The 58,675-nt window shown below is 45.3% G+C and overlaps 2 protein-coding genes across 12 annotated transcripts in view; both read left to right on the forward strand.

The window, feature by feature from the left end:
- The window catches only part of TIAL1 (TIA1 cytotoxic granule associated RNA binding protein like 1), an 18,378-nt gene extending 16,881 nt beyond the window's left edge, over positions 1–1,497 (forward strand). For 9 of the 10 annotated variants that reach the window (XM_081075156.1, XM_081075155.1, XM_081075153.1 and 6 more), the window contains 2 exons: positions 163–302; positions 1,120–1,497. In XM_081075156.1, coding sequence (XP_080931282.1) covers positions 163–302; positions 1,120–1,246 — 267 coding nt within the window. In that variant the 3' untranslated portion in view covers positions 1,247–1,497. Of the gene's footprint in view, positions 68–162; positions 303–1,119 lie in introns of all 10 variants that reach the window. The other variant, XR_013995034.1, reaches the window with a different exon arrangement.
- Positions 1,498–20,121: 18,624 nt separating this feature from the next.
- On the forward strand, positions 20,122–57,827 carry RGS10 (regulator of G protein signaling 10). 2 transcript variants are annotated; one of them, XM_081074769.1, is made up of 5 exons: positions 20,122–20,207; positions 30,666–30,784; positions 31,977–32,063; positions 41,782–41,925; positions 54,774–57,827. In XM_081074769.1, the coding sequence occupies exons 1-5, from the start codon at positions 20,159–20,161 to the stop codon at positions 54,918–54,920; spliced, it is 546 nt and encodes a 181-aa protein (XP_080930895.1). In that variant the 5' UTR covers positions 20,122–20,158; the 3' UTR covers positions 54,921–57,827. The 2 variants fall into 2 exon arrangements, with proteins under 2 accessions (XP_080930895.1, XP_080930896.1); XM_081074770.1 differs by lacking the exon at positions 20,122–20,207 and adding an exon at positions 25,512–25,629.
- The last annotated feature ends 848 nt before the right edge of the window (positions 57,828–58,675 follow it).

Raw genomic sequence — 58,675 nt, forward strand, 5'->3', positions numbered from 1 at the left:
TTTCACAGGTGTCACCACCCCAATAAACTTAGACAATGATAAATAACAGAGTCCTATTCACATAAGGGTGCTTACTTAGTTTTTCTTTTCCTTGTGTCCCACTTTCTTCAAATACTGTGTTTCCTACTTGTTCCCTAAAAGAGTAACTTGCTTTTTTCCTAGGTCGACTATAGTCAGTGGGGCCAGTGGAGCCAAGTCTATGGGAACCCACAACAGTATGGACAGTACATGGCAAATGGGTGGCAAGTACCGCCTTATGGAGTATACGGGCAACCATGGAACCAACAAGGATTTGGAGTAGAGTAAGTTTGTGTTTTTCTAGTACAGAAACAGATACAGTTCTGACAAAAGAAATAAGAGTGTGTTTTCCTGGGGAGAATCTATTTAAATTACATACCTTGAACTATTTGGAATTATAAGCATTTTAGAAACCTTCTGAAAAGTGATTTATGATGCTAAAAATGTGCTTTTTGTTACCTAGGGGAAAAGGGAGGTTGGGGTAACTTTTGGTGTGTCCTTCTACCTCTGTAAGCAGTTGGTAGCGTTTGATTTACCTTTTTAATGTATTATCTACTTGTTTAGTTTTGCATGGAAACGATAACTTTGTCTAGATATGTTCAGAAATTCAATGATTTATGTCTGTTGGCTTGAGTGAGAAGACTCAGATTTATCTGATACCAAGTAGCTTGCTTTTTTTCCTTTGTTGGTGGAGCGGGTTGGTCCCTTGTACCTTTTCCCCCCCTAGGCTAGCCCAGACTATTATTTTCACTCCTTCCTTCTCTTTCCAAGATGAACTTGTGTTTTTAAGGTTTCTTGTGAATTTGCATACCATGTGCAATACGTGATAGGCAGACGATGTGCTGAATCATTTGTCTTTTTTTAGAAATTAGCTTTGAGATACTTTTGAGGAGTTACTATGTTGTCATCACAAAAACTTAGGACTAATATTGGAATACATATTCTACATATGTAGCTATGTATCGTTTATTTCGTTGCTCTTTGTTACAGGTTTGTTGATTTCTTATTGTCTATTCTGTGATTGGGCTCTGCTTGATTTTTGTAGAAACGTATAGATAATTTTTCCTTTGTGTTTGCTAAAGATTTCGTTTATTTCTTCAGTCAGTCACCTTCTGCTGCTTGGATGGGTGGATTTGGTGCTCAGCCTCCCCAAGGACAAGCTCCTCCCCCTGTAATACCTCCTCCTAACCAAGCTGGATATGGTATGGCAAGTTACCAAACACAGTGAGCTGGGACTCGAAACAAAATTGTAATTCATGAATGCTTCGGTTTCCTGTGACACTCTGAAGACATGGAAGTAGACATCGGAAAATGAAAATATTTATTTTAAAAATGGAAATGTTTGGAACCTTTAACACAGCTTTGCTTTGGTGAAGGACACATGTCTTCTAGTTCTGCCTTTTTAAGTTTTTGTTCATGATGGATATGAACATGATTTTTCTTTGTGTACAAAAACTAAAATAAAGTCAATAAAGACAATTCTGACTACCAATTTTGATATAATAGGAGAAATGGGTAATACATTTTGATTCTTAGATACTATTCCATTTTTATCTTGCTGTTCAGTATTTTCACTCACTGTGTTTTTAAAAGAGCAAAAAAAGGGAGGATCGTGAAAAACTGGGAATCACATATAAGTTCATCCTGAACCTTGATACTCCCCTACCCTACCCTGAGGTGGACCACATTCGAAGTCAGCAGAAAAAAGTGTGATTTTGAGAAGAAATGCATGGTTTTGGAGTCGCTTTGGAGGAAACATTTACTCTATGCCTAAAGAAACTGACACCAGACTGTTGCAACCTACTAAATAAGGAACAGTGTTGTCTGAGTTACTTTGAGCAAATGGTGGTGGTGGTCCACATTAAGACATATTTTTAAAACTTTAAGAAGTGTTATTAAAACTGTAGTAAATTACATTTCATTTGGGAGGGGGAATGCCAAGTATGGTGTTTGTATTAAAGTCAGGCAGTCATACTTGTGCTTTTACATGGTTTAGATGATATACATTGTAAATACTAAGTAACTACAGTGTTTCAAAGCATGCTTCAACATAGAAGTAGCAACAGTGTAATTATTTGAAGTAACACTTAACACACTCCACTGCATTGAATGCAATGGATTGATAAGAATATTTAAGACTGACATTTCCAGGTTGGCTACTATGTAAAATTAAAACTACACAAATTACTATACAGAAAAAGCCTTAAATTTTAATTTCGTACAAATCTTTGATGCGTTAGTACATTTAGTACATTTTAAAATGTCGTTGGAAATTAGATTTCCCCCCCTTTTTTTTCCTTTATATCACTTGGTATGTAAATACCTTGATTAAAACCTTGTAAGCCTATTTCAAGGTTCCTATAAGTTGTATATACAGGTGTTTTTTTAAAATCTTGAGGTGTTTTTAAAAATCAGATATATTTTGCCCAAGAATTTTTTTAAGAAGATTGCTAAAACATCTTATTTAAGACAGTTCAATCTACCAATTTATAATTGGATATTCAGTTTAAATAGCACATGGAGTTGTGACTTTTATTTTTAACTTGTTTTTCTTGTGTGGGTATTGTGCATGGGATGACAAGCCTGAAGAGGCTGAGTTGTATGAGTGCAGACAGACGAAATGAATCAATTGGGTAGATGTATCAAATGAAGTTTGCTTTTGAGGTATTTTTCAGCCTATGTGGATAAAATCTGTCTCAAATTTTTATCATAACAGGTATGCAGACGAGATAAAATTCTCTGTGTTTGAGTTCTGACAGCTAGGGGGTGCAAATGTTCAGGCAGTGTATTTAAAATGTTTTGAGGCCTGGGCACCAAAAGGAGAAAACCCTTTACAGTTAAGTAGTAAGTTGCAACTAATAAACCAACAGATTACTATTTTTTAAACTTTTGAAGTCTTACAATTAGCTTTGAAATAATGATGGTTTTATAAATTGGTGACCACAATAATTTTGGTATTATTTTCCTTCTTCCCCCATTTAGAAATACAGCCAAATGTTACCAAACCTGAAGATTTCACAAGGTCTGAAGTTCTTTAGCCTTGGGCCAAATTTTTATGGCACTTTAGTTTTAACCACAGGACTCTTCTATTACAAAACTTACCCTTATTTCTTTTGTTCATGGTTAGTGTCTTTGGGGATATTACGAAAAAATTATATTTTATAAGGAGAACACTCAAATTATATCAATTATGCCTCCTAGTTAAACATTTCTTGAATATATGTGAAACTTGAACAACTAAAGACTTTTTTAATATATTCATAAAAGCCTATTAAATTCTGTTTGCCTTTTGGTCCGCCAGTAAATTAAGTAGCTTATTGGGATAACAGCTAAATAAAGCTGCAGTGTTTCCTAGTTGTATATTCTATGACTTAATAAAAGTATCAGGACTGGTTATATTGCCATAGTAAACATGACTGAAGTGTCCTTCCTCTTAATCTGAAAGAACAGGATTTCACGATCAGGTCAGTTAGTGGAAGTCATTTCATACTAAATGGTTTTTTAAATATGAAGCTACTTATCCAAATGAAATGCACCATTTTAGAGTACAACTGTCAAGCTAACACAGACTCCAGATGATTTTGTAGCAAAGTGAAGTCAGTGCTATCTTGATTAATTTCAGCATAAGAATTGTTGCCTTTTCCATGTTCATCATAAACAGCAGCAGAGATTCTTTGGCGTGCAACACATGTTTCTTACAATTATTTTGAGATTTATTTCGGTGATGTGTTTTTTAACTGCCATCTTCTTTGCCCTAATAATCTGGTATTTCCCCCCATGACATTCCCACTGAATTTTTATGTCTACTAGCAGTAAGAGGCTAAAATGACTGGCCAACGAAAGCCAAAGCTGTAAACCACAGTTGAAGTAAGTCTTTCAATAAAGACTAGACTATGATAAGTGGCCTTTACTTATTGTCGTTTATTACATAATTATTCCTTCCAGGCTGCCATGAAATAAGCAATTTTAAGTTATTAAAGTATGTGTAATAGTCATATATTTAGGATCTATTTCTGTGTTCCGTGTAAGGGTTAAAAGTCCATTAACTGTTGAATTAAATTTTGATTTCTGGATATGGAGGAGTAGAAATTTGTATCCTTATAAAAATGTATGCTCTGTTAAATATTAACATAGTAAAATCTCATTTAGAGCACAAATAATGGAAATCACTATACCATGTCTGGGTTGATCTTTGGTAATGAATAAAGATTGCATTCAACAAATAGAAACGAAGAATTCAGTAAATTATCCAGACAATTTTATAGCAGGTATGCCCAAATTAAATCTTACCTATTAAAAGTCAGCATTTGGGCTTCCACTTAATATAAACATTGAGTTTGCATTTTTAGTATGTATTTGAAAGATGCAAAAATGACTTAAAAACACTTTTACTAGTTTATGTAAGCCTTCTCGTAAGTGGTTCAAATGAGTGGGTTTTGTTAAATATGAATTCTGCTATTGTGTAGTAATAAAGTATCGTACTTAATTGTGTTCAGATAGGTTACCATGAATTAGATTGCCATCTATGCCATTTTTAAACATGGAGATAATGTGAATAATTATGACTTTAAAAAAATGTGTTATTCCAAGTTGTGTTTAATGTGGTATTTAAACACCATATTAATATGAAACCTGGGCTACTTAAATTGGATCTATTTTGAAAATTAGTGCAGATAGGCTTGGAACTGTAATTCACAAGGTACTTGTGTAGATATCTCTTAGGGGCAAGAATGACTTGGTTTCAGAATTGTCTCAAAGTGAAGGAAGTTCAATTTATATATAGGAAATAGAGGAGGGGGAAGTATATATTTGGGTTTTTTAAAATCTTAGGCAAAAAAAGGGGAGGGGCCACTAATAGTAATTGACCCTTTTGTCAAGTTAGGCTTTTGTTGGAAGGAAGAGAGGTTAATCCATATAACATTCATAGTTTGTTTTTTAAATGAATGTCAATTAGAGTAATAGTTGGCAAAAGGTATGTTATCTAATCAATGATTTCCTTAATGTTTCAGCTCAGTTGTAATACATAAGCTAACGTTTTTTTCCAAATTGTTGCTTTTTTTTGGAAATTCACTAACCATTGTTTGTCTGAGCTGTTCCTCTGGGAAAGTGATCCAAATCTGAGATCTGGAAGTCAAAACTGAAGTGTATTGAGTAGGAGGTAGAGGAAAGCCAGGATAATCGTATGTTGAAAAGTAATCTGTCCAGTTGCTAACTTTGCAGCTGTGCTCAGCTTGCCTGTGGACCTCCCATGTTGATTCTGCTTTGTGCTGGTGGACTGACAGGAGTTTGCAGAGAGCCTGGTTATCAGGTGATAATTGCTTTTTTGAAGTAAACCAGGTTCTTCTATATACCACGTTTGTCCAACTGGGATTTTTTTTGTTTTCTGTTTGTATATCTTTCTCCCTTGGGTTTTTGGTATAAAGAGATGTCCAAAACCATCTGGACAAAGAGGGCATGAAATATGGAGCCATATGCAACCAGGCCTCTTCTGAGAATTGACACTAATAGTGTATAAATTTCAGATTTTCACAGTTCATTTTATTGGTTAAAGAGTTACAAATTGAATTGTTCAACTTGTACAAGTTGAATGTGATTTATGATTATTTTTGCTCACAAAAAGGAAGCTAATTCATAAGTCTTAACATAGCTAACCAAATTGAGAATGCCCATGTGATAATTTTAGTTTGCTTATTTTTGAAAAGGACTAAACTTGCCAAAACATTTTTAGCTAATTTCCTTTCGCTGGGTTGTATGTTAGCATATGGCCCAGCTCATCCTTGGTTATTTAATGAGGATTTGGGTTGGGAAAGGAGTGGTGTGACTAGGATAATGAAGGGGGATTGATTCAGAAGAGCATTGATGTGGGAACAGACGATCCTAGGCAGGTGCAGTAAACCATGCATGATACTGACAATCAGATTGGGTGTTGACATTTAATATGATATTTAGTTTAATACTGCACATTTCCTCAAGAAGACTTAGGAGACTTACCAGGTTATTGAAAATATTACCAACATCTTTGTCTTATTTACTGGCTCTGATCATTTTTATTTGGGTTTCCTTTAAGGCATGTTTTTATTAATGTATCTACCTGTGTGTTAGAATGTCGGGCAAATGCTGTTTTAAAATACTGCTCTTGAGCATTTTTAGTAAAATGATGGGATTAGGATATTCTTCAGAATCTATAGTTTATTAAGTCCAGGAATTATTTTTTTATTGGGGAATATTGGGAAAATGTGTTTTTCCAGGACCCCCAGTCATTGTTTTCAATCCAGTGGTGGAGGGCGCAGCTCACCGACCCATGTGGGAATCGAACCGGCAACCTTGGTGTCATGAGCACTGTACTCTAATCAGCTAAGCTAAGCGGCTGCCCATATTTTATTTTTTTAAATGGGTGCCTCACTCCTGGGTTGCTTTGGTATTCTTATGTCTTTGGTTATGTCAGTCACTCTCCATTAGAGTGTAAGCTCCATGGAGCAGGGACTTTCTCTTGCTAACTACATGACCCTAGGATTTAATTAACAATACTTGGCTCGTGATACATGTCCAATAAATGCTGAATGCATGAATGTGCTTGAGGAAATGAAGGTAAACGTGTAGTTTAGTCTCATAAAACCAGAATACCACTTGGTGTTCTACTTGAGTATAATTTGATCAGAGTCAAATGGGTACTTGTTAAAATGCAGATTCTGAGGTTACCCAGTTGTGGTTGAAGGTAATCTGAAATAAAATTAATTAGCATTGGTTCCTTTTTTCCTCTTTGCTCTTGTCAGGAAGAAAACCATATTGGCCGTGGTCACACATTTTCCAGAAAAACAGGTTTTTTGGAGTTCTTGATCTCTGTCATTGCTGCCCACTATAGTTTGTGAAGCATCTTTCAAAGGACTAGGCTGTGCTCCTGATGGTAATGCACCCGGGTGTACCATATAGGAGTCATTGCCGTCTTCAAGAAAGTGATACTGGGCCGGTGCTGGATAGTTGGGGGCGGGGGGAGGGGTGGTATTTTTTTAGAAAGAGGGGTGACCAGCAAAGCAGGATTGCGTTTCTGTACAGGCACACGGGAGTATAATAGACAACGTGCATGCCCCCTTTCTCTTCCCTACCACTGTCAGCCGTTACTGTGTTACTGTTGAATGGGCCCATACTCATCTGCTCCCTGATGGACTAGAATAGGATAAGTGTTCAAAAGAAAGAATAAGTAGAAATCTAAAATTAAGAAAAAGATCTTGATGTTAAAAAACTATTTTTAGGTTCTGGGAGCAATGATCTAGTCAACTATAAACATTTTTAAATATTTGAAAAATTTTAGGCAGTCATTTCCAATTTTCAGTAACTTAACCTTAAACTGTAAATTTTACAGTGGATATGAAAAAGCAAAACCAAAAAACACCAAGTATTGGCGAGAATATGGAGAAACTAGAACCCTTGTTCACTCTTGGTGGAATGGTTAAACGGTGTTTTGTTTTTTTTTAATTAAATTTATTGGGGTGACAATTGTTAGTAAATTTACATAGATTTCAGGTGTAGAATTCTGTATTACATCGTCTATAAATCCCATTGTAAACGGTGTTTTTGTTTTGGAAAACAATATGGAGGTTCTTCTAAAACTGAAAAATAGAATTACCGTATGCTCCAGCAACTGCACTTCTGGGTCCGTATCCAAAAGAACTGAAAACAGACTCTCGGAGAGATGCTTGTACACCCATGTTCATAGCAGCACTGGTCGCAATAGCCAGGAGGTAGAAGCAACCCAAATGTTCCTCAGCAGATTAATAGATAAAATACAGTCATACAAGGGAATATTCAGCGTCTAAAGGGAGGAAATTCTAACACCTGCTATGTCTTGGATGAACCTTGAAGACATCATGCTGAGTGGAATAAGCCAGTCACAAAAAGCCAAATACCATGTGATTCCACATCTATGAGGTATGTAAAGTAGCCAAACTCAGAGAAAGGAGAGTACTGGTTGCCAGGGGCTGGGGGTGGGTGGGAATTGTTTTAAGGAGTACAGTTTTAGATTTGCAAGATGAAAATGTTCTGGAGATGTGTTTCACAGCAACGTGAACGTATGTAACCTACTAAACTGGACACAAAATTGGCTACGATGGTCAATTTTATGTTGTGTATTTCATCACAATAATGTATGTGTTTTTTTAACCTTATAGGTCACATTCAAAAATAATAATAAAGACGATAATCATTACTGCTTGGGCCTAGATACTATTTTCCTTTCAGGTTTGGCACTGCTCTTCAAATTCTCATTTTCTCCCCGAGAAAATGAGTCTCCGTGTGAATTTACACAGCTTCCTGTTTGTCAGATGACTGTTCTCAAATACTTTTCCTTTTCAGAAACAGTACTCTTCCACATTTTCTTTGCCCCATCAAATGTCCATTTTCTATGGCAGAACGTCGGCATTTAAGACGTTCAGTGAGTTTAAATCTCAGCTAGTCATCCGCTTATGAGTGGATTTTCCCTTGATTCACATTGCTTTCGGGCGATGGTAATCTCCTGGCATTTTTAATCTAATGGCATAAAAGTATTAGCGTGAAGAAATAAGGGGATCGCCAACCTCAGTGATACCAGGAGGTACTAACTGCCTGCAGAATGGAGCAGGTTGTATAGTCTTCATTCCTCAACTGCCATATATCCACTTAGCCTATAAAGTCAAGAATGGTATGTTTGCACTTGGAGAATTTACTGCTGTTTATATTAAGGGTGAAAGAGCTTTCTGGTGACCCTGACTGAAAAAGGTTGAGGGTGGTGTTGGCTGAGCACAGACTCGGCCTCAGTGGGAAAGAGGGTTTGCAACTGTAAGTATCGCCTGGCAACACATTCTACCTGTACGTATAAATCTCTTCAAAATATGGACTGGATCCCAAGTGGCACTTGATAGCCTGTTATGTAAATGAATGGGGTTGACAGTCACTAAAGAAAGTACCTTGGCATTTACGCCTGGGAGCATATGAAAAGCGCTGTTAACATGTCCTCCTGTGTTTGTTACTAGAGATTATCTGATGATTCTGATAACCAGAAATCTGTGCTATTTGCTTCGCCATAAAGGTAACTCCTGTTTAGGAAAACATCTTGGGGCTTCAAACTGTGGATCTGATGATGGCTCAGTCTCTGGAATTAATGCCTACTTGTGAGAGATGTAAGCTGTAGAGACCGTCTCTAAAATGCATTTATCCCACTGCTGTGCCAACGACCCTCATTAATTTTCAGCTTGCTTGCAAACTCATTTAAACATACATATGTATATATGCATAGATATGCATGCATACATGTGCATATACACACATGTTCGTATGTGTATACACATACATATATACGCACACATGTATTTTTCCACCCCAAGTATCTTTAAAATCTGAGTTTTTTCCTTTAGGGTACAAAAATTCACATAATGACTAATATTCCTTTAACACCTGATAAAAATATCAAACTTGTGAGCTGAAGTACATTTTCTGAGAACTTAGTGTACATCTAAGAAGTAGTGATTCAGGAAAATTTCCATGTGGCTAAAATTTAAGCAAGAATGAAATGATTTGCAGTCCCTGAATTTTAGTCAGATGATTTTTTTATATGTTTACTACCTCTTTTTTTTTTTACTTACTTCCTACAACTACATGTAAAACAGGTATAAAATAGCTTTTTAGTGAGATTTTTGGCTGATCAAAAGGTAGGTGGAAATCATAAATGGGAACATTTTGATCAATCTTCTTTCTTGAATATTGCTTTCTAGTTCTCAGTTGGGTTTTATGATTTTAAAAAGCATTTTAAAGAATATTAGAGACCAACTTGTAAGCATAGATGAATAACCAGGAAACTTTTAATAAAGTCATTACAACTTCCATATTTTTAAATATCAATTAAAAACATAATTTAAAAAATGTTTTTTTATTGAATTCTGCCTTATGGGGCTGATTAGTTCACAAAATATCCATTGTTTTTATTAAGCAGTAATGAACATTTGTGGGTGTATTATATGATGTTCATAAACTTGAGTAACATAACCTATTGCTTTTACAAAATGAATCTTTTAAATACGTCAGTTTTTATATATCAAAAATGTAAAATGTGTGTTTGTCTTAAAAAGTAGTCATCTGCAATCCTCTTCCCAAATGCCGATTCTTTTGAAGTTATTTTGGGGCACAGTTTATATATAAACCACACCAGAAAATGGCCCACCCGTTCTATAGCTGTCTCTCCTATACCCCTCACCTCTGCATTTCACCCCTGTATCACCCACCTCATTCTGCCAATTTTCATCAAATAGCTTTTGGCAGTTTCCAGAAATCAGTTAGGTCCACAAGCTATTGTTCACTATTAGAAATACCCAGGAGACTGTGACATTCCAAAGAAATTTTTACAAGGTCTGAGCGGTGGCGGCTGCCCTGGTGCCTGGGTAGAGTGTCTGTGTGATCACCCTGAGTGGGTCAGCACTACGTGGGAGATGTGTGTTTCAGTTCGATTGTTCAAAAAGCCCCAGAACAGTGTTATTGTATTATGGTCATAGTTTGTATTTGTACACAAATATACTTTTTTTTTCTTTTCAGAGGACATTTTTGTAACTAGATTTGAAGGAGGGTCTTGGTTAAGATTCTCGGAAATGCCAAACCCTTTTCTCCTCTAACATTTAAAACATTAAAAATAACACGCGGGTACAGGGTTACAAAGTAGACAACACGCAGGTACAGTGTTACAAAGTAGACAACACATGGGTACAGTGTTACAAAGTAGACAACACATGGGTACAGTGTTACAAAGTAGACAACACACGGGTACAGTGTTACAAAGTAGACACCTGGAACAATGATTTTTTTGAAATCATTTTTTCATGAGTATGAAGCAGTTGTGGAAAGAGCACCAGCAGGCAAGAGGCCTGAATTCCAACCAGACTGTGTCACTTGTCCCTGTGACACTGAGCAGTTCTCCAGACTTCTGAGACTCAATTGCTACATCTATAAATTCCTCTATCACGAGGGTCAGTGAAGAGCAAAGGAAAATATGTGTGAATGTGCTTTTTAATCCATGCAGACTTTACTAGCAGTTGGTGTTCCAGCCCCCGTTACAGGCAATCTAGAATAGTAGTTCAGACCCCTTGAGGGTTTGTTAAATGAGAAGTGTTTAACACAGCTCCTAGAACAGTGCCAGCACATAGTAAGTGCTCACTGAAATCTGTTACTATTATTGGTGATATCACCAAGTCTTACCCTCTTTTGTTGGGCACTAGGCACCTGGTGATTACTAGAATGCTTTAAAATTAAATTTTGTCAATAGAATAATATATATGTGTGCAATAGTGTAAGAAGTCAAATATGTAGTTCTAAAATTCGATGAAAAATAGCACTCCTTTTCACCATCCTCTTCCAGGCTTATTCCTCAGAGGCCACCATTTAAAATTTTCAGCTGTTCCTTCAGATGTTTACCACCCTATATCATGAACGATATACACATATGGTTGTTGCTTAAAGCAACAATTTTAGAATTTTTCTGCTGAATTCCCATTCTGGTAGATAAGGATTTAACTGTTTTGCTTTCATTCCCCTCAATGCCCCTCCCCCAAATGTATCAAGGCTGATAGTGTTCACTAATTGACTATAATTACTGATGACAAGTAGTATATGTTTATGGTTTTCTTTCTTGTGCTGTTTGGGTTTTTTCTATGAGTTAATAATTGTCTGATTTTTCGTGCCTTAGTTTTTTATATAGTTGTCACTAATTCTAACCAAGTAACAGCAATAGATTTATCAAATGCTTTTCAGTACAATTTCTAAACGTTCTTACTCATCAGACAAGGCTCCCGGAACCTTCTCTGTCATGCTTCCCTGTGGACTGGCTGCCCACACTCTGTCACACATCCATCCTACTAATGGGGGCTTTGCTTCTCTCCCTTATTGGGTCCCCTTTCCCCGGGAGCCTTTTTCCTCCCTTTTTGCGTTTTCTCATTTTGTTGCAGCGTATCCTCCAGTAGTTTTCCAAGAAGTTCAGTGACAATCTGATTTCTGAACCTTAGAAGGTGACCTGTTTTTGATCTTGTAAGTTAAAACTTTTTAAAAACAATTTTGTTGAGATATAATTTGTATACCATTGCGTTCACCCATTTAAAGTGCACAATTAGATGGTTTTCAGTATATTTGCAGAGTTGTGCCACCCTTGCCATAATCCTAGGACTTCTTCATCATCCCAAAAGAAAGCTCGTACCTATAGAACAGTCAGTCACTTCTTGTTTTCCCCTGCCCTCGATCAAGGCTTATGTAACCACGAATCTGCTTTGTGTCTCTACAGATCTGCCTATTTTGGATTTTATATAAATGTGATCATACAATATATGATACTCTATAATGTTCTTTCATCTAACATGACATTTTTTAGGTTCATGTTGTAGCATGCATCAGGACTTCAGTGCTTTTTATGGCCGAATAATAGTCTATTGTATGGATATATAGCACACTTTTTTATCCATTCATCAGCTGATGGACATTTGGGTTGTTTCTACTTTTCGGCTGTTATCAATAATGCAGTTAGGGGCGGCCGGTTAGCTCAGTTGGTTAGAGTGCGGTGCTCTTAACCACAAGGTTGCCGGTTCGATCCCCACATGGGCCACTGTGAGCTGCGCCCTCCACAACTAGACTGAAACAACTACTTGACTTGGAGCTGATGGGTCCTGGAAAAACACACTTAAAATAAATGAAAGTTTAAAAAAAAACAATAATGCAGTTATGATCATTTGTGTGGAAGTTTTAGTGTGGACATTTGTTTTTATTTCTCTTGCTTGGGTAGATACGTGGAAGTGGAATTTCTGAGTTATGTGGTAATTCCATGTTTAACTTTTTGAGGAACTGCCCAACTGTTTCCAAAGGGGCTCCAGCATTTTACATTCTCAACTCACAGGTGATTTTACAAACAGCTTTATCCAGGTATAATTGGCATACAATGAAATGCACATATATAAAGTATGTGATTTAAAGTGATTTTTTTTTTTTTTTTTGGAAAGCAGAGCAGAAACTTTACTCTTTGATGAAGGAATGCAGAAGGGTGAGCTCATGCTATAAAGGTATCTTCTCCACAATTTAAAATAATTTAAGTTTTGACCTATGTACACACCTGTTAACCATCACCACAATCGAGATAATGAACATATCCATCACCCCAAAACTTTCCTTGTGCCCCTTTGAAATCCATCCTTTCCATCACCCCAACCCACCCTATTATCCCCAAGCAACACCCATCTACTTTCTGTCAGATATACTTTAGTCTGCTTTTCTAGAAATCGATGTAAATGGAATCATACAGTATGTATCACTTTTTGTGTGGCTTCTTTCACTGAGCATAGTTGAGATTCATCCATATTGTTGAATATATGAATAACTCATTATTTTTTTATTGGTTCTGTCGTACCACAGTTTGTCCATTCAGCTGTTGATGGACATTTGGGTTGTTTCCAGTTGAGGGATATTACAAATAAAGATGCTATGAACATTCACTTACTAGTCTTTGTGTAGACCTATGCTTTCATTTTTTCTTGAGTAAATTCCTAGAAGTGGAATGTTTGCATTATATGGTAGGTGTGTGTGTGAATTCTAAAGAAACGTCCAAACTGTTTTCCAGAGTGGTTGCACCATCTTATGTTCCCACCAGCAGTGTGCTCTTTGTAAGTTTTTTGGAGATTGTCTACATTTTGAAATTTCATACTGGTGTACTTTGTTGTAGATCTGGCATTGGGCCCACTCTATGGGCTCTTTCAAGTTAGACATGTTTTCTTCAATCTGGGCAATTTTCTTCAATCATAGCTTCAATTTTCTCCCTACTGTTTTCTCTGCAATGTCTTTCTGGAACTCCCATTACTTGGACTGATTCTCTAATTTTTTCTCTCTCTCTTATTGTACATGTCTTCATTATCCTAATTTTTAGGAGATTTTCTTGACTTTTTCTTCCAACCCCTTTTTTGAAATGTTTTGTTGCCACTTTATTTTTATATTCCATGCTGTCTTTCTTGTTTTATGGATGCAATAATTTCTCTCTCATTACAGTTTTTAAAAAAGATTTATTCTACTACCCTGTCTTTCTCCTGAATTCTTACCTTCCATTTGTTGTGATTTCTCTCTCTCTCTGTCTCATGCTGGAGGCATTCCTGAAATGGCTGTCATCCTTGAATATTTCTCATCTTTGAGAGGGAGGGTCAAAAGCTCTTGGAAGCTGTATGTGTGAAAGAGGCCTGTGGACAGTGTATTTCTCTGTATTTAGTTAGGTGTGCTAGCTTTGGGGAACCCTAAATGTTAATATCTATCATGTTTTGTTTATTTATTTGGAGTGGGAGATTAAATTTTTCTAGGACAACTGACTGCTGGCCTTCTGGGCGCAGGGAGGGGAAGAAGCCTCACATTTCGAGATGCAAACCGTCACTCAGCTCTCCTTGTAAAGCCCAGGGCCTCACCTGCACGTCAGCGCAGCCAGGGGTCCCCAAGACCATGACCTCTGTGCCTCCATATTTCCCACAATGATTGCTGGTTTCCTGGGGTGGGGTGGCAGGTCGCCTGAGGCCTTCTACACACCACTTTCCAACCACTGTTGGTTGAAATCTCCATTATCGCTCCTTTTTTCATGCACCTTGCCCAGGTGGGTCTATACCTTATTTTAAAAATGCACCTTATTTTTAATGTCTTTCCATTTATCTTAGTGCAGTTTTGGGAGAGAGGAGACACGTATTTCTTCTTTTGATCATTAATACATTTTTGTTGAGTGCTTACTGTATGACAGGCACTCTTCTAGGTGCTGGGACAGCGAAGCTTAGATTCCAGGGAGAATGGAAGGTAGGGTGGAAGTAGGGACTGCACGGAGCAACAGACAACGCACGTTCTAAGTGCTATGTACTGTGGTAGGAGGTGAGACGTGCTATGCAGAAATGTATGGGGGGGATGGAGGAAAAAGGGGCAAGAGGGTGGGCTTGCCAAGTTAAACACAGATGGGATGACATTCGGATAAAAAGACTTGAAGAAACTGAGGGCGTGTGCATGCACGCACCCAGGTGCAGTATTAAAGCCAGTGCCAAGGTTGGCAGGCACAGACAGCGAGGCGGGGAGTGGGAAAGGCAGTCAGGGGAAAATGCAGGTTTCATCAGTCTTTATAAGGTCTTGGCTTTGTCTTGGGGCAACAGGGGAGCCCCCATGCAGAGTGTAGAGCAGAGGGTTGATATGGTGAGACTCCCCTTGTTTAGAAATGATCACTCTGGCTGCTGTGTTTAGAGCAGATGGCAGTGAGGTGGCTGCAGGGAGCCCTGGGAGCAGGCTGCTGCCCTCATCCAGGCAGCGTGAATGAGGGTGATGGGAGTGGAGATGGAGATCATAGGAGCGTGGGCTTCTGGGTTCAGTTTGAAAGTAGAACCTGCAGGATTACTTGTGGATTAGATGTGAGCTGTGAGAAAAAGGATGATCAGGAATGATTCCAAGATAACTGGTCTGAGCAACTGGAAGGTAGAGTTGCCTTTCATTGAGATGGGAAGGCTGCAGGTGGGGCAGGTGAGGGCAGGAAGAGGAGGGTCCCATTTGGACACAGTCAGTTTGAGATGTCTTATGAGGTGACCAAGAGGAGATGTCGAGCAGGCAGGCCCAGGCTGAAGATATGAATGTGGGAGTTCTGTGGTATAAAAACGTATTTGATATGGGACTTTGGGTGATAATGATGTGTCGCGTGGGGTCGTCATTTGTAACAAAAGTACCCCTCGGGTGAGGAAGGTTGATAACGGGGGCATATATGGGAGACCTCTGTACTTTCTGTTTAATCTTGCTGTGAAACTAAAACTGCTCTACAAAAATAACATCTGTTTTTAAGAAGTAGTGTTGAAATCCACACGGCTCGGTAAGGTGGTCAAAGGAGTACGTGTACAAGAGAAGAGAGGAGTCCACAGACTAAGTGTGTGGTGATTGCACTGAAGAGGAAAGGGAGGCGGTGGTGAGCAAAGCAAATGTGACAGAGGGAAAACCAGGAGAGCGTGGTGTCCTGGAAGTCAAAGGAAGAAAGTGGTTCAAGAGGGAGGGAGGATCGACGGGGTCAATCCTGACAGTGGGTCCAGCAAGACGGAGTCAGAACAGACCGTTAGGTTTCCCAAGGCGGAAGTCATCATGACCTTGCAAGAGCAGTTCGCTGGGATGATGTGGATAGGAGTCAGACCAGAGAGAGTTTAGGAAGGTGGGAGATGAATGGGACACAGTGGGTATGGACAGCGCGTGTGAGGCACTCTGCTGAAAAGTTCTGTGGTGATAGGGCAATAGAGGAGTTTTGTTTTTGTTTTGAGATTGGAGAAATACAAGTCTGACTGCATGCCAGTATAATTGATCTGCCTGGCTTCGCAGGCATCCCCATATAATCTAAAATGTACATAAAGGTCTTCCTTTTTAGGGCCTCTCCATGGAGGCAGCAGCATGGCACAAGACAGAATGCCATATGTCAGGGAGACCACTGCCTGTGACTGAGGAAATATCACTTCAGGTCACATTCTGGCTAACGCTGTCTGGGCCTCAATTTCCTGATCTGCGGCATAATATGCTCATCTCCAAGGACCCCTCCAGCTGTGATATGGAATGAACGTGTGACTTGAATTGCAAGGGAGATCAAAGATGGGAAAGGCAATCGTGTCTGTTTGCTCCTTCCATGGGAAATTAAGAGTTTAAAGAAAGCAAAACTAATATTGGAAAATGTGGGTTTAAATATTTATAGATGAAACCCAGCAGAAATTTTGATTCGTTTCCAACTACCGATTCTCCTCTTCCTGATTTAAAAGTATATACACTACAGAACTTTTTCCAAACAGGAAAACATAATAATGAAAATTAAACTCAACCAGTATCCCATCATCTGGAGATAAATACAGACCTCAGAGATATTGTGGGTCCGGTTTCAGACCACCACAATAACGTGGATATTGCAACAAAGTGAATCATAATCTTTTTGCTGGTGGAGAGTCTTATCTTCAATCTTAAAAAGCATACATCTATAACGCGCAATGAAGCAAAACACAATAAAATATATGCCTGTACTAGTAACATTTTGGTATAGTGTCTCGCAAGCTTTCTGTACATAAACCTACTGTATTTTCTCCCCTCCCTGACAGAAATTTTTCTCTGTATTTGTATCCTGGTTTTTGCAATGAAAGCTTCATCATAAGCATGTTCCCACATCACCAAATATTCTTTACACAATTCTTACAACTAAATAAGAATAGACTATTATAACTTAATCATTCCATCAATGGGTTTTTATAGCAACCATAAATAGCACTGATACAAGAAGTATTATGATGTTCAACTTTGCACATAAATCTTTGCATCTCTTATTTTTTCTGTGGCATAAATGACCAGTTGTAGAATTGTTCACTGGTCCAATGGGTATAAACATTGTGAAGGTTCTTATACATGTTGCCAAATATGCACCTTAACACATCTGCCTGGCTTGCCTTCCAGAGAAGTAGCAATTTACTTTCCATCCTTCACTGCGTACGTCTGTCTCATCACTGTTACTAACCCTGCCAGCATTCTATAGTTTCTTTTAAGAATGCCACTTAAGGCTAAAGTTTACTGTTTGTTAAAACAGCACTGTAGAGAGAATAAGAGTAATTCAGATTCCAGTAAATTTTGTGTGCCTACATGTGCTGGGCATGGTGCCAGGCGCTCTCTTGTTTATTAAGAGTGAATGCCACACCCTCAGAATGTAGGTGGCAACCTCTCCTTGTCCAGTCCTATGAGGCTATGAGGCTGTTTGGGGACTGCTGGTCTGTTATACGGCCAGGATGGGTATCCAGATCTCTTAAATTAGACATTTATTTATTTACTTATTGTATTATATCTCACCTGCCCCCAAATGGACTAGAATAGTCTTTACAAGAGAATTGAAAATATATTTTATTATAAGAAACTCTATAATCAATTCACAGCTTACCAATTTTTAAACGTTTCTGAGTAGAATAAGAAATAATGAACTCTAAAGTCTATGGTCTCTGAAATTCTGCTTTACCAGAAGACATCTTGGTCTCTTGTTCCTTGCCTGGTCTGAATGACGGTTGTTCAAACAAAGGTGGGACCAGCAGGGGTAGGAAGGAGCCAAAGTCCTTGTTCTCTTCTTGCCCAGACTGGCTGCGGTGTTTGTGAAGGCTTGAGATGAGCTACAGAGTGAGTGATGCTTCGTAGGACAGGCATCCTCAGCTCATGTAAAACACAGGCTGAACTGAATCATGTGCTGTGTGTGTGTTTCCTTTTGGCAAGCCTTAGGAACAGTGAGATTCTGTACTTTTATACTTGGTGTTTTAGACAGTGCACGCTGAAAACTGGCTGTTAGATGTTTAGATATAATAAAACAGATACAGCAATTTCAGGACAGTCTTTGCCTGTCCTGAAACAAATTTTAAACTGTATACATTAAACTTTCACCGTGGGTCTTTATTTTTATACTTACTATCTGATATGCTAACGGGAGAGTAAAAGTGATTTGAGGCTCTTCTGTTTTCACTTTATTTCAGAAAGTCCTGGCCACTTTCTATCTAGCTCAGGAGAGACTCATAGGGATGTCGCAGGCCACATAGGGTTGTTTCCAGGGCGGCAGGAGTGGACCTGGCAGCCTGCATAACAATTAGCTATGACAAACTCTTCACCCATTGTACCTGCCTCCTTATTTCCCCGTTAGGATTACTTGCAATTTGGGGGGGAGGGGTGCCGCACAAATGCCCCCGTCATTGTTAAAAGAATGCAGCGACCTCATCTGGATCCAGGACTCTGCCAGAGTTTGAAAGTCTGACTCTTACAAAAGGTGAAACTGTTGCCTGTAGTCGAAATATCACGTCTTGATTCCATTACGACGGAGTGGAGGCTTGATCCCCCGTGGGGGCCAACGGCAGAAGACGTTTTTTACACGGAGCTTTTGGGCTGGGTTCTGACCCGGTTCCTAATCACGGGGGTCTCCTCGAGTGGCAGCTGGAAAGCCCTGTAACCTTCATGATCCGAAAAAGCCTCTCCCCGCAGCAGAGGGGTGAAGTGTTCAGAAACACTCCGAGGAATGGCTTTGAGAGGAGCAGGGTACGGAGAGCACTGAGAGCAATCACAGGAGGCCGCGTGGACCTGGGACTGAGAGGGTGGCGCGCGGGAGGGAGGGGGAATTCGCGGCACGGGAAGCTCAGAACAGAAGATATCAAAGAAAGTGCCAACTAGTGAAAATACTGCAAAAGGATGGGTGGAGGGGGGCCAACGACGGGGGATCGGTTTAGAAAAATAACAATTAGCACAGCTAAAAATAAGGACCAATTTAGAGACAAAGCCAGATACACAAGGAGAAAAAAAATAAGACTCGCCAGAAAGACAATTCCTCGCAAAGCAAATGCTCACGAAAGCGGGGCTAATGGCATCCCTTCTTGGGCTGTTTTTCAGAAGAAAATGCGACAACAGGGTGGGGAGCGGGGCGGGCGGGCTGAGCAGGTGACTGACTGGGGCGCGAGAGGGAAAAGGAGAACCACAGCGGTGGAGCCGAGCGAAGGCCCCTCCGGAGGCTGCGCCGCGTGTCCTCCCGGTGACACCCGTGTCCCCGCCAGCCCGCGCGGGGCCGAGGCGTCGCTCCTCGCCGGAGCCCACCAGGTCCCCACAGGAGTCCCGCGAGGTCCGCCTCGGGGGCCTGGAGGCCGAGGGCGGCCACGCGCCCGGCGACGCCCCCACCGGCGTTCGCCGCGGTGGGAAGGGCCAGCGCCCACGGAGCCGGGGCGGGCAGGTCGGGAGCGCTGGGGTCCTGGATGCCGGGGCCGCGCCCGGGGTTTGCGGAATCGACCCGGCCCCCGCCGCCCCGCGAAGGCGCGCGAACACCCGCGGCGCCGTGCCCGTGTCCCGGGGAGCGGGCGGGGACCGGGGTGGCGGGAGCCGACGGGCGGGGACCCTGCCGGGCCGTCCTGGCACCGGGGGGTGGGCGGGCAGGGCCCCCGAGCGCGCCACGCGGCGTCCGGCGGGAGGGGCGGGGGCGGGGCGGGGCGGGGCGGGGCGGCGGGGGGCGGGGGCGGTGGGGGGCGGGGCTGCTCCGGCTCCTCCCTCCCCGCCCGCTCCTCCCGCTCCTCTCGCCGTCCTCGCCCCGCCGCCCGCCCGCCCGCCGTCCTCCCGGGCGCCCGCCGCGATGTTTAACCGCGCGGTGAGCCGGCTCAGCAGGAAGCGACCGCCGTCAGGTGAGCGGGCCGGGGGCTTGCGGGCGGGGGCCCCGGAGGCCGCGAGGGGCGCTCGGGCATCCTTCCCTGCGCCTGTGCCCGGGCGCGGCTCGGCGAGGTGGCCCCGACGACAGCCGGGCTGACCGCGCCACCTCTCCCCGCGCGCCCCGCATCCTGCGGTTCCCCCGCCGCGGGAGCGCAGAGCCCTGAGCGGCGCCCGGGGGAGGAAGTTGGGCTGAAAGGAGGAACGACGGCGGTTTTCTTTTTAGCGATTGTCTGGGACAAAAAGGACATCCAAACGCCCCCCAAACTTTGCGGTGAGCGTGGACGGTAGATTTCGAAAGCAACACGGCGCGCGGGTCCCCCCGGTTCTGGAGTTCTCCGCCCGCGCGGGCAGCGTGGGTGTGAAGGGCGCCCGCACGGCCGGGGCCGCGCATCCCCTGGGCATCAGGGCCCGGGCCGCCGGGCGCCCTGGGTTCTGCACCGTGGAGCCGAGTTGGGCCGCGAGGGAACGTGACCACCAGGGTGGAGAAGGGCACCGCCGTAGTTTGCGGCGGGGAATCGCTGACATTACAAAGGAGTCGGCTTGGCTGTCACTCTGGGCCAGCCTGAGCCACAATTTGGGGCCACCTGATGGGACGAAGAAAAAAACCCACGGTGGAGATGAAACCATACCCTTAAATTGCAACCTTTTTGTTCGTAACGATAGCTACGCCTTTTTGAGCGCTTCCTGTGGCCCAGGCCTGTGAATCCTCTCTTCACCCTTAGGACGACCTCATGAGACAGGTATTGCTATGGCCACTTCACAGAGGAGGGAGCAGGAGTTGTCAGGTAACTTGCCCCAGATCACACGGTAGCTTATGTGATGGGGAATCTTTCAAAGGCAGCTTTGCCTGACTCTGGAGTTCAGAGGCTTTTCTGTGGCCTCTCACTCCAGGAGTCACTTTTACATAGCAAGAGTCTGTACTCATTGGTCCCTACCCTCTTTTCATCTAATATCATATTTTATCGGGGGCACTGTTGTTAGGAGGATGGCCTGGAACCAGACTGGCTGGGTCCGGAATCTCCACCACTTAGGAGCAGGGGAACCTCTCTGTCTGCGCAGAATAAGGATCTGCAGAATGGAATAATCATAGCTACCCTTCTTCGAGGACTTAATTGGAGCTGGTTTCCCATCTATCAAGTTATGCAAATCATTGCATTTAATATTTAGGACAACCCCAATAAAGTACAACTTCATAGGGTTATTGTAAGTGTTACTTGTCACGTAAACCTTACTTTGTTGCCTGTAGGTCAAAACAGTCCCTTATGGGTGTTCATTTTAGCCGTTTCCCATTGGTGGATAGTCCCAGACCTGTGGAGTGGTGGTCAGAGCCTGTACTGTGCAGTTAAACTCCTGGTTTCCACTCTGTCCTTCAGCAACCTTGGGCAAGTTACTTGACCTCTGAGCCAACCGCAAAATTATCGGGAAATTTGGCCCTGGTTCTAAACCATCCCTAGCCTGGAACTGGCTATCATTGAATATTTACGCCATGAAAATCAGCAAATGCTAAAAGTCAAGCTTCCCGCCCCCCCCAGGAGAGCTGGTTTACCAGTACACCTCTGCCTCAGTTTCCCCATCTGTAAATTGGGTTTCACAGAGTTGTAGGATTACATACAGTAAAACATATGAAGTGCCTAGTACAATGCCTGGCACATAATAAGTGAGTAATGATTAGCTAGCTGTTTTCTTTCCCCCTTTTTCTATTATCATAGAGCCGCTGTGAACACCCCTGTACAGGTTATTCATTGCTTTGGATCATTTTGGGGTTGAAATCTTCCACATAAAGCAACCGAATTATGGTACAGACATGTTTTTAGGGTACTGTGGCATGTGGGCAGGTTGCACCTCAGAAAGACTGGGCATAGTTTTAGGGACACCAGTGGGATGGATGTACCTTTTTCGGGGCAACCTATGTTAAGACTGCTGAAATCTGGTTAGGTTACTGATAGATCAGCAGCTAAAAATCATGGGTTGGTACTGGATGCCTGGCGTCCAAGAGCCCAATTTCCTTACAATTTTTAGGTTTAAAGTCTACCCCTCTGATGGGAAAGGACCAATGAGCCTCTGCCAGTTTGGTGATCACTACTCAGCAGAAGGAACTGAGTGAGAACGGGGGAATGTGGGCCTCCAGGCGAGGCGGAGGTACTAAGAAGCCAGCCGAGGGACCCATAGTGCCTGTACTGTTTGTTTTGTTTTGTTTTGTTTTTTGTGTGTGTGTGGGGGTGATTTTAAATGAATTTCCCTAAAGTAACTCTCCAAATTGTGTAAGCTTCCAGCCCCAGAAAAGCAGGATCCGCCCCTGCTGGACCTCTTTTTTGGACCTGGCTGCATTCCTGTCTTTTGGTGCCTTTCACTCTAGACTTTTCCTGCATTTCAGCAAAATCATATTGGAGACAATGTTTTGAGCTGAGGGTTTGGCGTTCCCAACCCCTAATTCCAAGGTTCCAAGTGTGATTCCCTTCCCTTTCTGAGGTTTCTCAAAGTGTGTTCACCAACCCCTTGGAGTAAAGGAGGAAGGAGCTTGATAAAATGCAGCTTTCTGGGCCGTGCCCGGGACCCTTCCATTCAATCTTGGGGACTGAGGTGGAAGGGAGAGTGGGCTGCATTTCCACAGCACCCCACTGAAATGCAAGGACCCCCTGAAGGATTCTGCCCACCCACCCTGCCCCTGTCATGACTACCTGCACCATTGAGGGTAATGGCAATGCTGCTTCGTTGAAAAACCACAGCCCTCTACCCTCTGTGACCGAGACCATCAGGGAAATCCCCACCCCGCCAGCCAGGCCTGGGCCCTCCTTCTGGGGCCTGTTATACATTATCCCATTAAACCTTTGGGACCAGTTTCAGATTTATTGCTGGGCTTAAGTTTTTATTTAAAGCTGACAGTTGACATAGCAATTTAATGTCTTTGTTTTAACAATCTAGCCACAGAGTGTCTTGGCCTCTGGGGAAACTTTCCCTGCAGAATGTCACTGGCCCCCTCCTGCAGGTTCAGGGAGAGAAGAGCCGGGACAGAGATAGTGGGTGGGCTGGGCCAAGGGGTGTCCTTTTATTCCGGTGTGGTCAGGCCACAGCCAGATGAGCCTATGGGGACAGCTCTGAGCATCACCATCGGCAGCCGGTAGACTAGTGAGTGGAGGTGCCAATGATGCTGTATTTACCTTCATTGACTGTATTTGAACTGATGTCTCCTTTCCTCCCTGTTAGGAATTTTGGAAACTAGACAGATGCCCATTTCCTGGGGCTTCCGGGGTGAACTGAGTCACTTCCCCCTTGGGGTTGAGTAATCCCCTCGGCCCCCTGACATTGGGCTCTGAGAACTTGCTGTTTAAATTGTAACTAAATTTACTCTGACCAGTTTCTTCTGCTTCCCCTAGATAGCTCTCCACAGCAGCTGCTGGAGAGATGGCTGTGGGAGCTGAGGGGGCCAGGCAGGCAACAGCAGCAGTTCCTCGATAAGAGGAGTGACACAGTCCCTTGCGGACTTCCGGGGACAAGTTTCCCTTCCAAGCAAGTTCCCTTCTCTCAAGGGCCCTGCTCAGTGCCTGTGGGTCAGCTTTTCTCTCTCTCCTGCGGGGCGCTCAGGGACCTGTGATCCGGCCTGCCCAGTCTCGTTTACCTTTGCTCTCCAGTCTGACCCTGGGTGGCTGGATATTCCCACCTCTGTGCCTTTGCTCCCAGGGGTGTTCTCTGTCCTTCATAGTCTTCCAAAGCTGGGTCTCCCTGCTCCAACAGGCCCGCTCTTCCAGGCCTCCTGCCTCCCACCCTCCCTACCCCTGAAATGCAGCCTGTCCATTTCATTTCTCCCCGGACAGCTGCAGAGGCCGCCTAGGGCAGGGACCTGTCTGGAGCTGCCCATTTCGGAAAGGACAGAGCAGAGAACTCAGATCTGCGAGCCACGTGCAAAGCTACCTGACCAACCTCACACAGTATCTATTTAATCATCTTGTTAAAATATATTTAGAGAAGGAATATGGAGCAGACGACTTTGCTCTTTCCTTCCCTCCCTCCCTGGCTTCCTTCCTTCCTTCCTTCCTTCTTTCTTTTTTTATTTTCTTCCTTTCTCCAGGCAGGACATTAAAAACAGACAAATCCATCATTCACCATCTTTATCACTCCACAAACGCAAGGATGTTTTAACACCCAAATAGTCGGAAAGATATAATGTCATGTAAAGAACTATCCTGATCACAAGAATCTTCTAATAGGGAGAAGAAGTGGGTAACTGAGGGACAGAGGTAAGAGAAAGACCTGTTCCACTGTGCTCCCTTTTGTATCTTTTGAATTTTGTACTATGTAAATAAATATAATTGGCTATTAAAAACAAACAAGCAGACAAACAAAAAAACCCAGACTGTCCTTACTCTATCAACACAGCTCACTTGGTAACTGTTTCCTTATTCTTAGTCTCATTTCCCCATGGACCAATGAAGAAAACTTCATGCCCATCTGTGGCATTGTGGGCAGACGGCCACCTGGGATCTCCTGGTCTCATCTTCTCAATTAATTTTAAGTTCTGTGAGAAAAAGGGCCCGCCTTTCAGTTTTTGCAATTTTCACTGCCCTTCCCTTTCCAGGCTTTTCAGCCAGACACCCTCAGGTTGAATCCTACCTCGTCTACTTCTTTGCTTGCTCCTTTGGAGCAAGTTGTTTAACTTTTTTGTGCCTCAGTTTCCTCATCTGTACAATGGGCCAACAAAGGGCCTGATCTCCAAGGGCTGTTGTGAAGTTGAGACGGGATCTAGTAAGTGCCCAGTAAATGCCAGCTATTTTTACAGCTGTCGTCCTCCTCTCTGCCTCACCCCCACCAATCCATCAGAAGTCATTTATCAATACACATCTACACATGAGTGCCAGACACAATTGACCCTGAGAAAGACACACCTCTTATTTTTGAGAAATGCAGTCTACCTGACTGTGATGGAGGGAAAATGTCACTTATTTGCCTCGCTGTAGGGGTCAGGGGAGAGTGACGCAGAGTAGGAGAGTGAGGGCACATTTATGCATAAACGTCATGTCCCAGAGGAAGCATGAGGGCTTCTGGAAAGTGAAAAAAAAAATAATAACGACAGGGTCTTCGCTTTCACCCCTAGGGTAGGGCTCCTGGGTAGTTTTATTTTTTTCTGGGCCTTTGCCTAGAAAGTGAGAATTCTAGGGAGGCTACAAATAACAGTGCAGCATTCTTATTTCCTTCCCCACTGGTAGAAACTAGAAACAGTGGCCATCTGTTGTTTAGTTAGTCCACTCAAAAGAGGATGTTGAGGCTTGTTTTTCCTTCGGACCCAAGGGTGCTTGGGAGCCCCGCAGTCCCCAGCCTGTCTCGCCCAAAGTGTCTCTGAGAAGGCAGTGGATTTTGAGGCTGCATCCTCCCCCCACCCTGGTGGACCCCAGAGCATGGAACGTAAGGAATGGTCCCCACCCCTGTGGTAGATCTCCTCAGCTCGCCCATCGCTGGGGCAGTGGTGGGACAGAGTAGCGCTGGCGGGGAGTGTGGTGTACAGACACAGGTACAGGCGACCTTTCGCGGCACAGCCTGAGCACTTGGCTGTCTCTGCGGCCTCAGACTTCGTGTGAAAACTGCCATGATGCCGTTTCTGAGCCGAGCCAACCCTCTGCAAACTGTTGGTCTGCTCTGCTCTTTGAGGTTTGCTATTATTATGATTATTTTAAAACTTTTCAATTATTATTATTATTTTCTGCTAGTAGCAGTTCATGCAAACCTCCCCACCCAGGGAATTGCATGCTTGAAGGGTAGTTATTCTCAGAAGCTAGATACTGGAGCCAATAAACACTTAAGAGATATTTAGATAGAAGATAGAGTGTTTCCATGACCCAGTTTCTCCGGAGCCTTACATAGATCTCCAGTTTTAACAAACGGATTCACTGCTCCTAAGTGGGATGACTTTTTTTTTCTTTAATTTGTTTGATGTGGTATAGGTAATACGAGGATTTAAATACATTTTGTGGGGTGTGCACTTTCCTTGAGTATTTTAAAGGAGTATGGGAAGTGTGTGTGTGTGTGTGTGCATGCATGTGTAAGTGTGTGTGTATGGGTTGTACCAAACCACTTTAGAATTTAGGGTTAACATTTCTGCCTTTTCCTGGCCTTGAATGTTTAGTTTGCTTTTAAAAATATGGTGTGAGTTTTGGGGTACTTAGGACATAGCTTTTGACGATGTAAGTTGATTCTGTTGTTGAGGAAGCTGGATATTTATTGTTCTTAAATATTATTTGAGTTGGGGAAATTGTCAATGCAGGACCCGTCGTCCAGACCTTCCTGCAGACTACTAGCAGGAATCCATGTTGCAAGCATTCAGTTCTGATAAGTGTTACAGATGCCTTTTGAGTACGGATTTCCAAGGAATTAATGTGTGGAGATTTCTGATAGATATGACATCATAGAATCTATGAATAATGCATTATGCAATATGCTGCGAGCACCCAGCCTCAGCCATCTGCACCGTGATACTGCACTGTCTTTGAAATAATGGCTTTTATTGAAGCCAGAAACCACATAGAACAGCATACATGTAAATGGAAAGTGTATGTACATGTGTTTGCATGCTGGATGATTCTGGCCCAGTCTTATAGGAGTTTTTGTTTGCATGGAACTGGACTCTTACCCAGTTTTCTCAGTCTTTTCCCACAGCATAATTGTTATCATTCTCTTCAAGGCTGGTGTGTTCTGGCCTCTGAGTGTAACGATCAGCAGATAACAGAAATAAATACAACAGTAGAGCTCTCTGGAGCAGGCCTGCCTGGGCTTGGACCATGATTCCCCATTTCCTAGCTGGACCACCCTTGCAAGTTACTGTACCTCAGTTTCCTCACCTGTGAAGTGGGGATAAGATTAACCACATCAGAGGGTCATCGTGAGAACTGAATGATTTAACCCATGTAAAAAGCTCAGAACAGAACCCAGCACGTTGTAAACAAGTGTGTTTATTATTAGCTAATGATAGACTAATCTGAAGACAAGTTTATTGAAAAATAAGTATTGTGCCTGCAAAACTCTGAAGATCTAAAATATTTTCAAGAGTCCAGGAGGCAGGACAACATTTTTTGTCATTGCAAAAATGTTTGACAGTTGAACTGCACAACAACACAAGTAAATAGAGCTAGACAAAATCAAAACAAACTAATGTTATCACCAACTCCTTACAAACTTGAGTGATGTTAAAGCTGCAAGAAAAACGTAACTTTTTTCCCACCTGTGCATTCCAAACTACCTTCTTGTGTAATCCATCTAAAATGGAAACTTCTATCTATGAAAAGAGAAAATAAATATATGGGATCTCTGTGGCTCCAAGTGCCATGAGTTGGGAAACTGTGAACACTATGTTTTGCTTTATTCTTAGGTTTAGAATAAACTGAAGTTCAGAAGTAAAGCTGTTTGCTATGGAGAAAGGTTATTTCTTTCTCCTACACATTGTAACATTTAAAGTGAACTGACATGGCTTAGGAAACCCTTACTTACATCAGCAAATAGCGGACATCTCCTGCGCAGGAGACAGATCCTGAGTAATGGAAATGCCCCGAGGTAAGGGGCAATCTCTAGGGTAGTGCTTGTTGGAGTGGCCTCTGCTCAGTCTCATTGGAGGTTGGAGATAATGACTAGGAAAAGAGAGACACCATTAAGTGAATGGAGTAGGCAAATGCTGATCTATCCAGAGCTATCTATCTATATCAATACCACTTAAGAAGGAATGAGAAAGAAAAAAAAGACATAGCCTTAGTCAAAATGGAGAGACAGTCAGGTTCCATCCAGCAGTTCCTTAGCTGGGTCACCTTGGATAGGGGACCCATTTTACCCTCTGGACCTTTATTTCCCAGGCTCTAAGATCACATTGGTGGGTTTTGAATTGTGAAACTTTTTGTTCAAATGAAAGTTGGCACAGAAACCTAATATGCCAAATAATTAGTGTATGAAATAAAGGGTGAGGGGAGGTAGTTGTCTGATGACGAGGCCAGCTCACTTATCTCTCAGTTAACCAGATCTGCTTAACCAGAGCACTCTTTTGGCTAAATGGGAAATCTACCCAGTGTATTTATTTGCATGACAGAGCGACAGTGAAAACCAAAATGTGGTTTGGTTTATGATTGTAAAGGATATCAACAGTTTTGGAATCCTTTCAGACCAAGGTTGAAAACTTATGGGCCAGTCAGTGTTTCTGCAATGGCAAGAGAAGTTTGCAGCTGCCTCAGAATTGTTCCTGGAACAGCGAACTTGTTGTCCCTCCATTTATTTCCTTAAGAGAAGCTCTGTGGGGGAAATGGAGTCAGCTGTCAAACTGTATTCTCCCGGTAAAGAACAGAAGAGTAAATTAGTGAAATGCTTGGCGGAATGAGCCCTGTTGCAGAAATTTCTCATAATAATGACGTTTTGATTTGATTTATACTTCACTGGGAAGAAACTCAGTGTTCAGAAGCTTGCCACTCTAGCATTTGCAAAGAGGGCAGGGAACTAATTTAATATCCACGAACTGAAGATTCACTTTAGAGAAGCGTCAGATCCATTTGTGATGTGTTCGAGTGAGTTTGTTTCTCAATTAAAGGAATGGATTTGTCCCAAATAATTCCCTTACGTGCTCCATCACCAACGTGTATTAAAACACAAGTTCTGCCAGGCTCCTGGCTTCTGCTTTATTTAGTCCAAATCTGCCAGCCAGTGTCTAAATTCCAGGTAATTCTCCCAGAAGCTGGGAGACGGAGCCTCAGCTGCTTGAGAAATTAAACTATGTGTTGTGCCCCAATAGAATATGAGAGATCATGGAAGCTGAATTACTGTTAAGTCCAATGTATTCTGATACAACTCTCCTCCAAAAACCTCTTTAAACTGTACGGTGTGCTCTAGTTATTTGCAGTGACGATCATTTATAAGACGTTTTTCATTTATCCTTTTAAGTGATTCACTTAGCTGATTTCTTAATTTCAAGCTTGTTTTTCTCCTAGACTTGAACCTTTCTTTTAGAAAAATGTCTCTACTTTGAAGAAAAAAAGAAGGGCAATGGAGAAAACAATATTAGGTCTAAAAATAGTTCACCCTCAGATCCTTATTTTAAGGAAGGGGAGAGAAGGACTAACTTTTGCTGAGAGTCCTCTCTGAGCTTCTGGGTGGTCTGGCACGCTTCCTCTTGTAATCCTTCTGATAACCTGAGAGATAGAGGGATGATCTTTATTTTACACACAGAATTTTGCCCATGGTCACACAGTCCGAATTGGCCAAACTGGGTTTGGAACCTGGTCCCCTCCAACGTGACAGTCCATGGGTTTTCCTTGACTCTAAGAAGGGGCCAAGTTCTATAGAATGAGATATGTTTGTGTTGTCACTTCCTCCTTCAGGCAAGTGGCCAGGTGTGTTAGTTGGAGGTCCCTTGTCCCCTATCCTTCAGTCAAGAAGCTTTTTAGGTGTCTTGAGTAAGAGAGTGTAGCAGAGGTGCAGGTACAAAGATAGATTCATTCATTTCATTCGTTCGTTCGTTCATTCATTCATTCATTCATTCATTCATTCATTCATTCATTCTGTATCTATAGTAACAGTGTGATGTTGAGCCATATTGAAGCCTGGAGCAAAAGAAAAAAATCAGTAATAATGATCCTGTCTTTATTTAAAATTTTGATATTTTGTTCATTATGGAATATCTTTCATTAATTTTGGTTTTTCAAAATATTGCATGAAAACATCATTTATCTTGACACCTGAGTGTCTTAAGGCAACCCCCTTAAATTTTGCACCTTTCTCCCTTTCCCCACCTTCATCCTGGCCCTGGTACATACTTTTTATAGGTGTGCCAGGCAATCAGCTACGAGCTGGAGATGCAAGATAGAGATTTATGGGGTGGCCTGGCCCAGCCCATCTGCCCACAACCCCTTCTCAGGCCGCCAGCACTGACTCTTCTCTTTTTAAAAAGGAAACACCCTTATTTGTAAATCCTTAGACGCAGAAGAATAAAATCCCTCCCTTTTATTCCAAAAAAAAAAAAAAAGATTATGGGAACTTTAAGACCAGTCAGAGTCAATTGTGCAAATCGTCACAACACCCTAGCATGATAATTGTAAGACTGTGCACAAAGTGTTATGGGGAAGGAGTCGCCGATGTGCCCCGGTGCTTGGCAGGAGGGCCTGAATTGGACCCAAGCGCTGCCTGTGGTTGGTCCGTGGACAGGTAGGGGAAGGATGTAAGGAGACTGTCCTTTCACCGCTCTGAGCCTTGGGTTTCCTCACCTGGAAATGGAGGAAATGGTAGCATCTACTTCATAAGATTGTTGTCAGGACTAGAATGAGTTCCCTGGGTTAAGAGCCTTGAATAGATTCTGGCACGGAACTTCAAATCTGTTAGCCACAGTGCTGATGACGACAACGGTGACCATTATGTGCAGCTGTTTTTGAAGGACTGCATCTTGGAGCCACATACACAGGCTGAACTTTGCTTTGCAGATATCCATGACAGTGACGGGAGTGCCTGCAGCAGCCACCAGAACCCCAAGGGTACAGCCAGCTGGGCCGCCTCGCTGGAGAATCTGCTGGAAGACCCAGAAGGCGTGAAAAGATTTCGGGTTTGCCGTTTTCATTGTTGGAGGGATTGATGCGACACGTGAAGAAGTTGAGATGTGGGGGTCGGGGGGGGGGGCACAGGCCAGTTAACACTGTCTGGAGAATAAGGACCTCTCACCTGTGGCGACCCAGGTGGAAAGGCTTTCCCGGGTGGTCATGGACCAACATGGAGGGCGCACACAGACTGTCTCTGGGTTTTGTATGGCTGGATGGGAGAGGCGCGGTGGGGAAGAGGTACCATGCTCATTGGCAAAATCTACAAAGAGTGTCCAGCTCTCTGACACCTGGGAGGAGGTGGTCTGGATCTCTCTGATGTGAAGGTTTGTTCTCTTGTGTGTCGGGCTTGTAACAGAACGAGGCCGACTGGACAACAGCTAGCAAAGTGAAGTTAAGCTGAGAGGAGGCTGAGGGATGGGGACATATCCGTGCTGCTTAGAAATAACTTTTTTGGCCAGCAGCAACTCCAGGTGTTTGTTAGAAGGAGCACTTGTGAATTTGAAGAATGCCTGTGTCTTCCTGAGTCCCATCGTCTGTTCTCAGGCCTTGGGCCAGGCCAGGACAAGCCCTCAGGCTGTTGGTCCCAAGGTCCCCTGGGAGGGGACAGCGGGCTGGGCTAGTGACGTTCCTGGACCCCAGGCCACTGTGAGTTCCCTCTAGATCTCCTCTCAGGGAGGACACCCCTGTGTCCAGCAGAATAAATACTTTTCTGGGCCACTGACCTCCCATTATCTGCCAAAAAGGAAAAATACGCACCTCCAACTTGAGTATTTTTTCATCTTGGCCTTTTTGGACATGCTTAATATGTTTTCTTCTCTTTTGTTTAAAAAAATAGGCCTGATTTTAGAGGAATGTACTTTGTTTAAACACAGTCTGGAAGGAACTAATATATCTTCCACTTTAATTTACTTTTTGATAATTTATTGTAAGCTTAGAACTGTGAGGAGACGCCTGCTTCATTTTTCCTCTTCCTCCCAATGTCAAAGCCATTAAGTTGAAATGCATATGAAATTCTAGCTTTAACATTAAACATAAGCTTTGCTTTTCAGGGTGGAGTTGTCACAGGGTGATCAAATCATGCTCATTTATTGGATTTTGCCAAATCAGTCCTTGAAGGGAAATGCATTATTTGTTCGTTTATGTTTTTTTTTTTTAATTAGAATACTATTTGATATTTTTTCTTCTCTGTATCCATAGGAATTTTTAAAAAAGGAATTCAGTGAAGAAAACGTTTTATTTTGGCTAGCATGTGAAGATTTTAAGAAAACGCAAGATAAGAAGCAGGTATTTCTTCTACTCTTTAATCACGTTCCTGATCATTTTTTTTTTTCTCATAAAGTTACAGCTGTCTGTCCAGCAGATTGGAAATTGCCTAAAGAAATCTGATCCATCTGGATTTGGGAAAATTTAAGCCTCAGATTAGGCATTTTGTGTTGCTCAAATATTCATAACTTTAATGAGTGTGTTAATCCATTTTTAAATGGAGCTATACAAATGGATAAATATTTAGAGTAAAAATAACAATTGGTATCATTCAGAGTTCATCTTCATGTACGATTTTTTCCTTCATGAATAAGTTATAAGGATGTTCCCCCCGGAGTTTGACATGGTGGCATTTTGTATGGAGGTAGTACAATGATAAGCAGATTTGGCAATAAAAGCAGAGTGGGCATCAGATAGATTGTCAATTATTCAGTATATCTTTACGAAACACCCTGTGGTTGGCAGGCATCCCACATAAAACGTTTCTGACTGTTCTCCTGAGTAGATGTGTGCTCTTTGCAGGAGGTAGCCTTTAATTCTGATGTCAGCCAGATTTTCTGGCGCTGAAGGTTGGGTCTAAGGGGAGATGGAGAAGATTGTGGGAGAAGAGACCTATGAATTGGGTGTGTTTACCAGGCCTGTGTCTGTGGATTTCTAAGAGCCCACCAGCTAAAAGCCTTCAGGGTCCGGTAAGTAAGGTACATGAGTGAGGCTTTTGGTGTGAGGCTGTAGGGAGTTGTTGGGGCCTGGGGCCATCGGGGGTAGTAGCTGCCCTGTCTCCAGGGGCTGCAGCTGGTTGGTGAGCTGACATTGGCAGTGAACGCTTTGGGGTCTGTGTCTGTCTGGGCTTTCGCTACTTCCAGTTCTGCGCACCCTCACCCCCAGAACACTGAGGGGGCCTTTCTTCCTAAGGCTTCTTCCGTCGTCAGCCCAGTGCTGCCTATTTCTTCAGAGAAGCTGGACTTTTGGATTCTTATGTGAACTTATCTGATTTTATAAGTGTTAGAACTATTTTTTAAAAAAAAATATAAAACGTTTGCTGCCAAACAAAACACACCCAGGTGGCTTGTGGGCTGCCAGTCACTGAGCGTCTGTCTCCAGAAGCTGGAATCCATGAAACCAGCATCATTACGTGTTTGTAGGCCACGGCTTGAAAAAGGTTCGTCATTGGTTTATTCAAAGACCCTAGTGGACTCAGACACACTTTCCCCAAGATGGAGCCATGTGGCCTTCCTCTCTGTAGGGGCAAGGATGGATTCTAAGACAGACTCCCTTTAGCTTGAATTTCCTAGGTTGGCCTAGAAAGCAGTCTGCGGCATGACCCTTGGCATTCGCTTCCTCCGGCTTCTCCTCCCTGGATGACTTTGCCTGAGTCTCCTGGGTGGTGAATGGCCTCTGAGAGCAGGTGGGAGAGCCTGCTTTAGAAAGCTAGGATGCTGGCTGCAACCCTTCATGCAGGAGTACTCATTGTCCTCCTTTGCCCCCAGCAACCAGGACAGGGCCCAGGGACAACCTCCCATAAATGCTGGACTGTGCAATTGATTCGTCCAGCCTCACGCTAAAACCCTCCCTCAGAGTCAAGCAGGCAAACAGATAGGTGTCCATTGCTCTGCCTTATTCTTTGTGGGTTGGAGGTAAGAGGGGCCTATGGGTTGACCAGCCCACCCCTGCGGTGGACAAACCAGGAAGCTGAGGTCCCCCTCCCCGCGGCCCAGCTGGGGCTTGAACCAGCACTCTGAGGGCACCCAGGCGTTTTCCTGCGGGCTATGCTGCTGCGACCTTCAGCTCAATTGAGTTCACAAGCTCTTTGTGGAGGGCCAGGCCTGGAGAAAAGCACGGGAGACACACAGCGATAAGACAGGTGAGCTTTGGAGAACAGGCACGGAGAGGGAAAGCCGCTTGTAAAACCTTTGCAAGTATGACGAATCTAGAAATGGGAAGTGCATGTAGGTTCTGTGGGAGCACAGGCAGTGGGCAGTCTGGAACTCCCCCGGGGAAATGCCGTTTAAGCTGGCACGTGAAGTGGAGCTTTGGGGGTGGGCGTCATGTTCCTGGAAGAGGGGTCAGCCTGTGGGGAGGAATTCCTGGGGAGAAGAGCTAAATGAAGCCCAGATGGCGGGAGGGTTGTGCTTGAGGGGCAGCCCGGCTGTGCTGTGCTGGAGGCTGGCAGGCAGGTGGGGCCACCACTGGAGAGCCTGGGTGCCCAGGTGAACCCTGGAAAGCCGTGGCGGTGGGTTGCATTGGCCCGTGCACACCCTGCAGATAGGGCGTGCAGAATGTGTCAGCTGCTCTCTGTACCCCACACCCTTGATAGCCAGCATGTGACTTCTGGAGGGTTTTGTGTCCTTAAGCCTGGAAGGTGCCTGGTGATTTCTTCAGTGCACTGAGTGCTGCCTCACCATCAACTGCCTGAGAATACAGATGGTACAGGAAGGGAGGAAGCAGCCATGACGCCCGTGCTGTCCAGCCCTCAGTCTGGGTGATTACACCAAGCCTCCTGAGCACTCCCATCCTTCCGGAGCCTGTGGTTGCAGAGATGAGCAATGGCTCAGCTCTGCCGCCTGCTTGGTGCGGACAGAGCCAGGATGCAGACCAGCTCTCTGACTCCGGACCTGTGAATGCTCTGGCGGGTCTGGATGCAGGGGAAGTCAAACCGGGAGTAAGTTCTAAGTCACTAATTTAAAAATGCAGAGTAGGACCGAAGCACAGGGAGAAGTCGGCCGCCCTGAATTGCACAATCAGACTTACTGCGTTTGACCCAACACGGCGTCTGTGGAGGGTTTATCTCTACAGTGAACTAAGGCAGTGGTGGGATTGATGCGAACCTCACTTTTGGCTCCGTGCTGGTTTGTCTTTCATTCTTTTACAAGGATTATCCAGCTGAATCTTTCCATAGCACTTACTGGCTTAATCTGAACACTTGTATAATTTCTTTATTTATCTACAGTATTGTTTGCTTTTCCGTCTGTCGTGCAGGCTCCAAAAGGTCTGAGATCTTTGTATCTGAGTGCCTGGAACAGTGCCAGGCACACTATACTTCCGGTTCTTCCCACTCAGGGCAGCTCACACCCAAGCATCTACCGTGGACGAGGTCCTGGCCTCCCTCTCACCTGGTGGCTGCAGTGTGCAGTGTGCATTGTGGCTAGCCATAATGAGTCCATCCTGTTGGGCATGATATTCTCAGAGGCTCCAAACAGTAGAACCATGCTGTGTCTTCACTGTCCTCCCTGGCCTGTGATTCGCCCCTTGGAAAGCAGCCCCTTAATTTGGGAGGGTGTTCACACTGTGCATTTATGGTGGGAATGCTGGGGCTGTAGGAACCTGGGCGGGTGACGCCCCCCACCCCGCCCTCCTTGGAGTTCCTGGGGTGGTTGTACGTTCCAGGTGTCCATATTCAGCAGTCTGCTTTCAAGGCAGTTCGCTCCCTTTGTACATTCTTTATGGTTTACAATTTTTCTATGTAGTGCCTCTTCCCCATGAATTAGCATGTGAGATATTACTATTTTCTAAAACAAAGCAGCATTTATGTTTTATAAAACCTCAGAAAAAACTCCAACAAGATGTTCATTCTTTGGCTGCCCCTGAATTCATTCATTCATTCATTCGTTCGTTCATTCATTCGTTCGTTCGTTCGTTCGTTCGTTCGTTCGTTCGTTCCTCAGCACACTGGGCCAGTTTACTATGTGACAAGGACTGAAATGGATATGGCAGCCGATACAGATTTGTAAAGACCAAACTGTGAGTGGGAGTGGGGAATTGGGATGGCACAAGGTTTCTAATAATCACAGCTCTGACGACTTGCACTAATATTAGGTATAATGATACTAATACATTTTTATTGTGTTCTACAGTTGACAGAGTTATGGGGAGGGGTCCATCACAGTTATTATTTTTGTTATTATTTTATTTACTGCGAAAACATGATCCAGGATTTTAGAGTGTTTGCTATTCTTATTTAAATTAATAGTAAAGGTTTTCCTAAAAGGCTAAAACACTACCTTCTTTATTATTTAAAAAAAAAAAATCCAAAAATAATATATACTCCTTCTGTGAAATTCATTCACTTCACAAAGTGGATGGAGTAAGAAAGATTAATTCCCTCCATCGCTCAGCACCCTCCAGATTTCGCTCTCCCTCTGATTTGGGCTGTGTCTTCCCCACCTCTGCCTGTCTCGGTGGACTTGGCCGGGTCTAGGCGGAGCCTGATCAGAGTATGGCTGCTCTCAGGTGGTCTTGGGCCTGGCATTGGCCTGCCATGCGCCTCCGTTCCTTCTGTGCTTTCTTTATCACGTTTAAATGTTATCTGCCAACTTCCTCTTACTGTAACTGAGGTTTCACCTGCTTATATCCCTGTCTACTGCATTTTCATTATGAAAATATTTATTGTTTATTGTTTGCTGCTGAACCGAAGAGGATGCCGCAATTACATTTTCTTCTCCTTGGACCATCTTGCTTTTCTTATTTTCGATATGGTGTTGTACAGGCTCAGCCTCTCAGCTCCTCTCTGCATTCCGGGTTCACCTGGGGACAGTCTTCCTGGGACCCTCGGGTCACAGCTCCTACTGCGGTGTCCCCAGGTCTTCCTTTGCCACGACTGGCCATTCCCTTTGCCCTTCTCCTGTTTCCCGGACCCAGGTCCTCCTCCATGCTGAGTCATTTCCTCATTTTAGTGGAGCATGGCCAGAAATAGCTTCTTGAGAAAGGGGACCTAGCAGGTAGATGTTTAAGATCTTGGTGAATGAAAGTGTTATTTTATTCCTACTCTTCCACTTCATTTGTAATGTGACAGAGCATAGAACTGAACTGAATTCTAGGTTGAAACTCCTGCAGAGACTTGAAGACTTTGTCTCATTGTCTTCTATTTTTGTTAAGAATCGGTATTTTATATGTAAGTTGATTTATTTTGTTTTGTTTTCTTGTTGTCTCTCTTTAATAGTATAGGATCTTCTTTTCATCACCAATATTCTAAAACTGCACAGTTAGAGGCTTTGGACGGGGTGGGGTTCATTCATTGTGTGGGCATTTTACAGAGCCTTTTAATCAGGAAATTTATAATTCTGGGAAATGTTCTTATGTTCTTCTTCTTCTTATCATTATTGTTTGGTAACTTCTTTCCTCCCATTTTCTCTGGTGTCTTTTCCAGAGATGGGCCTCCTTTCCTGGACTGAGCCCTTAATTTTATCTTTTTTCCCTCCTGTTGTTTTTATCTCTTTGGCTTTTGGTTCCTACTTTGGAGATCTCAGCTTTATCTTTAAACTCTTCTGTTGATTTTTTTCTGCTTTGTTTGTTTATTTGTTTGCTTTCTCTAGACTAGAACCCTCTAGTCTCTTCCTGGTGACCACAGCCCCACACTATGTTTATAAATTAAACACATCTCTAGTCAACTGGACTGGGAAAAATGTGCTGGGGAGTTTGTATGCACAGTTTCACTTCGCCCTCACACTGTTTAGCATCTCATCCTTGGTTTGCTTCGTGCCTCAGTTCAGCAGCTTCCCTGAGTCAATTTCTTTAGAAAACTCCAGTCTGGAGGAGAGAGGAGGAGCAGGAGAGGGAAAAAAAGAGGGGAGGGGTAGAGGGAGAGGAGGGGAATGGTGGGGGGAGGGGAAGGGAGGGCGAGGGACATGACCACCTGAATGCTCAGGGTTGGGGCGGCAGGGACCTGGGGGTCTAAGGGCTTGTTTCTGCTGCCGTCCTCATCTCTTCCATCGGGGTACCCGATGCCCCTGAGTTCCTGCCATTTTGGGATGTTCCCTGTTGGCACCACATCCCCAGTCTTGCAGGTGCTTAGGTTTGTTCTTGCTCTCTGTGGAGTCACTCACTGTCCCTCCAACTGCTTTCCACTTCCTGAGCCAGTTCTCGGAAATATTCTTGAATCATTTGCTTGATAGTTTCTTTGCCTCATTCTCTATCTGAAACTGATGTTAAAAAACGTAGTGGCTCGATGTTTTAATTTTCTTATGTGTCCTTTCCCACTGTCGTTCTCTGGCAGAGTGACGGGAGTACAGGTGGCAAAGTGAGCAGAACTCAGTGACGGGCAGCGTGTGGGGATGAGGGACGTATTGGGGGATCCCTCTTCCCAGCTGCCTGGAATAGAGACTGCAGGACCCACCAGCCAGGAGGAGGCCACTTCTTTCCTTGGTATTTGAGGTGTCTGTGGGACATTCAAGCCCACATTTTTAGAAATCAGTTGGCTACATGGTCAGTAGCTTTGGGGGCAGTTGGACTGAAATCTTGGGGGAGAGCATGTGGTTAGGAGAGAAGCCAGCCTAGGGCAGAACTCTGGGAAACCCCAGAATTTATGGGGGAGGGGAACAGAGGGACAGGAGACAGATAGAGACACAGAGGCACTGGAGAATCCTGAGAGGGCAGCAGTGGTGGGCAGGGCTAGGGCTGGAAAGCAGTCCAGAGAAAGGTCTGAGGGACTTAGCCACGTGGAAGACATCAGTGAGCTGGGGGGAGGCGGTGCTGCAGGTGGGCAGCAGCCATACTGAGTGGGCTAAGAAGTGGGTGGGAGGGAGAAAATGGAGACACACAGCCCGAGCTTTTCTTTTGTGATATTTCAATAAGAAATCAAGGGGTGGGGAGGTTGTTAGCTCTAGGGGGGCGTGGAGTAAAAGGAGGTTTTGTCCTATTTTTCCAATGGGTAAAGTTTAAGCACGTGTATTGGATGAGGGAGAGGAACCAGAACATACAAAGCACTGCTCTTCTGAGCTTTGGATGGCTGACGTGTTTGCCGCTCTTCGGAGTAGATTTCTGTGTCTGGAGCTGATATCCAAAGTGAATTTGCTTCCCCTAAACATTCACTGGCTGGACGCAGCAGTTGAGTGGTGACTTCTGCCTGAGTGTCGTTATGGCTGATGCCAGGTCCCGGACTCGTGGGTAGGTGTCTGGGGGAGCTCCTGTGGGTGCAAACGCTCCCACAAACAGTCCTCAAGTTGATTCCAGGAGTCGCCACGTGGGCCCAGCTGGGGTCCTTTTCCAGCACCTTCTGGGGCAGGGTGGGATGTCAGCACATTGACCCTCCCCAGGAGGCCAGAGAACAGAAGCCGGCCATCCTTCCAGGTCACATTCAGAGTCACAGACCTGGGCGACTCCACCAGCGGGGGGGTGTTCTTTCTGTTCCTATCCTGACAGGAGCCAGAATAGGGTTAACCGAGCACTGGAAAAATCTACTAAAATAACTCAAAAGACCCGGTTCTTCTTTTTTGTTGAGTGTTCTCAGCGTGGACACCAGGCCTTCCCGTGACCAGCTTGCGGTCGGTCGGCAGTCTCAAGGTTTCCCTTTTCAGTCACGCTTCCTATCCCAGCCCAGATAAGTTCTGCTGCTTAAGCCATTCCCCTGTGTGTGGTCAATCAAAGATGGGGTGCCTCAGGGACCCCACCCCGTTCCCTGACTGAACTCAGGAGGGGTGGCTGGGGCCATGCAAGTAGGGCTGCGACAGCCAGAGCAGGCTCCCCAGAACCTGCTTCCTGTCCTCCTGCCCTTTCCATCCCCCTTTAAGCTTCAAGCTACTCATTACACTTCTCCTTTTCAGAAAGAACTGAGACAGCCTGGATTCATCTGGAAGCCGTGTGTGTGTGTGTGTGTGTGTGTGTGTGTGTGTGTGTGTGTTCACGGGGGAGGCGATGCCTGAAGTGTGTGTGTGTGTGTGTGTGTGTGTGTGTGTTCACGGGGGAGGCGATGCCTGAAGTGATTTCTGCCTCCAGAGCTCTGTGTGGAGTTTGCTAATCTGACTGGTTGATAGTTTTATGAAGTATTAAAACAGGACGTGGTTTTCCAACAATATTCCTTCCACAGAATGTGGGTGGTGGGAGGGAAGCTCGTGGCTTCATGGGTCTTTGAGAGGCAAGCAGACCCACCTGGGCCTCCAGGATGGTCTCTAGACTTCTCCCTTGGAATAGCCGTATTTATCTTAAGACGCTACTTGCGTGTCTTTGGACCTGGCATTGATTAATCGTTTGTGTTGCTAGTCTATCAAGAACCAATACCATGGCCTTGGGTGTCGACCTCCACTTGGACAGTCTTTCTGGGGGACAGGAGATGGCAAGGCCGTGGCCTTTTAGGGACTTTTGTCAACTAGTCTTTGGAAACAAAATAAGTTAAAGGACTGCTTTTCTCCTCCTTCCAAGCACCAGGTATTGAAGTCTTCTGGTATTTTCCATAAGGCAAAGGTTTTCAGAGCCTGGGATTTCTTAAGCCAAGCTCTGCAGCATGTGTGGAGCCCCAGGTGGGCTCTCTGGGGGAGAATGGCAGCTTTCCAGGCCTCTAAGCCCCCTGATTCCCCCCACGAGTCATAGCTCTGCGGTTGCATTTCAGAGGCATTTATCATCTGGCTTGCTCTTTAGGGTGAGGTAATAGTTTAGGACTTAATGTTTAGAGAAACAGCCCCCATCTTTGCTGCTGGGAGGTGTGAGTACAGGAAGTCTCCTTTCTCTAAGAGAAAACAGAACCGTCAGGGGACCAGGCTCCCTTCTGCAGCCCCAGCAAGGAGGCAGGCTGTGTTTAAGACAAAGCACTTGCTGCGAGCATGTTCCTGAATCCGCCAAGGTTGGTTTTCGGTGTTTTTGGAAGCACAGATGTGCACACTTTTCCAACTCTGCTTACAAAGCTTTCAAGGGCCAGTACCTACTTAGGGCCGACGCTTTCCAGCAGGACTGCTCTCGGGACTCAGATGGGCAGTCACTCTTCTCTCCTTTGCTCACACTCATATCTTGTTACCTGGAAAAAAACACCCAGCCCTGGGAGGCTGACAAACCGCACAACCTGGAGGAGATAATGTGTCTCGCAGGAGTGGAACTGAGCAGAGACGCAAGGCTTTGGAGCCACACAGTCCTAAGTCTCCCTACAGGCTCCTGAATAAGCCATGTCGCCTCTCCTAGCCCCCACATCCTCAGCAGGGAAGTGGCACTAACAGGAAAATGGCACTTGGCTTGGATATTCATGGGATAAAGAAAACAGACCATGGCTGTAAAACACCTGGCATGTGCCTGGAGCATAAATACGTGCTTGATAACCGGTTGGGATATGTATGCATAGTTTATTGTGGTAAAATACACATAATGAATTTTAACTGTTTTAAGTCTTCTTATTTTTACCATTTTAACCATTTTAAAGTGTATAGTTCAGTGGTCTTAAGTACATTCATAGTGTTACACAGCCATCACCACTATCTAGTTACAGAATTTCTCATCCCCAGCAGAAACCCCTTACCCATGAAGCAGTTACTCCCATTTTCCCCTCCTCCAGCCCCGAGCAACCACTCATTTTCTGTCTCTCTGGGTTTGCATATTCTGGATATTGCATATGAATGGAACCATGTAATATGTGGCCTTTACTGTCTGGTTTCTTTTAATTAGCATAATATTTTCCACGTTCATCCATGTGGTAGCATGTATGAGGACTTCATTTTTTAGGACTGAATACTATTTCTATGAATCTTTAATTTGGAGAATTCATAGGGTGGTCCCAAATGGTACCGAATGTCACTCAGTCTGGGCCAGGAGTCTTTCCATCATCATTTCTAAATGGCTAATGTAGCAGTTTTGTGACAGGAGATGTGGCTGCAGGTACACGGAAGGGGTGGGGTGGGGGCTGGGCCGACCATGAGTTTCCCCAGATGGAGCTTAGCTCTGGAGCAGCAGCCAGAGCGCCCAGGCCTGGACACAGCACAGAGCTGGGCTCAGGCCGGGAAAGGCTGAGCTCGCAGATGACCGACAAGCTCCCTGTTATCTCCCCCAGATGCAGGAAAAGGCAAAGGAGATCTACATGACCTTTCTGTCCAGCAAGGCCTCGTCACAAGTCAATGTCGAGGGGCAGTCCCGGCTCAACGAGAAGATACTGGAAGAACCGCATCCACTGATGTTCCAAAAACTCCAGGACCAGGTAACCTGACTTCCTTACCTGCACCTTGATTTGAACCCAACATTTATCCCCAGCCTGGAAGAATGCAGTGAAACATTGCGTGTGACACACCCTAGAAGCCGCCCATGCAGCTGGGCGGGCTGAGGCACAGTGAGGAGACATGGTTGGTAACAGACAGAGGACTGCAAAGCCAGGCTCCAGGTGTGACCCACAGTAGGCTCCCTCAGGTCTGTTTACCCTTGATCTACACACAGTGTGAGCCAGCAAGGTTGTGTGTCTTCTCAACCCATATTAGGAGGGAGGCTGGAGCCCTTTGAGGAACCCACACTGAGGAAGCAACATGTGATAACTGCTGAAGGTAGGAGCTGACAGAAAATTCCGGAAAGCAAGGATAAGGATTCCAAGTGGCAAGGAACCTGGGGCTGTTTTTGTGCAAATACACAAACATCGCCACCTACCGCTGGTAGCCCAATACCATAACCTGGTTCGTAATGAGACCCCTGAGTCATAACGAAAAGGTCAACATCTGGCAGCATACACATTTCACTTAAAGAGGAAAAATTAGGTTTAAAAACACAGACCTATAAGGGGCAAACTTCACTTTTCTGGCAAATTCTGGTGGTAATAGGCAAAGGGATGAAAGTGCGTTCCAGAGATACTTATTTAGACACGAATTTGCCGACGTGATTATCCACAGTGTGCTCCGTTCTTCTGAGAGGTGACACGCACACTTGCAGACAGTGGCACACAGACCGATTTCAAACTTTTGCTGGCTCTATCCTCACGGAGGAAGCGAAGGCCTCACTCGGCACATAGGTGGACACTAGCTTTTAGCTTCATTCAGCAATCCTCAAATGGCAGCAAGCCCAGCACCACCTCGGGACTTGTTAAAGCAGATACTGGGCCCCAGCCCCAGAGGTAACTGTCAGATGTGATGGTTCCCAGGCGAGCTGAGACTTTGCCTTCCCAACACGCTTCCGGGTGGTGGGGATGCTGCAGGTCCTGTGACCCCACTTTGAGAACCACTGGCCCACTGGAGGGGTTGGCCTTGTTTTGACCACTTGGAATGTGCACAGAGTCCAGAGCGTGTCCCAGCATGCAGGAGGCCTCATCTTTGCTCAGCATCCCAGACAAAACAAATACACAAGTAGAAGAACACTAATAGGAGAAGTAGTTTAAGAATGTTTTCCAGTTGACACGGTGGCAAGTGCAAATTCCATATGAATCCTGAGTCAAATTTGGGTGTTGAATCAAGGCAACCTGGTTAGCATGGGTGACTTGCTGAGGGCCTCCTGGAGGTGGTGATTTTGAGACAATGGGAAGGATGCCATGGACGTGGATTTTTGGAGGGAAAGGAAGTGGAATGTATGGTCAAAAGGCCATTTTCATGACTGTAGCCACATGGGGATGTCTGCCCCACCTGGACCTCAGAGTCTTTTAAAATTTCCTATCGTACTTTAATGCATAGCCAGGGTTGAGAACCTGCACCAAAGCCAATTGTGTTCTGGGTGTTTTCAATAATACTATTCAGGGGTTGCCCATCTGTGACTGATGCCCACTTGGCATGTAGTATCTCATTTCATCTCCCGTGAGTATTACTCCCATTTTGATGAAGAGAAAAGCAAGGGTCGGGGAAACCAAGTGATTTGTTAGCACCAAGTTACACAGGGAGTAGGAAGTACTGGAGGCCAACTCACTCTTATCCACCTGCCTTCAAAGACCGCATTCTCTCTGCCACACTCACAGCCTGGACAGCTGGCTCTGCTTGTCCGAGCCCCATGAATCCAGCTGGAGCAGAAGGATCGGAAAGGCCAGCTGCATACAGGCAGTCCCATTTTCCAGGACCGCACACGCCAAGGTGGGGGCGAGGAATGAGACAGGCTGACAGGGCACCATGTGGTGGGACCTCAGGCTCCCAAGGACACAGCTATCCTGCAGTTAGGCCTGTGACACCTCACAGTGGAGTGGACCTCGGTGTTTCAGGCACACCTCACTAGATTCACACGTCGGGAGGTTTAGCTGGTGTAGAAAGGAAGAAACACAAAGGACAGAGAAATATCTTGTTTTTTTAAGTGACAAAGAAAAATACTTTTAAAATCACTTTTGTCTACCTAACTGTAAAAGTTATCCATGCTACATAAAAGCAAGTTGGGAAACCAAAATATAAAGACAAAATTCATAATTCCATGCCTAGAGATGATCACTAAAGACCATTTGATCTCGACACTTTCCTTCATTTTTGTGCTATAAATATGTATGTGCACATACATATAACAAATGCAGCACAATGCAGCTTAAACTGTTTAAAGAAAGTACTTCTTACCCTGTTGTTGAAAGTTATTGATTTGAGAGAGAGAGAAAGAGGCACTATCTTCCTAAAGCATAGTTGAGTGAAAACTGGCATTTGGAATCTGAGCTGATTCCACAGTGAGTCCCTGGGAAGGGCCTCTGGGTTCTGTTTCTCTTCAGAAAACTCTCCTCTCGAGGGCCCTGCTGGTAACCACCAAAATGTGTACTCAGCGCAGTCTGTGGTTCTCTGCTCCCAAAAGGCCCCCATAATAGCCCAGTTTTCCTAGTGAAGGAGTTGGAAGCTGAGGGGAACATGTTTGGAGCCACAAGATTTCACATAACTTGAAGAAATCTCCTCAACAGCTTTGATTTGACTTCACTGAGCCTGCTGGCTCCATGGCGGAACTGTCTGAACAGGCAGCTTCTGAGCCCTCACAGGCCCCAACCAGGAAAACTTCACGTGGCCTCAGCCCCTTGTCAACGGGCAGTGCTCTGTGCCCAGGAGGCAGCTGGTAGGGCAGTGTGAAGTGTGTCGGCACAGCCGGAACCTAGAAGAATGGGGTGATCGTCCCTGAGTATTAGAGGAGATGAGCTGACATCCCTGCTTTGTACTTAGAGGAAAGCGTCTTGGGTCTTCAGTCCTATTAATTCTTAGTTTACACACTGTTCTAACAGGTTCTGGGTTTCAGGTCACGATGGATTTGAAGTGCTGGTGGAAGCCATGAAGTGATACCTAACAGTCAGTGGAGACATAGAAAAATGATGCTGAACATAAATGACAGCACAGTAATGTGGAGCCGCCGAGCATGGGGACCCACAGCCCACACACCACACTGGGGCGCATCCCTGTGCTATGAGGTGGTGGCACGGTTAGTGATCCTAATGACCCCAAAGCACCGAGCAAAACTGAAATCATTCCCAGCGCATTCTATGAAGACTGTGTTAGGCGTTTTAATAAGCATTTCATCAAAACGATATCTCATGAGAAGTTTATAATTCTATCATTTGGAAAACTCATGTGCGTGGATAGATGGTTCTCTGATTTACTTTGGCTCTGCTGACAGGGTCCAGTTGTGTGCCAACATGTGCCGGCAAAGCCAGGCGAGGTGGGTAGAGCTGTGGGCACATCTCTGGTGCTTTAGCCTAGAGTCAAAGGTGGGCTGTGGGATTAATTTAAGTTGTGGGAAGCAGAAGGGAGCAGGTGACCTTACAAAAAGTTGCTTTCTTCAATTACGATACTTTGCAGTGTCTTTTTTTTCCCCCCTTTAAAAAATCCACTCCTGGGAGGTCTATTTCAGTTCTGATTGGTTTGCTAGTGTGTGGATTTGTTCTTTCCTTCATTGCTTTATGCTACAAACATTGATGGAGGACCTACTATGTACAAAGGACTGTGCTAGGAGTTGTGTTTGCAGCGAGGAATTCCATACCCCTCCGATGTAGACAGAAAAAGAGAAATGCTAAGAAGGAAAGGAAAGAGTTGATGGTCTAAGAGCTACTGACAGGGGCTACCTTTGGATCTAGTAGCCAGAGAGGGCTCCCTGAAGAGGTGACTGAGACCTGAGTGGTAAGAGGTCACAGGTGAGAAGACTTGAGGGCAGGACTTTCCAGGGAGAAGCAAAGGCCCTGGGGCCGGTCTGCTGGGTGTGTTGTGGGAGGTCAGAGGCTGGCGTGCAGAGAGTGGTGAAGGTGGTAGACTAAGTTCAGAAGGACTGGCCGGGCCTAGGCCCCCACGCCGTGCTAACTAGTTTAATTTCAAGGATGTTGAATGGTGACTACTTACAGAATGTGCCAGTTAGGATAATAAGGTTTGATTCTCTTGATAGCTCGGCACCTTGGCTCTGCTCCCCAGCTCCGGGTGTGCCTGTCCCTCACCAGTTGGGTGAGAGAATGCGTATGACTTGGTACAGAGCCATCTCTGTTACTAGAAAGTCAGCTGCGAACCCTCGGCTTCCTGACCATGGCTCCATCTGTCCCCGGATGGCCTGCCCCCTGCCCCTTCCCTTACCCTTCCCAGCCCATCACTTCCTGGACTCAGATTCACTGTCACTGTATGTTAGGGTAGCAGGAGGGGGAAGTGGGAACTCGTGTTCCAGTCTTGCCTCCGTCTGACCCCAGGTGCGCCCGTTTCCTTGGTGTGGCTTCCGTACCCTCATCTGTAACATGGGGCTTTTGGCAAACTGCTGCCTCCTGGAGCTATGCAGGGAAGCTGTCACAAACCTCCCGTGCCCGGATGGGAAAAACTCGCTCCCTGGTACCCACAACCTCATTTCCTTAGACCTGGCTTTTCCTCCTGTTCTTTGACTTTGGAATTTAGTAGCTGTGAAACTTTGGGCAAGATGCAGTCCCTTTCTGTGCCTCAGTTTCCTCAGTCGTGAAGTACGGGTTATGATAAGGTGGTTGTGAGGATAAGATGCAGTCGTATCTGTGAAGTGCTTACTTAGTGCAGTGCCTCGTGTGCTCGCCATAAATGTTAACTGTGTACGTCCTTCAAGTGTAACAGGAAGGTGAACTTTGGCTTAATGCAGTGGGTCTGAATGGGGGAAGGGGCTATTGCACCCCAGGGGACATTGGGCAGTGACTGGAGAAATTTCTGGTCGTCACAACTGGGGTGGGAGTGCTGCTGGCAGTTAGTGGATAGAGGCCAAGATGCTGCCAAAATCCTACAATGTGCAGGTCAGCCCCACACTACACAGAATTATCTGGTCCAAAATGACAGTGGTACCAAGGTTGAGAGACCCTGGCTTAATGTGGCTTCCAAAAATGTAGCAGCTTTCACGAGCCTTACCTTCGCTGAATCTCAGGTCCCCACCTGAAAAGCAGGAAATAATGTGTATGTCAATTTTCTACACTATAGTGAATTCTGGGAAAACATTAAGAAGGAATCTCTTCACAATGCTTTTGCATGTACATCTCCTATGACTCTCAAGTAGCGTTGGGGAAGGTAGGACCTGGCACCTCAGTTTACAAGTGAGAACGTTCACTGGATGGGAAGGTGACGTGACCAGCCCGAGGGAGCAGAGCTGGGAGGGGGAAACAGTATGAGTCCAGGGCTTCTGGTTTAGCCAGACTCTTCCTACCCATCCATCAGGCTGTGAGAACCCTTCCTGACATGAGGCATTAGGATTTGTTCTTCCTGTCATCCTTCTAGACTGTCACCATTTCCTTTCATGGACTCTGGTACAGGCAGCATTGTTTTGGGCATTTAAATACCAACCGCCACTCTTGCCTTCTTCTTTTCTATGTTCATCTCCCTTGCTCAGTCATGTTCTCCTGCACCTCCAGCCCTGGCTAATTCTAGAACATGCCCAGCAGTTACCAAGGCTCTGAGAGTCAGCCACAACATGGAGGGATCAACCCAGTCACAGCAGCCTCACATGCTTTCTTTGTACAAGAAATGACAACGTCAGTCTCTCCTGGCCTTGCCAGCTTAGTGGCTGGAACACGTGTGTCCTGCCCATCCACATGGCTAGGGACTCCGGGGAGGAAGACCAACCCAGGAACCCTCTATGCCAGCAGTTGCTGTGTTCCTCAGGCTTCTGGACAAGTTAGCCTTAAAAATTGTTTTTAATTGTCCAGTTACTATGTATTCATTGTTAAGAGGAAGAAAAGAAAATTCACACAACCCAGCAGAGTGTGAAGTAAAAAGTTAAAGCCCCCAGGCCCTGGGGGCAACGCCCTGTGGTCACGTGTCCTTCCAGAACCTCTCCTGCCAGTTTAAGAATGGAACACTGAAATCTTCCCTGTCGCCTGCAGTTGTGTCACATGAAAAAATTAAAACAAAATTCTGCTCCTACAAGTTTCTCAGTGTCCGTTTACACAGCTTTTTTGCTCTGAAGCCTCTGGTTTGAATAGGATAGTAAGGAGATTGGAGAAGATGGAAGGGTCAGGTCATTGCAAACAGCAACTTGAGATCATTGCTTTCTCAGACGAGAAAAGAGAAGGCAGCAGGTTCGAGGCAGAGCTCAAACCTGGCGGAGGGTGCTCATTCTTCTCCCTTGAATCTTAGGGAACCCAATGCTTACACTTAAAGCAGATTTCCAGTGTTGCCAGGACCCCCTTACCCAGGCTTTGGGGTTTGTGCTAAGTCCGGTCTGGGGAAGTAGAGTGGAGGCGGCCTTCTCCACTGAAAAGGAAGCCTTCAACCTCTGATGCTTAAAAAAAATTTTTTTTTAAAGACTTCAGTGAGATGTCAGAACTCCCAGCCACATCCTTGACAGAGAAAGGAGCTATGCATTGGGCCCCTTTTCGGCAGTGTTGTTTCTTTGAATTTCCCCAGAACCAAAAGAGTGAGAAACACTTCCTTTTTAGACATCAATAAGAAGGGTTGGACCAACTGGTGAGGACCCAGAGCTGGGGGAGGGGCTGCCATGCCTCCTGGGTCATTTAAGGCTCGAGTCTCTCCCCCAACCCCATGTTTCTCCAAGTCTGCAGTGGTGGCTGGAGCTGGGGATTCTGGATGCCTCTGTCTTGTGGATACCAGCTGACATTCGTTCCCAAAGATCCAGTCCAGCCCAGAAACCAGCATTTTCCAACATACGCGTACAAAGCCAGAAAGAGCAAGTCGTCGGTCTTTGTTCAAATGGAAGGAAAGTTGGCTCCCCATTTCTACCACAGCTGTTTGCCTTATGAGAGGTGGGGTGGGAAAGACAGTATTTGAAAAAAAATTTTTAACTTTATAATGGTGTTTAGAGATAGAAGAGGGGGCGGGGATGAGAGCCAGAATAACATGTAACTCTCCTGATGGCAAAAGACAAACATAAAATACCTTCACCCTGTGTAGAAAGCATGTCATTTCAGGCTTTAGATTGGAGTATAATGAACTCCAGAAAAAAGTAGACAAATTGCCACCACCCACTTGACAGCACCGGGCCCATGGGCCAGTGAGGGGATTTCACCCCAAGCAGGGTCTCTGCTTCTGTCCACGTCTGGCCTCTTTTTGGAGTTCTGATCCCACCCTGTCACATCGTCCATCTCTGGTGGGCCTGTCCAGGAAGCAGGGGCACTGTCCAGGGCAACAGAAACTTCTGGTGGCCCACCCTGGCGCTTTGGGACAAGGGCTGACCTAAGCTATTTTGTCTTCTCACCTGCTCTCTGCCAGCTGCCCTCACACGCTTTCCTGGATACAACCCATTCCCACGTCAGAAGGGAGGGAGATGGTTTTCAACTCTAGCGGGGGACGTCCCAGTTGGTGTCCTTTCCCAACAGCTTCTTTAACGACCGACTGGTTCTGTCGTCATGTCATAGCTTGAGGGCTGGAGGGCGAGGGACTTGCTTTCTTCGCATTTTCTGTCTGTCTGTGTGGGTATGAACGCATGCCTGTGGTCTAGGTGTGTGAGGAGAACACATTCTAGAACTGCGATGCAGAGATGCGGTGCTTTCCACCTTCTTTTAGCAATTTTCGTATAAAAACTAAACCCAGTTATTTATTTTTTATTTATTTATTTTAGGACTTTATTGGGGAACAGTGTGTACTTCCAGGACGTTTTTCCAAGTCAAGTTGCTGTCCTTTCAGTCTTAGTTGTGGAGGGCGCAGCTCAGCTCCGGGTCCAGTCGCCATTGTTAGTTGCAGGGGGCACAGCCCACCATCCCTTGCGGGATTCGAGGAATCTAACCGGCAACCTTGTGGTTGAGAGCCCACTGGCCCATGTGGGAATAGAACCGGCAAACTTTGGAGTTAGGAGCATGGAGCTCTAACTGCCTGAGCCACCAGGCCGGCCCTAAACCCAGTTCTTGAAGCAAATATGAAGTCCCATTAATAAAAATTGCATTAAAGGATTTAATTTCCCTCCTTGTCCCCAGTTGAAAACACCGGCGGAGGGTTTTGAAGAGAAGGGAGGATGTATGTTTAGTTTAGTTCTTTTAATGTCCTTGTCTTCTGAGAAGTGTTAAAAGATTTATCAGGCTTGAAATGCGCTTAACTGAGAGTGTTGAGGGGTCTTCAAGGCTAGTTATGCTTCTCATTTTCTGCGGGGATGAGGATGGTTCAGGGAGGACGTCCTTTCCTGGAGCAGCAGTCTCAGAACATACTTATTAATAAGTTGGAGCACCACATGGCGATTTTCCCTTGCAGAAATGCAGAACCCCATCAGTCACTGTCTGGGTTCCGGAGATGGGGGTTGGGGGTGGGCTAGGGTGGGGGTGGGGGCGGCTTGGCTGTGTAATGACCCTGTGTAGCTGCACATGGCAGGAAGGCTCCTTTCACCTTTCTTCCCAAGAGTCCCACCTCCAGCTGCCTGCTGGACTGACTCCCAAAGCAACGATGCCAAACCGTTTACAATCCAGGCATGCAGCTCACAGATGTGGGGCTGCCAAGCCCCGAAACCTGCTGAGCCACAGCTGTCTTGGCCAAAAAAAAAGAGAAGGTATGGAATTCAACTGAGCTGCCAGCTTGAGATTTCTGCCTCATCAGTGGCCTCACTCTGGGAAGGACTGGCAGCCTTACAGCTCTGCTCAGAGGCTTTTGCCCACCTGGAGCCCCACCCCAGATTTGTTTCCATCTTCTTTCCTCTTCCCTCCAGACAACTTGAGGCATGTTGGTCAAGTGACAGTCACAGTCCAGCCCCACTGAGGCCAATTCTCCCCATCAAGGAGTCCTGGTTTTGTAGAAACCGTCTCATTTTCTGTGCTCATGTAGGAGTGAGGTGAGATCAATATGCCAACTGTGTTAGTTGCCAAGCGCTGTCATAACAAATGATCACAAACCGATTTGCTTAAAACAACAGAAATGTATCCTGTCACAGCTCAGGAGGCCAGAAATGTGAAATCAAGGTGTCAGAACGGCTCTGCTCAGGCTCTAAGGAATAATCCTTCTTTGTCTCTGCCTGTAGCTTCTGGTGGCTGCTGGCGTTCCTTGGCTCGTAGCTACATGACTCCGATCTCTGCCTGCCTCTGGTCATGACCTTCTTCTCCCTGTGTCTGTCTCTGTCCTCTCCTTTTCTTATGAGGACACTATTCCTTGGATCTCCGGTGGACCCACCCTAAATCCAAAATGATGTCATCTCAAGGTCTTCAAGTAACCCTATTTCCAAATAAGTTCACGTTCTTAGGTTCCAGGTGGACATAAGTTTAGGGGGATACTGTTCAATCCACCACATTGACCTTTGGAGACATTTGTTTTCCATTTATACACACACACTCTTAAAGAACATATTTGGAATCATTGTCTTTAGATTCAGTGCATTTTAAATGTTTAGTGTTTAGTCATTTAATATTCACATACGTTTTTGCATGCTGAACTCCTTTTGCACACTTCATGTTTAAGGACTGGCTGTTGGTCTGCCATATGAGTGACAATATAGCTTAGTGGTTAGGAGTGAGGCCTCCGGAGCTAAACTGCCAACGTTTCTATCCTGCTTGTCTCTTTTTGTTCCGGGCTGAATTGTTCACCCACCCACCCCGGCCCCAATTCATATGTTGGAGTCCCAAGCCCCAGTACCTCAGAATGTGACTGTGTTTGGAGAGAGGGTCTCTAAATAGGTATTTAACATTAAATGAGGTCATTGGAGTGGGCCCTAATCCAATATGGTGTCCTTAAAGAAGAGGAGATTAGGACACAGATATACACAGAAGAAAGACCACGTGGGGACACTGTGGGGACGATAGCCATCCACAAGCCTCAGAAGAAACCCACCCTGCAGACATCTTGATCTTGGACTTCCAGCCTCCAGAACTGTGAGGGAAGACATTTCTGTTGTTTTAAGCACTAGTCTATGGTACTTGTTATGGCAGCCCGAGCTGGCGGATACACCAACCATTCTTCTGTGTGATCAGGGTTCTTGTAGGGTTCTGGTGAGGATAAATGAGGATTAACTGCTGCCTGACACATGGGCAGAAGGCACTTGCGGCACGTTGGTACTACCCTGATTCATTTCTCCAGCCTTCTGTTGCACGTTGGGTGGCTTCTATTCTTTCCCTGGGTGAACACTTATTGGGCCCCAGTCATGGCCATTTGCCCTGTGATCAATAAGGCAGTGGTCAGCAGCTGGGTACACTGTCTTTGGCCACTTTCTTGGAAGAGATTTTTAGGACTGTTCTCTATCCTCTAAGTCATCTCCGCTGAGCATTCCCCACAGGGACCCTGTGATAGGAACACTCTATCACCATGTGCTCCTAGACCCGTGCCCAGGAGACCCTTTGCCAGTGGATATCAGGCAGCTCCCAGCCCCACAAATTAAGGCCATTGAGAGCGACATCCCTTTTCTTTTGAAAATCGGTCCGGGCCTGATGGTTACAGCTGCCACCAGGTGACCCCGCAGCATCAGAAGATGCATTAGCAAGTGAGGGCTGCTGGAGAAGAATGCCCCAGGCTGAAGGACTTCCCGGGCATCTCACACCTGCCCACACAGAGAGTGGCCCTTGGGCTCTTGTTAAAAGTGTTCGGTAGCCCCCTCCCCTCGAGCTCGCTGACACCAGGAAGGAGCCTCTCTTGGGGTCTCCTGGAGGCTGAGAGAGTCCTGCCAGCCCCTGAGCGGCTCCGGAGCCTTCCCCTCCCTCCCCCGCCTCCTCTGGCCCTGGTGCCTTCCTCCCCGGCCTTTTTCTTCTCCTCTTTGAAGTGCGAGCCTCAGAGCCACTACAGGCAAACAGGATGTTCTACTCCCACGCGCAGAGGCTTCCGACGAGAAGCCTGGGTCGAACCGCATCCTGCTGGTAGTGGTGGGTCCCATGTGCTGTGGCCCTGGTGTGGGAGGGCTGGGTGCCGGGAGGGGCACCGCAGATGTGGCTTCATCAGTCCCTCTCTGATCATCCATCCGGTCCAGACGAGGAACTAGGTGGGCATCTCAAAATTCCCTGTGGGAGCTCTCGTGCTTGGAAGGGCTGAATCATGCAGGTGGTGAGTGATGGTGACATCTGCTTGGCACATTCGTGGAAGGCCATGGAAGGATAATGGCATTCCTTGTCCCCTGACCGTGATTTTTGTACTTTCTGAGACTTTTTTTTTTTAATGAATGATTTCTCCAAACCTCAGCACATTGGTCTAGGATGACAAGATTGCCACAACATAAATAACTGCTGGGGGTTTCGGGAGGTCTGGCCTTTCTGAGCAGTTGGAGATCTTGGACAAGACTGGGAGGGCACTCAGGGAAGGGCAGGCAGTAGTTTAAGAGTTGAAAGAAAACCCGAAGTCCTAAATCTTTCCCTGGGTTGTGGACTCTGCTGATAGCAAACTGATTGAGGCAGCTCTCCTATGGTTGAAGCTGTCTTGGGTAAAGGCAGGTGTAAAAACGGAAGGTTCCAGTTCTCCCTTCCCTCAGGCAGACATTCTGAGTCTTTAGACTCCATCACACATTTAATTTACAAAATAGTCGGTGTGCGTGTTGGGAAAGGACAAATTTAAAAGATGTCAGGGTTTTACCACCCACTTGATAACTCCGCCTGGCAGTGAGTGACATTTTAGATACTTCTGGAACTTTTCACGTGTTGAGCCCATGGTAGTGGAGTAGATGAAGGCACCAGGTGCAGTGTGGACTTTTAGTCTGCAGAACGTCTTGAAAGTTCAATCTCAGGTCTGAGAGAGAGAGAGAGATTTCTCAGAGGCTGTACCCATTGACAGCGGAAAATGCTTTCCTTTTTGCTTCTCCTTTCCTCACCCCTTTTGTAGGGCAAAAGAGGAGGGTGGCATAGGATCAGGTAGGAGTGGGAGAAAAGGGACGCTGGGAAAAGGGACGTTGGGAAGAGGTGGCTAGAAGAGAGGGGACAACTCTTTGAAGACCTGCGGTGTGCCAGGTGGCAGACCTCTAATTCAGAGGACTTTGGCTCCATCAGGGGGTCCTCCTCTTGCACCTGATGAGCCCACCTTAGAATCCTTTCTTTTCCAGAGACGTGCTCTTGAGCCTGTATGAGTTTGCATTTTGTAGCCAATTGCTATTTCTTTAATTAGGGTCCTGTTCCTGAAGCCTCTCTGGGCTAAGACTGTAGTTTCTCTTCTCTATCCTGCATTGAATCAGCTCCATTTTGTTTCTTAGCATAGGTTTGAGATCTTGGATGCCAGACTTCTGGGGGTTTTAATATTAGCACAATTGGATATGATGTGGCCTTTACGACATCACCGTTTATACAGGAATGGTTTCTATTTCACTTTCTCAGGTTCCTGGAGAAACACATCACTGTATCATCTACCCAAATAAAGTGGAGATTCTTAAAGGACCTCTTGATACAAGGGTGTGAATCAGCATTGTGCGAATCTACACTTCTGTGGAAAATAAAGATAGATTTGTTCATGTGACTCTCTAAGCTATTATATTCCACTGAGATTATTTCACAAGGACCAGAAACATCCAGGAAATCCGCCTTGTCTAGCCCATGACTTCCCATGTTTCCCTGAAAATAAGACCTAACCAGAAAATAAGCATGATTTTTCAGGATGACATCCACTGAACATAAGCCTAATGCATCTTTTGGAGCAAAAATTAATATAAGACCTGGTCTTATTTTCAGGGAGACACTGTACTTTAGCTTTCTTTGAGTGTGTCTTGCATGTATTTGCATTCTTTGGCAACAATAGGTATTTAATAAATATTTGATAGGATGATTCACGGCCTGATTGGCCTCACCTTTCAGACTCTTTTTCTTTTTTCTCTTAGATCTTCAACCTCATGAAGTATGACAGCTACAGCCGCTTCTTGAAGTCTGACTTGTTTTTAAAACACAAGCGAACCGAAGAAGAGGGAGAAGAGTCACCCGACGCCCAAACTGCAGCTAAAAGAGCTTCAAGAATTTATAACACATGAGCCCCCAAATGCTGGCAGGACTGACAGCTTTCGGGAGCAAAGGAAATCCCTCTCAGGACCGTGCAGGGTTTAGAATTGCTTTATTATCGGCAAGGACTGAAATGTACAAAACCCTTCCATGGGATATGTGTATTTTATTAACTGCTTGACCAGTAAGTTTTGCATGCTGGCTAATCTTACATAAAAAAACAAATAGCTTTGAAGTTTTAGTTCACACGTCTACACACAGACACACACATACAAGGCAGAAAGAGTCCTTAAACACTGGACACCGAGCATTTTATAGCTTGATTAAACTTCATGTGAGGCCACCAGGTGAAACTTATAGCCACCTCTGACCTTTTAAGTCTTGGCCTTGCCTCTGGGGAATGGGGCATGCATGTCCCCAGATTACTTGGCAAATCAGCTTAAGAATGTGTTTATCTGACAAACTCAGGCCACTTGGGGTGCTGTCTGTCAGGTGTCTTTTGAGTTAAATTCTCAAGAGCAAGTTCAATGCTGGGAAAAGAAAACGCATCAAGGAGAGCCTCTGCAGATGTGGGGAGCTGTGTGTTTCATCAGAGGGTTCTTATTCCTTGTGCATGGGTTTGTTCTGGTTTTGCCCACAGTCAGTGACATTTCATGCAACACAAATACATACTTCATCTTGACAGAAACAAGATCTCAACCAGGAAGGAAGACAAATGGGAAATTGTGCAGGGTCCCTGTAGCAATGCAAGGTGGTGTTGAATGGGATTGTGGCACACAGCCTGTGCCGATGCTGGAACTCGTGCATGTCCCCTTCTCCCACAGCCCAACTGGGGACACACTGTAACCCTTTCTTCTCTGTGCGTACACTTTGCTAGGCTTGTTAATCTAGATTTGAGATTTCAACAAGAGGAAAGACATGCTGTCTCTGAAAGTCTCCTTTTGGGTGGAGAGACTGAGAGTGAAGTCCTGCTTGGCTCAGACTGACCAGCCCACCCAGGTCATCCCCTGTTAGAATTAAACCCACCAGAGCCCAAGGTCAGGCACAGTTCCCTTTGCTAATTGTTCCTGCCGTCTGCTTCTGCCAGATCTTCTCTAGCACGTCTGCCAAACCTTAAACTTCTGTTTGTACAAAGCAAACAGGTGTTGTTGCTCATGAGCCTCCGACTAACCCATTTGCAGAATTGCCTGATGTTGAGGGTGGCTGTATAATTTACCAATCAAACCAGGGCATTTTGAGAGCAAAGTGGGGTGAGTTTAATAATTACACTGGGATAACAGTGTCAGCTGGTTCTGTTCCCGGTGAACCAGTTGCATGGTCACCCTACTGATGACCCTCCCCTAGTGTGACCTCTTGGGCCATCCCCCAGATTCGCTAGCTTTGTCCATTCACTGTGGTCGAATGCTTCCTGCCCTTCCGTCTTGGGCTTGGGGAAGGGATGGCATTTGAGGGGCCATTCGCTGCTGAGAACCATCATCCAATTGAGCATCCATCAGAAACAGCAATATTCAAGCCCTCAATAAGGGGTTCACCACCTTCCCCCAGATGTCCTAGACTGACTTTCTCTCAGCCTGGGGCGAGAGAGTGATGCCCAACGGCCCTGTCATCCAAAACAATTTAGTCCTTTAAGCAGTGTAGACATGCATTGACATTTTAAAAAGCAAATGCATTTTAAAGAGGATTAAAAACAGTGCACGTTCTCTAGCTCAACTTTGAGTTTACCAGCCAGAAAAGTGCAGGAATACAGGCCACAACACTGTACCAATATAGACAGAGGGTAATTTTGGGGCCCATGGAGCTGGGCATCCTGCTCAGTGCTGCCTTTGGGGAGCCTGTGCCAGTGGGTGGGCTGGAGCCCTCTTTCTGGCTTTTAGCCTTTTACCACTGGGTTCTGAGACCTTTGAGACGGCAGTCTTATTATCGGCCTGAGTTATTCACATTGTCTATCAGAAGCAAAGCCTCTCACAAGCTGCCTGAAGAGCCCAATGCCAGCGTGCTGGTGAGCCACATACATTTGACCACAGCTGACACCTACCAGCGCGAGCTCACACCACTTTCCTCTCCTTGCTCCTGCCTGGCCCCCTCCATCGAGGCCAATCAGAACTGAGGTGTGTGCAGAATTCAGCTTTCTGTGACCATTGCAAAAGTGAGACTGGAGCATGGGGAATCCATGTAGCCAGATAGACACTCGACCCAGCTTTTCACTTTCATCCCTATATCTGTCCATCCATTTATTGATTAGTATTTAAATTGTATCTGCAGTGAGCTAGGAGGGACTGCGTTAAGTGCTGAGATTCAATGACAATAAAGCAGCCATGATGATTCACGCTCCAGTGAAGTTTACAGGTGTTTTAAAATGTAGGTTTTATTATTATTCAGGTGTGGTGAGGCCAACAGATCAGGAGACAATTGCCATTGAAAAGAGAGTTTGGTACAGTTCCTATGAGGAGGGGGCACTCCATGCCACCCAGGGCCACATGGGGAATCACCAGGGCCAGTCAGGAGGCAGAGGGAGTGAGGGACAAATGTGAGCAAGAGCCTTTACTGTGGTTCCCACGGGAAAGGAAAAGCAGGGTGCGCAGGCTTAGGATTGGCTGGTCCGAATAACTTCCGTGGGTTCTGGGACATAGGGGTTGCCTCTAGTTGTCTGGTACCTGGCTCTGGGTGATGAGGGCAGGTGGTCCAGAGTGTAAGAGCCTGGTAGAGGAAGTTGTTGGGGATATGAGCTCTGGATTGGTTAGTTTGCAGATGAAAGGCATGCTCTATTATCTCTAGGAATTGGCTGGCCCTGGGAGGGGCAGTCCCTTCAGCGTCATCAAGGCCCCAGATGTCAAAGCATCAGAATAAAAAAGCGTGCTTAATACAACAGTCAGCAGGGTCTCAAACGCTCCGCCTGCAGGCCACATATGTCATGTCTGGTGGGGCATGTGTTTCAAATCTTTCAACGCAAATGTTCATGAGTGTGATCCCCAGTTAGCCGCACGCCTCAACCTTCCCTATTGCCTTATAGCAGGCCACTTTCATATTTATGTTATCTGCTAGCTCCATAGTTTATACCCTGATCTCCTATTTCCGTATGCAGAGAGCATGGGCTGGGTGACATTTTCTTCAGTGACTTTGCAATCATTAATTGTACCTCCAAATCCACTTTGCTGACCTGCCTGGCTTTCTGTAAGTTGTGGTTCCTGTCCTCCCCACCATCCTGCACCATCCCACCTTCTCAATCGCACTGTTTCCTTCTCAGGCATAGCACGGATCCCCTCACCCTTGCAGAGGACCTTACCAAGTGTTTCTTTCCTGTTGCCTCCTGCACAAAACCTTTAAAAGTGATAGAACAGCCATTTCTCCTATTGTCTGGATGGGAAGACTGAAACCAATACCACGACTCACACAGGCCCATGCTGGTGAGTGGTAGAGTCTGACGATGGAACCAAACCTGTTCCCTGACGCCAGCTCCCGTTTTGGTCCATCCCCTGCCTGGACAGCGCCCCAGAAAAGCCCAGGGCTGGGGGTGAATACTGACCTTTGGGTAAAGACGTGCACTTACTCACCAAACTGATAAGCAAAGAGTTCCTGCTAATCCCAGGCCAGATGTTTAGATACAGCAGTGTAGGGGGATGAACGAATGAGGCAGAAACCCTGCCTCCAGGGAGCAGCTGGTCTCGATGCGATGGCGTCTTTACCAAAACTGCCAGAAGAAAGATAATAACCGGCCCCTGGGAAGCAGACCAAGGGAACATGACTGGCTGGTGGTATTGATCTCTGAAGTGTACAAGCTCACTTGTTT

Source organism: Rhinolophus hipposideros (genome assembly GCF_964194185.1).
Source record: "Rhinolophus hipposideros genome assembly, chromosome: 15".
Classification (NCBI taxonomy): domain Eukaryota; kingdom Metazoa; phylum Chordata; class Mammalia; order Chiroptera; family Rhinolophidae; genus Rhinolophus; species Rhinolophus hipposideros.

Coding starts and splice junctions, on each gene's coding strand:
- RGS10 (XM_081074769.1), top strand. CDS start 20,159: ATGTTTAACCGCGCGGTGAGCCGGCTCAGCAGGAAGCGACCGCCGTCA. Junction 32,064..41,781: donor AAACGCAAGATAAGAAGCAG/GTATTTCTTCTA, acceptor TATCTCCCCCAG/ATGCAGGAAAAGGCAAAGGA. Junction 41,926..54,773: donor TCCAAAAACTCCAGGACCAG/GTAACCTGACTT, acceptor TTTTTCTCTTAG/ATCTTCAACCTCATGAAGTA.